Raw genomic sequence first — 72,089 nt, forward strand, 5'->3', positions numbered from 1 at the left:
GGCGGCCGCACAGGACGCTCGTCAAAGGCGAGGCTCGTTAGCAACCGCGTGATGCCGCACAATAGCTGGAACAAGTAGTGTCAAACGTTAGCCGGACGAGAGGCGTAGCGGCAGCGCATGGTCCAGCCGCGTGGCTGGGAATTCGGCTGCGACGAGGACGGTGCTTCGTGTCGATGAAGGAGACGCGCCAGGAGTGCCAAAGATGGCTGACTTTGTGAAACCATCATGGCAGAAATTAATAGTAGCCAGTTGAATGATGATACCTCAAAAAGAAACATGTACATTACTATTATTTGCACGACGATTCTGATGGTGTAATCAGATTTTCAATATCTTTATTAGTTTAAAGCGTAGTACCTGACGGTACATTATACGAGTAACACCCAGCAACGAATTTCCGAAATGTAAACGCTTCATCCGATTTTGTCGATCGCCGTGTCTTCAGAAAGCTATTAGTGTAAACCTAAACTGGTATAAATTACAGGCATGTACTTGAACCGTACATGAGTTATTGGGGGTCAAAGTGGCCGATTACTATCGATCTCGTCAGGCCATAGGTACTCCACAGTTACACGATAAAACGGTAGCAGCATGCTTACAAATATATTTATTCATCTATGTCATTGTTTACATCCGCTATACGCTATTCATGAAGAAATTGGTCAATTATTTATTGTGGTTTAGATAGCACAGAGACGTCAGGCTATGAGCCTACTTTTACCTGCTATTCCTTCGATATACACTCCTGGAAATGGAAAAAAGAACACATTGACACCGGTGTGTCAGACCCACCATACTTGCTCCGGACACTGCGAGAGGGCTGTACAAGCAATGATCACACGCACGACACAGCGGACACACCAGGAACCGCGGTGTTGGCCGTCGAATGGCGCTAGCTGCGCAGCATTTGTGCACCGCCGCCGTCAGTGTCAGCCAGTTTGCCGTGGCATACGGAGCTCCATCGCAGTCTTTAACACTGGTAGCATGCCGCGACAGCGTGGACGTGAACCGTATGTGCAGCTGACGGACTTTGAGCGAGGGCGTATAGTGGGCATGCGGGAGGCCGGGTGGACGTACCGCCGAATTGCTCAACACGTGGGGCGTGAGGTCTCCACAATACATCGATGTTGTCGCCAGTGGTCGGCGGAAGGTGCACGTGCCCGTCGACCTGGGACCGGACCGCAGCGACGCACGGATGCACGCCAAGACCGTAGGATCCTACGCAGTGCCGTAGGGGACCGCACCGCCACTTCCCAGCAAATTAGCGACACTGTTGCTCCTGGGGTATCGGCGAGGACCATTCGTAACCGTCTCCATGAAGCTGGGCTACGGTCCCGCACACCGTTAGGCCGTCTTCCGCTCACGCCCCAACATCGTGCAGCCCGCCTCCAGTGGTGTCGCGACAGGCGTGAATGGAGGGACGAATGGAGACTTCAGCGATGAGAGTCGCTGCTGCCTTGGTGCCAATGATGGTCGTATGCGTGTTTGGCGCCGTGCAGGTGAGCGCCACAATCAGGACTGCATACGACCGAGGCACACAGGGCCAACACCCGGCATCATGGTGTGGGGAGCGATCTCCTACACTGGCCGTACACCACTGGTGATCGTCGAGGGGACACCGAATAGTGCACGGTACATCCAAACCGTCATCGAACCCAGCGTTCTACCATTCCTAGACCGGCAAGGGAACTTGCTGTTCCAACAGGACAATGCACGTCCGCATGTATCCCGTGCCACCCAACGTGCTCTAGAAGGTGTAAGTCAACTACCCTGGCCAGCAAGATCTCCGGATCTGTCCCCCATTGAGCATGTTTGGGACTGGATGAAGCGTCGTCTCACGCGGTCTGCACGTCCAGCACGAACGCTGGTCCAACTGAGGCGCCAGGTGGAAATGGCATGGCAAGCCGTTCCACAGGACTACATCCAGCATCTCTACGATCGTCTCCATGGGAGAATAGCAGCCTGCATTGCTGCGAAAGGTGGATATACACTGTACTAGTGCCGACATTGTGCATGCCCTGTTGCCTGTGTCTATGTGCCTGTGGTTCTGTCAGTGTGATCATGTGATGTATCTGACCCCAGGAATGTGTCAATAAAGTTTCCCCTTCCTGGGACAATGAATTCACGGTGTTCTTATTTCAATTTCCAGGAGTGTATGTCTATTTAATTTGTGTATGTATTTAATAATGTGTGTTAGAGCGTGTTTATAGTCCAGCCATAGGAATATTTATTTAAATGCAAGTTCTTTAAACGTAAATCCAGAATTTTGAATGTGTTCCAATATGTTTGTGAGTGCACGTTTGGCTTGGAAACATGGAGGGAGCGCTCTAGCCAATCATAGCGATCGTTACTAAGAGAGACGCATGGAGGTTGGGGGAGGAGCATCGTTTCCGGAGAGGACAGGAGGCAGTTAGGAAGAGTGCGGCGCGAGGGATAGTCGCACAGCACACGGAGAGGGTGCTGGACGTGAAGGCGCGACGTACGGTCGCGAGACAGACTTGGAGAGGGTGGAGTGGATTGCGCCTGGTCGCAGGTGATAGAAAGACTTCGGAGAGCCGACTTGTGCACTAGACGTAGTGTGTGTTTAGAGGTGAATACCTCGCGAGCTGTGTTGTTCATAACTAATTACGTGCTGTAGAAATCTATTGTTTCCCTGTTATTCAATTTATATTTTATTTAATTGCTGGGCCTTCGACACAAATAAGTGTTTTGCAGAAATATACCACATTCTCAAAAGTACTTCTACTATCATACTCATCATTTAAAGCCGTTAAGATAGTACCTGCAAATTTTATTTAATTGCAATCTTTCATTTATGTGTTACATTAATAATTCGCAATTGACGAGTCAAAGGAACCTTCGACCATTCGATTCATGTGTATATTCATATTGTATACTGTAGACTCAATATTTGGCCTACAATGCGGCAAGTACGTATCACAGCCCCTCGACAACGAAACCAGTCAAAACTTTTAATATCGCAACTCTGAGTCGGAGGATGCGTAGATATCTGAAAGCCCGCAACGTTGTTATAAACATTATAATTTGAATGTATTACGTTAAAGTGATGAACCTCCTCATATTAAACTGGATTGTGAGGCTTGTAAATGAAATAAAAAGAATTTTTTTCATACATAAGTTCTTCCGTTTAAAAAATGCTGAGTCATGTCAGTTTAGATAGTTGAACAGTTCAGAAAGTCTATTTCTCAGTAAACCTCTGTTTAAAAAACGACCATCTTACTGAGCCACAGTGACTGCACGTCTTTGAAGACTCTTGAACAAAATTAAAAACCTGGATGAGGTTAGCTAAAAAATAATAAGACAATTGTGTAAGAAAATATTACTGTATTGCTCACCGAGGTGACAAAAGTCATGAGATACCTCCTAATACAGTGTCAGACCTCCTTTCTGCCGGTGCAGCGCAGCAAACTCGAAGTGGCATGGACTCAACAAGTTGATGGAAGGCTCTTGCAGAAATATTGAGCAATGGTGCCTCTATAGCCATCCATGATTGAGAACATGTTGCCATGCAAGCTTTTGTGCACATACTAACATAACAGTGATGTACCATAAATGTTCAGCGGAATTCATGTTTGGCGATCTGGATGCCCAAATAATTCGCACGAACTGTGTAAAATGTTCTTCAAACCAGTCGCGAACAATTGTGGCCCAGTGACATGACGCATTGTCATCCACAAAAAATCCTTCGTTTTTTAGGGACATGAAGTCCATGAATGACTGTAAATCGACTCCATGTAGCCAAACAATCATCTGCGGACAACGAATGGTTCAATTGGACCAGAGGACCCAGCCCATTCCATGAAGACACAATCCACATCGTTGTGGAGACACCACTGGGCTGCAGAGTGTCTTTTTGACAACTTGGGGCCACGGTTTCGTGGTGCCTGTACTACACTCAAACCCTACCATCAGCGCTTCCCAACTGATATTGAGATCCATTTGACCAGCCCAATCATTTCCAGTTGTCCTAAGTCCAACTGGTATGGTCACGAGCCCAGGAGAGGCGTTGCAGGTGATGTCATGCTGATAGAAACTCACTCGCATCGGTTGTCTGCTGCCATAGCTCATTAACGGTAAATTTCATTTCACTATCCTAACAGATACGTCCCACATTGATTTCTACAGTTGTTTCACGCAGTGTTGCTAGTCTGTTAGCACTGACAACGCTGTGCAAACGCCACTGCTGTCGTTCATTAAGTTAATCCTGTCGGCCACTGCATTGTCCGTACTGAGAGGCAATGCCTGAAATTTTGTATTCTCAGCATCTTTTTGGCACTGTTGATATGGAAATATTGAATTCCGTAACAACTTCCGAAATGGAATGTCCTTTGCATCTAGCTCCAGCTAGAATTACGTCTGTTAATTCTCATTGTGCGGCAATAGTCACGTCAGACACCTTTTAACATGAATGATCGGAGTACAATTAATAGATCTGCTAATGCACAGCCTTTTTATATCTTTTGTAAGTGATACTACCGCCATCTGTAGATGTGCACATCGCTGTCCCACTACTTTTGTCACCTCTGCTTATATTTATATCCATACCACATTATTTAAATTTGTTGAAAAACCTTGTTCTCTTTTTTTCTCTGTCTCTACAACATTGACATTGGAGTATCCCCCAAGTAACTGTTTGTTACTTGCTCTAAACTGATATTGTATCACTTTCAAACAGAAGGGAGCAACAAAAAACGTTGGTATTCTGTCAGTAATTACTTGTGGGGGTCATAGTAGCTGACTTTGCCACTGTGTGAACGCATTAAATTCTACTCTGTTCTGAGTCATTTAGATGAACACCTTGTTTGCACTGATAGCTTACAGTGTCATTGAATACAGGTCATACTCAGCCTGTCCGTCACAATCCATAACGCAGTGTATAGATCACATACGTTTATAAAATTTGAGCTATATAAATACATGGAATATTCTCGGAACGTTTTCTTCGGTGCTGCATTCCCACACACAACTGTGATACACAGATTCACACTATAGAAAGAGATATTGGGGGAAAAAGAGGTGATCCGCACTTGGTCGCCATACGACCTTCCATGTACGGCACCAAATGGCATAGCACAAGACTATCGGTGTCGAGAAACTGCATGTCAGCACCATGTTTAACATTCTCGATTTCCATTACTACATGGCAATCACTGTCGGTTTGTACACATATACTTACACGTTTGCGTCCACTAGCAATAAATTATATGTAGTGGGGCCACTTAGCTCGATGTGTGATGGTGCAGGAAACGGCTGTGTGTCCTGATCTGAGATGTCTGGTAAGCTACCAGCGTGCTGCTGCGGCTCAGCGAGCGTTGGTGCATCGAAGTGGTGCTTGTCCTGCTCCAACAAATAAGCTACTGCTGCGTCAGAGAGCTTTTGCGCTGCTGAAAAACGAAAAATCTTAAGTACATTTACATGTACATGATTATTCTGCAGTTCACAGTTAAGTGACTGGCAGAGGTTTCATTGGACCTACTTCAAGCTATTTATCTACCGTTTCTCTCTCGAACAGCAAGCAGGAAAAACAGACACTTAACGTTTGCGTGTGAGCTCTGATTTCTCCTATTTTATCAGGATGATCATTCCTCCCTATGCAGGTAATTGAAATTTCACGGGACGATCCTGACTGAACGTAAAACGCCTTCGATTTAATGGCTGCCACTCCAGTTCACCTATCGTTTCCGTGGCTCTCTCTCCCCTGTTTCGCGATAATACAAAAGGGAACTGCCCTTCCTTGATCTTTCTCGATGTCCTCTACCAGTCTCATCCGATGTGGATCCCAAATCACAAGCAATACTCCAGAAGAGGGCAGACAAATATTGTGTGAGGAATCTCTTTAGTTGACCTGTTGCATTTTCTATGTGTTCTGGCAATGACTCGCGACCTTAGGTTTGCTTTACAACATTATTTATGTGGTTGCTCCAATTTAAGCCAATTGTAATTGTGATCTCAAAGTATTTGATTGACTTTGTAGCCTTTAGATTTCTGTTACTTATCGTGTAACTACAATTTAGCGAAATTACACACAAGCACAAAATGAATAATCAGAAAGGGGATTGGTTTAATATTTACATGTCAGTTTTTCCTCTCTTATACTGCCAGCTTGGGGAAGGGGGAGGGGGCTTCATCTTGGGGTAGAGGACACTGCCGTTTGGGTGGATATCTAGTAACAACGCATCCTTGACCATAGACCTTTGGGAGATCTGGCAATAGTGCAAAATGTATTCGAACCAGCAGTGATCCTCTTTTCGCGTAATGGGGAATGGGAGGCTGTGATATCGGCGACATTCAAGCTATACCGCACCTGACTAGCTACATGAAAGTGTGCCAGTGAACCATCATGCAACTACCACATACAAATCATTTTCACCTTAACGAACATTGTCCAAACTGTCGCTTAGCACTGGCTTGGGTGGCCGAGCGGTTCTAGGCGCTGCAGTCTGGAACCGCGCGACCGCTACGGTCGCAGATTCGAATCCTGCCTCGGGCATGGACGTGTGCGATGTCCTTAGGTTAGTTAGGTTTAAGTAGTTCTAAGTTCTAAGGGACTCATTACCACAGCAGTTAAGTCCCATAGTGCTCACAGCCATTTTAACCATTTGTCGCTTAGCTTGTGTTGCAGGAAGTAAAGGCACACATGACTAACAAGTCAGCCAGGTAGGAGATGTAGTTAAAACGCCACAGCAAATTTTTCGCTTGTCGCCTCAAAGGAAGCATGTCGGTTCTCATACACTCCTGGAAATGGAAAAAAGAACACATTGACACCGGTGTGTCAGACCCACCATACTTGCTCCGGACACTGCGAGAGGGCTGTACAAGCAATGATCACACGCACGGCACAGCGGACACACCAGGAACCGCGGTGTTGGCCGTCGAATGGCGCTAGCTGCGCAGCATTTGTGCACCGCCGCCGTCAGTGTCAGCCAGTTTGCCGTGGCATACGGAGCTCCATTGCAGTCTTTAACACTGGTAGCATGCCGCGACAGCGTGGACGTGAACCGTATGTGCAGTTGACGGACTTTGAGCGAGGGCGTATAGTGGGCATGCGGGAGGCCGGGTGGACGTACCGCCGAATTGCTCAACACGTGGGGCGTGAGGTCTCCACAGTACATCGATGTTGTTGCCAGTGGTCGGCGGAAGGTGCACGTGCCCGTCGACCTGGGACCGGACCGCAGCGACGCACGGATGCACGCCAAGACCGTAGGATCCTACGCAGTGCCGTAGGGGACCGCACCGCCACTTCCCAGCAAATTAGGGACACTGTTGCTCCTGGGGTATCGGCGAGGACCATTCGCAACCGTCTCCATGAAGCTGGGCTACGGTCCCGCACACCGTTAGGCCGTCTTCCGCTCACGCCCCAACATCGTGCAACCCGCCTCCAGTGGTGTCGCGACAGGCGTGAATGGAGGGACGAATGGAGACGTGTCGTCTTCAGCGATGAGAGTCGCTTCTGCCTTGGTGCCAATGATGGTCGTATGCGTGTTTGGCGCCGTGCAGGTGAGCGCCACAATCAGGACTGCATACGACCGAGGCACACAGGGCCAACACCCGGCATCATGGTGTGGGGAGCGATCTCCTACACTGGCCGTACACCACTGGTGATCGTCGAGGGGACACCGAATAGTGCACGGTACATCCAAACCGTCATCGAACCCATCGTTCTACCATTCCTAGACCGGCAAGGGAACTTGCTGTTCCAACAGGACAATGCACGTCCGCATGTATCCCGTGCCACCCAACGTGCTCTAGAAGGTGTAAGTCAACTACCCTGGCCAGTAAGATCTCCGGATCTGTCCCCCATTGAGCATGTTTGGGACCGGATGAAGCGTCGTCTCACGCGGTCTGCACGTCCTGCACGAACGCTGGTCCAACTGAGGCGCCAGGTGGAAATGGCATGGCAAGCCGTTCCCAAGGACTACATCCAGCATCTCTACGATCGTCTCCATGGGAGAATAGCAGCCTTCATTGCTGCGAAAGGTGGATATACACTGTACTAGTGCCGACATTGTGCATGCTCTGTTGCCTGTGTCTATGTGCCTGTGGTTCTGTCAGTGTGATCATGTGATGTATCTGACTCCAGGAATGTGTCAATAAAGTTTCCCCTTCCTGGGACAATGAATTCACGGTGTTCGTATTTCAATTTCCAGGAGTGTAGATCCAAACGTGCGTATTCTGAATGTTCATAATGCCGTCTCGGGAAAAGCACATTTCGTTAGCGAATAACACCTGCTAGAGAAACTGTAGAATCTTCTCACATTTTATAAGGATCCATTGGCAGAAGGTAACGTCAGCTACAAAAGTCAGCTGCGGCTACGGTTTGCACTCTTTTTACATGATATGGGTTCAACTGTTCGTCACGTAATATTCGTCTTACAGTGGAGGGCGAAACGCGTTCTGCTGCAGCAGCACTTCTGTTACTTGTTGTATTTCTTGTGACATACGGTTCTTCATTCGCGGTGTCGACACTGTTGGATGTTGTTTGTTGCAAGTTGGATTTAAACGTTCCGGTCTCGTGCAGGCGGTGATGGGGATTAGTGAACACTGCTGTCTGGTGGTCTTCTTGAGTATACTGAGGACACTCTTCGTGATACAATCGTGCTAACAGCCGTACATTGACTTTATCATGCCCATACTCCAAATAGTCGTCGGTCATTCCTTAACTGCAAATATGTATGGACTCATGGCAACTGCTTCAGATACTACACACGCGCATTCCTTTGCTGTTCATCGTAGAAACTAGTACTTTGAATGCCTTACCATGGAAGGACACACTTTAAATAGTCACAGTACTGTAATTAAGTACATCCTGCTTAGCGGAATCAGATCACTGATTGTGCTGCACATTTAATGGTTATTAAATGAAGTCTTTATGGAAATTTTGCCTCCGTTTTGTTTTTATAGAAGTGCTTTGCTCTTGTAAGTAGAATTTAATACGACGAAAAATAGCACTCATGCAGTATCCTCGAGGGGCCTTAATGAGCCAGGATTATTAATAAAGGCACACACTGAGCGCAGGTATTAGCTTTCACTTGCCTAGGTATCGCGTTATGAAGTTCCTTCTTCTTTCTTCCTTTAGTGTCTTTTTTTTTACATTAGGTTTCAACAGTAGTCTCTTCATTTTTTCCTGATCAGTGCATCTTCTTTCATTTGTTTGTATGTTAGCCTTCTTCGAATGTCATTCATCATTCCAATCCTCCTACTTTTTCGTCTCATTCCTTCCACTTTTCCTTTATATTTCTTTGTTACATTCAGTTCCTATGCAGTATATGCCTGAACCAAGAGTTTTTACATTTCTGGTCACTTACAATAATCTTCTTTCTTCCCATGTTTTCTTCATTACTTTTTCGTTCTCAAGTCTGCCAATCCACTTGAACTTAAGCATTCTTCTCCATAGTCACATTTCAAAACTTTTATCCTTCTTCTTTCTCTTTAACTGACCGTGATTTACTACTGTACAACACTATAAATAAAATTGAATGATCTTTTCCTCAGCTCCATTGGAATTCTTCTATTTCATAATAACTGCGTGATCTGTTCAAATGCCGTTTCCTTAGCTATCCTTCTCCTTACTACCTGTGAACTTGTAAACTTCCTAGGTACAGAAATTCGTCAAAGTTCACTGCTCAAAAGAATCAGGGTAACAAGCGTATCAACGTCCTGCATATATACTTTGGAATAGGCTGTACGTGTGGTCTTATTACATTGCCTGAGGCCTTCGCATTCAATGTGAGCAACAACTAGTGCATTATAGTGCCAGGTGACCCATGAGAAGAAAGTCAGTACTGATGTCCCAATGTTCTTTGATGAGGTACACAGACGGCGGTTCTCATTTGTGGCCGCTGTATTCAGCCAGGCATACGTAGTGCGACGTCTTAATACAGTGCCAGTTGCAAGCGCAGTCTGTTTGATCCAAGAAGGATGAGGCTTTCCGTTGTATTGCTGTAGCCAGGTCAGTACATAAGGCATGTTGGACAAGGTTAGATTAGATTAGATTAGATTTACTTTCATTCCAATTGATCCGTAGTGAGGAGGTCCTCCAGGATGTGGAACACGTCAGAAAAACAACAATACACGACAAATATGTACAACTAAAACAAGTAAGCTAATGTACCATTCCACAGGTCCCAAGTGGAATGATCGTCATTTTTTAATAAACACTTAGAGTCGTTTTACAAATACTAATGCACTGAATTTAAAATAAAAAAGTTTTTTTTTATTTATAAGGCAATAAACATGTAATACAACTACTGTAATACTTATTTACAATGAACACATTACTGCACTGAAATGGTGCAGAAGTTAGATTATACTTACACACACACACACACACACACACACACACACACACACACACACATTTTCAATGAACACATTACTGCACTGAAATTGTGCAGAAGTTATGTTGTACTTATATACAAATCAGTTGGTTTTACTAGGAAATTCATCAATGTAGTAGAAGGAGTTGGCCACCAATAAATCCTTTAGGCTTCTCTTAAACTGAATTTCATTGGTTGTTAAGCTTTATATGGCTGCTGGCAAGTTATTGAAAATGTGTGTTCCTGAATAATGCACACCTTTTTGTACAAGACTAAGTGACTTTAAATCCTTGTGAAGATTATTCTAATTTCTAGTATTGATTCCATGAATTGAGCTGTTGGTTTGAAAAAGTGATATATTTTTAATGACAAATTTCATTAAGGAATAAATATATTGGGAAGCAGTAGTTAGTATCCCTAGTTCCCTAAACAGGCTTCTGCAGGATATTCTTGAGTTCACACCACATATAACTCTTACTGCACGTTTTTGTGCCCGGAAAACTTTAGCTTGGCTTGATGAATTACCCCAAAAAATAATCCCATATGACATTATGGCATGAAAGTAAGCATAGTATGCCAGCTTTTTCATTTTTATATCCCCTATGTCTGACAAAATTCGCATTGCAAACAGAGATTTGTTAAGACGCTTCAGCAGTTCTGTGGTGTGCTCCTCCCAGTTGAATTTATTATCAAGCTGTAATCCCAAGAATTTAACACTGTCCACTTCTTCTATCTTCTTGTCATCATATGTTAGATATATACTCTTGGGACACCCCTTACAAGTTCTGAACTGCATGTAGTGTGTTTTTTCAAAGTTTAGTGACAAAGAATTGGCTAGGAACCAGTGATTAATGTCCTCAAATATTTTATTGGCTGATCTTTCTAAGACTACACTTGATTTGCTATTTATTGCAATGTTTGTATCATTGGCAAACAAAACAAACTTGGCATCTGGTAATGTTACTGATGAAAGGTCATTGATATACACAAGAAAAAGTAAGGGCCCCAAAATGGAACCTTGTGGGAACCCACATGTAATTAGTTCCCAGTTGGATGATGCCTGATAGCTTGATACATGTCTCTTTCCTAATAACACCCTTTGTTTCCTGCCAGAGATATAAGATTTGAGCCATTTTGCAGCATTTCCCGTTACACTATAATATTCTAGTTTACTTAAAAGGATATTGTGATTTACACAGTCAAATGCCTTTGACAGATCACAAAATATACCAGTTGCCTGCAACTTTTGTCTAATGAATTAAGCACATTTTCACTGTAAGTGTAGATAGCCTTCTCAATATCAGAACCTTTTAGAAATCCAAACTGTGACTTTGACAGTATGTTATTTGAGATAAGATGGTTATAAAGACGACTGTACATTACTTTTTCGAAAATTTTTGAGAATGCTGGCAACAGTGAAATTGGACGGAAATTTGATGCTATTTCTTTATCTCCCTTATTAAACAGTGGCTTCACTTAAGCATATTTCAGCCACTCAGGAAATATTCCACTTATGAACGACTGGTTACACAGATAACTTAATATGCTACTTAGCTCAGAATCACATTCTTTAATTAACTTTGTTGATATTTCATCATACCCACTAGATGTTTTTGGTTTTAAAGATTTTATGATGGACATTATTTCTGTTGGGGCAGTGAGGGTCAAATTCATATTATGGAAGTTACTTGATATGTCTGGTCTAAGGTAATCCATAGCAGCATCTACCAAACATGACAATCCCATCTTTTGAGTAACAGTTATAAAATGTTTGTTAAAAAGTTCTACAACACTGTACACATCTGTCACCAATGTATCATTTACTCTTAATGCTATTTGTTCCTCTTCATGTCTGGTTCTACTGGTCTCCTCCTCCACTATATCCCATATTGTCTTTATTTTGTTATCTGATATGACTATCTTTTCCTTGTAATATATTTGCTTTGACATCCATATTACAGTCTTTAATATTTTGCAGTATTTCTTATAATGTGCTATAGCATCAACATTGGAAATGTTTCGGATTTACAGATACAGTTTTCTTTTTGTTTTACAAAATACCCCTATTCCTCGAGTAATCCATGGCTTCTTTGTAGACTTTGCCATAACCTTGGTAAGTTTTGGGGGAAAGCAGTGTTCGAATAAGGTAAGCACTTCATTAGCAAAAATGTTATATTTTCCATTCATGCCATGAGCACTGTAAACATCAGTTCAGTGAATGTCTCTGAGGAGTGTCCTAAAATAAACAATTTTTGGCTTACTGATTACCCTCTTGAGCTCCGATTTAACAGATTTTATATCCCGTTCAGTATTAACATTTAACAAAAGGAACTGTATGTCATGGTCTGAGAGGCCACTGACTATTGGTTTTGTAATATAATTTTGTTCATTGGACTTTTCTATAAAGATATTATCAATGGCTGTTTGTGAGCAAGTGGCTATCCTAGTGGGGAACTTTACAGTGGGAATTAAGTTGAATGATAGTGTTACTAACTCAAATAAGTTCTTATTGGGAGAGTCTTTAAGGAAATCTACATTGAAATCACCAGCAACCACTATTTCTTTGTTTTTGGTTGTTAAATGGGCCAGTACAGCTTCAAGGTGGTTTACAAACAGATTAAAGTTACCTGCAGGTGCTCGATGTACACTTAATATTATGAAGGATTTTTTGTGAAATTCTAATTCTGTTGCACATGCTTCCATATGCTGTTCTAGGCAAAATTTATGAATGTCTATGTTCTTAAATTTATGACAGTTCCTGATGAATGTGGCAACTCCTTCTTTCTCCATTTCTGATCTACAAAAGTGAGATGCTAACCTAAACCCTGTAACACTTAAAAGTTCTATACCAGTGGTCACATGATGTTCAGAGAGGCAGATTATGTCAGCTGGGTTTGAAGACTCTAATTCATCTATGCTGATAGTTAATTCATTAATTTTATTTCTCAGTCCTCGAATATTTTGATGCAATAAACATAGCTGACATTCCACATTGACTGAGTTAAAATTGGGTGGAGTTAAAATATCTGCTGACAGTTGAAAATTCTTAACCAATGGCTGTTTATGCTGATGTAATAAGCCGGAATTATGTTTTTTTGATTTCTTTCTCATACTGAAGGTTTGTCTCAGTTCAAACCTCTCTTAAAATTTGCTTTCTTTCTGTCCTCCCTACCCTAAAAAAGGGTCCTTTCTGAATCCTATAACCACTGGTATTTTACCACTCATGACAGTGCCTCCCCCCTTTAAGTTTCCTGCTATTTCCCCAGCCAATTTACCCTTCCCCTTCCTGTTGAGGTGAAGGCCATGCCTAGTATAATCCCACCTACTGAGAGAATCAACATGAACCACACCAATGTGTGACCCCGCACCCGACATGAGCAGCCGTTCCAGCTCCAACTTAACTCTCTTGACAGAAGAGTTCAAATGAGGTCGGTCATGGCGCCCAAGAACAGATACAAACTCAACACTTGTATGCTTCGATGCTGATGCAATCTTGACCAGGTCACACTCTATACTGTACCCAGGATCTCTGTCAATACTGTTACCTGCCCCACCCACTATAACCACGGTGTCTTCCTTAGTGAAATCTTTGCAAAGTGATCCTAAATCCTCTGTCACCTGCTCCAGACCAGCACTAGGTTTAAAAAAATTGGTGACCTGGTATTCTGATCTTAGTTCATCCTGCAAGAGTTTGCCAACACCTCTTCCATGGGAACTACCTAACAACATCACTTTCTTTCTCTTTACTGTTTTCCCTACATTCTTACTTTTCAATTTGCTGCTGAAAGTTTGTTGTGACCTGTCTACACCTGCAACTGCTTGAGGCTCACCAGCTTCTAACTGAAGAAACAGGTCAAATCTATTTTCCACATTCTCCATAAAGCTGTCAGACAAAGTTCTAGGCCTGTTCCTCCTGTTGCCTGTTGCCACTTCCCACCTCTCTTTACCCTTCTCCCTCCTTAACCTGTCAAGATCTCCCCTGGCCTTGTCTAACTCAGCCTGAAGGGCGGCAATTTTCCCCTCCTGTTCTAGTATCTTCCTATCTCTACTACAAATCCTACAAAACCACTGATGAGTCTCATTTACTTCCCCTATTCCCACGCCACTATAGTCACCCACATGGAAAAAATTACAGCACCCATCACACCAAAGCCCCGACCTAACAGTTCTACGGCAAGTCAAGCACTTTTCACTCATGATAAACCTAATAGTTTATTAAGAATAAGTCAGTTAAATTACAGATAAACACGAAAATATGGTTACACAAATTTGGCCTATACGCAACTGTGTGTAAACAAAAACAAAAGTGCAAAGTTTCTGAAACAACAACTTAAACTTTACGCTGCTTTCCGGAAATGCTAGTTAAATAATGAAGAGGTACGCTAAGTTAAATTGCTGGAGAGAGCAAGGAACAACTAAACGAAATTCTATAGATTTGCTGCAGCAGAACGTAAACAGAAAATACGACTGTACGGTCTTTTCGCGTTTTCTGCTATTTTACGTAAAGAAAAATGAAACCTTTAATGGTACACTTAAACGGCACACTAATACATCTATTTACCACGTAATCAGTACAAATCTATATGTTTTATAATCTAAAATGACTTATCTTTACGAGAACACCAAAACTCGCGCTAGTCGCCTGGCTGCAGGGCTGCCAACCAAGGTCGCCGAGTCATTCCAACCCTACGCGAAGACCTATGTCTCGCCCTCTATGCGTTGCGGCCTCGTACGGCTACCACCGGAGCACTGGAAGACGTTCTCAGATGCACAGCTGGAGTCACTGCGTCAGACCAACCTATAAGGAATAGGTTAAGAGAATGGACCATACGACCCACACGTGCTTCAAGTACTCTCTTACCGCGACAACATCTCACAGCGCGCCTTTAGCTCTGACGTTTCCATTTCAACTGGCAACTTCGATGCAGTGGAATGCGTTATTCACAGATGAGTCTAGTTTTCCTCTGACACCAGGTGGTGACCGTGTTTGTGCGTGAAGACGCCGTGGTGATGGGTGCTTGCCAAATGTTTTCCAAGGAAATAACACATCCAGCAAGCAGTTATTGGGCTTCGCATCGAATGACAGAGTCGTTGGATGTCCTTCTCAGGGATATCGTGCCATCTTCTGTCTCATTGGTCGAAACCCTGAGCTGGTTTGAGGATCCTGCCCACAATAATCCAAACGTTCTCCATTGGTGGGTTCCAGCCATCTACCTCTCCAAGATGGGGTTTGGCAAGCACTGAAACATGTCGGGCATTATCCTCCTGAAATATAACCCTAGGATGGCTTGCCATGAAGGACAGCAAAATGGGGCGTAGATTACCGTCAGCATAACGCTGTGTTGTAAGGATGCCACGGATGACAACCAAAAGGGTCCTGCTTGAAATGAAATGACACCCCAGATCATCACTGCTGGTTTTGGGCTGTGTGGCGGGCGACAGTGAGGTTGGTATCCCACCGCTGTCTTGGCGTCTCCAGACGTGTCTTCACTGGTCATCGGGGCTTATTTCGAAGCGGGACTTATCACTGAAGACAATCCTACTGCAGTCTATGAGATTTCAGGCCGATGATGCCTCTGGAGACGTCACTGACAGCAGTACCCCTTTGATTGTCATCGAAAGCATCCTTACAGCCCAACGATACGGCGACGATACTACGCACTCGGATTTGCTGCCCTTTGTGGCAATGGATCCGGGGATTACATTTCAGCAAGATAATGACCGCTCGTACGGGACGAGTTTTTCTACCGTTTGTGTTCGTGCTTACCAAGCCCTGTCTTGGCAGGCAATGTCACCAAGTCTCTCCTTGATTGAGAACGCTTGCAGTATAATGGTTAGGGCCTTCCAACCATCTCGGGTTGCTGACAATCTAAAGTGGCAAATGGACAGAATCCCTCAGCAGGACGACCAACAACAACAGTGCCAAACCCTAAATCTGCTTGCATAAGGGCCAAAGGTGGGCCAACACATAGTTGTCTTGCTCAATTTGTGAAGCCCTTTCTCCTGAATAAATGATTCAGTTTTTCAGAAATTGTAATTCTTTTGTCCGTACATGTACCAGAGATCCAACGATTTTTGTACCATCGGGATGATTCCTTCGTGGTGATTCATTTTCTTCTTTGTCTATTTCTCTAAGAGCGTATTTTGCTTTTAGATTCTAGGACGTAGCACAAATCATTATACAGGAAGCTTACAAGATGTGTGATGCTTGAGGCACACAGTTGCCGTGTGTGGCAAAGAAAGGGTTCAAATGGAATAGGAGATGCACTAGTGTAAACGGGTTGCAAGGGTAGGAGCCATACGGTAACGTCGTTTCCTTGCAGCCTTGGCCCACCCCAGCACCGGACCTTCCCCCACCCTAGTATCGATCTGCACCCTCTGCAAGATACCAGTCCCAGGAGGTGCTTCGAGAGACGTCTCGCCGAGACTACCGGTCGACACTGGGAACGGAGCGCGAGGCGCCGCGGAGAGGGAGGCAGACAGTAAAAGGAAGCACAGCGTCGCGACGCGGGGCAGCCAGTGGACTGTAAGCGCGGGGGTGGGACGCGGCAGCCCGACGGGCTTCGCGAGGAAGTCTAATTTCGCGACGCGCGTGCCACTGCAGAAAGACAGGTTTCTCTTTGGAGCGGCGCCGCAGCTGCTTCTGCCGCTGCTGCCTCTGGTGAGCGGCGACTTCAAAGGGCACGCCGCGGAACAGGCGCCGCCTCCTCCCAAGCTAAAACGCCGGGGCGCTGGCGACGTGACGTCACATGGCCCTTCCTTACGACTGCATCCGCTTCTGACAAGGAGAGGCGTGGCCTGGCAAACACGGTGGTAATGTGAGGCGGCGAGAGGCAGGCCAGTCGGCGAGACAGGGTGAAGTGGAGCAGTTGTGTCGGGTATTGCAGAGGGCAAAGCTGGAAGTGGGCGGCGTTAGGAGTTGCGTCATTAGTGAACACACTTTCATATCTGTGGTGTGCGTACTGTAAGATCTTCGGTACACACACCATCAGATTATTTGACTTGTCGCTCTAACGAAGTAGGTGTCAGCAATATGTCTCGTGGTTTATCGTGGCGTGCTTATCTTCTGCCGTTAGGTCAGACGATAGAAATGCCACTTGCACGCTTAGAGTAGTAGATTGACGGTGACCAACTTTAAACAGAACTTGATTAAATTTCACACACATTGATTAAAAAAATGAGAAGCATAAACATTACGTAACTTGATTCTGGATGCTATTTGCAACTGACAATCTGAAATTCCTTTGGTCTTGGTACGTTAATCTTATTCTCACATATCTCTGATACTTGACAAAGTGTCTATACATTTATCTTCATGGCTATGTACAGGAATATGGTAATCTCGTTAGGCGCAGTTCAGGTATCACTGTGCGAGTGTGATCAGCGAGGAGAAAAGGTTTTACGTTAGCAGCAATCTCATTCGCTGCATTACATATTAATACGCGGAAGGCAGAAGCAGAATTTGGTCCGTCCCTAAGGCAGCGCCATCTCGTAGTGCGGAGACGGACGAGCGCTGTGCCTGCGCTGTTGTGCTTAGCGGGGCACGCTCTAGTGGGAAAGTTGTCTACTCGCTGACTACGCAGAATTATGTACACAACAATATCCAAAATCAGTCAAACTTGTGAAATAATAATAATAATGAGTGTATGGCATCGGTGGCCGGGAGACCCCTCGCGGGGTGGTTCGGCCGCCGCTTCACAAGTTCTTTAACGCCACTACGGCGACTTGCGAGTGAATGAGGATGAAGGACACACAACACCCAGTCATCTCGAGGCAGAGAAATTCCCTGACCCCACCGGGAATCGAACATGGGATCCAGTGCGCGGGAAGCGAGAACGCTACCGCAAGACCACGAGCCGCGGACACTTGTGAAATAATTTCCTAGTTTCATTCAGGTATGAAATAAACACGTACACAATGTGAGAAAAGTAACTGCACACTTGACTGAAAATGACTTTCAAGATCGTTGCGCCCTTCATCGGTAATGCTGGAATCGAATATGGTGTTGGCCCACCCTCAGCCATGATGACAGCTTCCACTCTCGCAGGCACACGTTCAATCAGGTACTGGAAGACTTCTTAGGGAATGGCAGACCATTCTTCATGGAGTGCTGCCATGAGGAGGCGTATCGATGTCGGTCGGTGAGGCCTGGCACGAAGGCGGCATTCTAAAATATCCCTAAGGTGTTCTGTAGGATTCACCTCAGGACTCTGTGCAGGCCAGTCCATTACAGGGATGTTATTGTCGTGTAACCATTCCGCTGCAGGCCGTGCATTATGAACAGCTGTTCGATCGTGTTGAAAGATGCAATCGCCATCCCCGAATTGCTCTTTAACAGTGGGAAGCAAGAAGGTGCTTAAAACATCAATGTTGGCCTGTGCTGTGATAGTGCCACGCAAAACAACAAGGGGTGCAAGCCCCCTCCGTGAAAAACGCGACCATATCGTAACACCACCGACTCCGAATTTTACTATTAACACTACACACGCTGGTAGATGACGTTCACCGGGCATTCGGCATACCCACACCCTGCCATCGGATCGCCACATTGTGTACCATGATTCGTCGCTCCACACAACGTTGTTCCACTTTTCAATCGCCGAATGTTTACGGTGCTTATACCAAGCGAGGCGTCGTTTGGCATTTACCGGCGTAATGTGTGGCTTATGAACATTCGCTCGACCATGAAATTGAAGTTTTCTCAACCGTCGGCGGTCTCTGTCAGTCAACAGACGAGGTCGGACTGGACGCTTTTGTGCTGTATGTGTTACTTCACGTTTAAACTTTGCTATCACATCGGAAACAGTGGACCTAGAGATGTTTAGGGGTGTGGAAATCTCGCGTACAGACGTATGACACAAGTGACACCCAATCACCTGACCACGTTCGAAGTCCGTGAGTTCTGCGGAGCGCCCCATTTTGCTCTAACGATTTCTAACGACTGTGAGGTCGCTGATACGGAGTACCTGACAGTAGGTGGCAGCACAATGCACCTAATATGAGAAACGTATGTTTTTGGGGGTGTCAGGATACTTTTGTTCCCATAGTGTATATCCTTATTACCACACTGCAAGTAGCAGAAAAAATCGGCCGTAATCAAAAGATGCACGTCTGTCTCCGAGCGCTTCCGCATGTGTCAACTCTACGTTAATCTACATCTACATCTACATGGATTCGGTGCAAATCACACTTAAGTGCCTCGCAGGCAGTTCATCGAACCATAATTCTCTCTTATTCCAGCCTCGAACAGCGCGGAAGAAAACGAACATCTATATATTTTTACGCGAGCCTTAATCTTTCTCACTTTATTATGCTGATCACTTCTCCCTATGTAGGCGACGTCAACAAAATATTTTCGCATCCGGAGGAGAAAGTTTGGGATTGAAATTTCGCGAGAAGACTCAGCCGTAACGAAAATCGCCTTTGTTTTAATTATGTCAACCACAAATCTTGTATCATGTCCGTGACTCTCTCCTCTATTTCGGGAAAATACAAAACGTGCTGCTCTTCTTGAAGTTTCTCAACGTACTCAGTTAATCCTATCTCGTAAGGATCCCACACAGCGCAGCAGTATTCCAAAAGAGGACGGACAAGCGTAGTGTAGGCGGTCTCTGTAATGGGCCTGTTACATTTTCTCAGTGTTCTACCAATAAAACGCAGTCTTTGATTTGCGTTCCTCACAACATTTTCTATGTGTCCTTTATAATTTAAGTTGTTCGTATTTGTAATTCCTAGGTATTTAGTCGAATTTATTACCTTTATATTTTATTGATTTGTCGTGCAATCGAACTTTAACGGATTCCTTTTAGCTTTCATGTGAATGACCACACACTCTTCATTATTTAGTGTCAATTCCCAATTTTCGCACTATACATATATCTCTTCTAAATCGTTATACTATTTATTTAGATCTTCTGATAACAATACTAGATGATAAACGACAGCATCACCTGCAGACAACGTAAGATTGCTGCTCAGATTGTCTCTTAAATCATTTATGAAGATAAGGAACAGGAGAGAGACTACAACTTGATGACTTTCCGTCCGTTACTACTAAATATGATGACTCTGACAGGAAATCACGAATATAAGCACAAAATAGGGATAATGGCGTCAGCACTGCGGGAAAGTGTAGGCGTCGCCTTTTCCTCACCGCACGTCTACCCACGATAGCGTGTAACATACCTTGTTACGAAGCCTCCCAAGAACGCCACGTGTATTTACGAGCGCGTCGGTGACCTCAAATGGCTGGAAACAAAGGATGAATCGACAGTAATTAATGAATATGAAATCAGGTGACTGATTCGAGACCTTCTGAAGAGAAACAAACCACTGCTCTACCCATAATGCGCGTATAAATTTTATTTAGAAGTATATAAAGATACAGCACCGTCGTTTTGAGAGGAACTAATAAGTTGTTCGAAATGGCGGCTGCCGTTAGAAAGATTTACGTCTGAACGGGGCGTCCTCTCCGTCATGAGGCGTGCACGAACGCAGAACATCCCGCCGTTCCAACGACCAAGATTGGGCCAGTGTTAGGAAACATCTGGACGAAAAAGGAAGCGGCCATGTCTATGGCCCAGCAGGTGACAGCTAGACGCTTGATCAACCAACAAGTTGGTACCGGAACCACTTTTTTCAGCCGGAGCACAACAGTGCGAGGTACTGACCAGCTAACAAAAGCCCTGAGCGTCACCGCTACGGCCCATTCTGGAACGTGTTATTAGATCGCCCCTTAGTGCCATCTCGCCCGCATCGCCTACGGTGTACATGTAAGTTCCACCATGCGACCGTAAATATTAGCGGTTCGTGACTTCGGGCACAGTCTACTAATGATGCTTGGATTCGATTGCCGTTTAGGTCGTTTGCCGATGGCGAGTATATAGCGACAGTACGGGAGAGCAGAAGCGCCAGCCATGCGGTGAGGTTCACCGAATTATGCTATCCCCCTTTTATTGCCAAAATTTAGTTCTCAAGGTTCAGTATTCTCTCTCTGAGGTATTCTCAGTTAAATTTGTATAGCTACAGGTGGATGCTGTTTCTATACTGTACGTCATTCTGTGAATGTGTATATGTCAGTGGAGCCTGCCCTTGGTTAAGAGTACGTTATGCTGTGTTAATTTCAGAATATGTCTGTTTGTACTAATTTATAAATCGTTTATTTCTGTTGCGATTTCTACCACCTTCCCTCAGTATCCATCAAATCGTGGCTCCCTGCATGTAGATTCGTAATCATTGCCTTTCCACGGTTGGATTCTGGGTTGAATAATAGCAAGAGACCCTGATGTCTTATCAATATTTATCTCACCCGCTAACTGGGCCAAGCTATTTTCATTCAGGCAGCCTGGGATGCAAAAACTGTGGCCGTCAGTTTTGATGTGTTAGCGCAAGCTACGGTCCTAACCCTGCGGCAAAGCACCTCTCCGACGTTTCCCGACAGCCACCGGATGAGGAATCAGCTTACCGTGGCCAAACTATACTTTTTCCTATTGTCATTAATAAAGTGAGTTTCATAGCCGCAAACAGTCCCAGCATCTTTAGTTTCGTTCTTATTTTTATTGAAGGGTGATCCGGGTACACATTTTTCATTAGTGTGGCATAAAAAGACCACGACTAGACCACCATCATTATGACACTTGTTGTAGTTTGATTTCTCCTTTTCTTATAATTTGAGTCAGGTGGTTGTCTTCAGTTCACTGTATCCTACACGAAGTCCATCAGCTGTCAGTTTTACATGTCTCATCTTGCAAATCTCATCTTCTCGATAGCTTCCATAATGAAATTTCACTCTGCAGCAGAGTGTGCACTGATTTGAAACTTCCTGGTAGATTAAACTTGTGTGCCGGACAGGGATTCGAGGCCGGGACACTTCCCTTTCATGGATGAGTGCTCACTTACTGAGTTTCTCATGACTCACGACACGTCCTCATAACTCTAGCTCTCCCAGTACCTCATATCCTACCTCCCAAACTTTAGGTTCTCCTGTTAACCCATGCCTCCAACATACCCTTTCTTTTAGAAGATGCAGTTCTGCAAGTTACGCAAAAGAAGTTCTTTTAAGTTTAGAAAGCAGGAGACGAGGTACTGGCGGACATAAGTCTGTGACGAGAGGTCGTGAGTCGTGCTTGGGAAGCTCAATGGGTGAGCATTCGTCAGCGAAAGGCAAACATCCCGGGTTCGAGTCCCGGCCCAACAAACAGTTTTGATCTGCCAGGAAGTTTCTCTAAAGCTTTTCTAAAGACATTCAGGTTTCGTACTACTTCTGATCATACACCTATCTCTTCTGCCTCTTTCTTAGCTCTCGTGTATCGGAGTAATGTTGTACTTGGTTTCTATTCGAGAATGTGGAAGATAAGTTTTGTCCGTCTTACATCTTGTTTCTTAAATGCTGCAAAAGAGCGAAAGGTGAAAGTGAAAACATTTTTTTCAGTTCAGCCTCCACTAACAGAGAAGAAAAAAACAGTGGAATTCATAACATGTAAGTAAGAGTAAGTACACCGTAGGGCAATTGCATGCCAAATTCATAGAGAAACTAGCCACCAGACACAGCTTCACGTGATTTAACACTAAGTATCTACGACTCGACGACTTATTTATAAAATTTCGTGATACACACAAAGTTTCCCCGTTAATCAATGCATCTTTTAGTGACAAGAGTGTCAAAATCCCTACAGTATTTCCTGAAATTAACCTTCAAATACACACACAAAAAAATGTGACGAGGAACTTCATAATATGTGTGGAAAGAAACTGTTCGTTATCTATAAACAGCAAAACGTAGAATCATGTTAGTACACCATATTTTCAGAATGAATAATCTGTAAAAAAATACGAAAAGCATTTGTTGTAATACACTTCTGAATTGCAGTAATCTTTCGACAGAAAAATCAATAATATTTTATATATAACGGCTGCTGCATACAGTGGTCATGAAATCAAGCGTATATTGTATTTGTTTCTCTGTTTCATCAAAATACACTAATTCTCTTGAATAGTGTGGTCATTGTGATGTACTGAATTTAAAATTAAATTCACTAAAACGCACTGTATCAATAAAGAGGAATGACATGAACAGAAATCAGTGAGATTCTATTCTAAGTATCTGTAATGTGACTCATGCATCTCGCCACATCCATTATGGATGCGATGGCACCAAAAAAGTTTCGGGGAAACTATACTAAGGACAGACGGCATTTCCGGCTGTTCGCCTCGTCCCGCTGTCAGGAGGACTTGGCCTCACTCTACGGCCTTCATAAAACGCAGTCGATACTTTCTGAGTGAAGATTGCTTGTACCCTCCTCGTGTCTTACGAATTTCCACCTTCGGTCTGCTTTACGGGCCGGTAACTGCTTCGCTGCTAACTTCTTTTGAGAGGACACGCGTACTTTCTAGCATTATTCTCGCACTATCTAGTTTGCTACCTCGCGCCGACTCAACACTTTCAGCTTTTGTGAATTTTTACTTTGTTCTGTGGTTGCTTTAATTCAGATTTAATAAAAGATTGTGCTTGTTGGCACGAAGGAAGACAACTAGTGTATGAAAAGGTAATGAACTATCTTGTTTCAAAAAACGTGATGAAAACGTGAGGCTGAGTGTGTTGTATGCTGGTACTCCTATTGGGAAAATAATTAAGCTAACATAACTGTACAAACAGAGTATACGCCTTCTATTGTCTGCCTGGCAGAAATCTCCGTTCACCACTCCTATTTCTATCGTTTCTATTTGGTTTCATCACCTTTCACTTGGTTATCTGCCTTATCTATTGGCCTGTTCAAGCTGCTTAGACCGTGTATTCGCTTTGCTTATTTCTTAAATCAGTTCGTTGACAGTGCTGTCGTTTTTCTCTGTTTCGTAGCTTATAATACGTTCGTCTTAAAGGGGTCTTGTGGTAGGATATCATTTGCTAACTGCTAAAATGTTTTACAGGGGCTTTACAATTTTTACTAATCTTGCATCTTTAATGAAGGTGGTGTTATGATAATGAATAAATACGTTCAATACCAGTTTGTGTTAACTCAAATGTCAACGCATCTAAGATACGTAGAAATATCACCACCATCTTCCTTTGAAGGATTAGGCTATTGTCTGCACTTAACTTATAAACAAAATCATTCACATGTTTTCCGGAGTCTTCTAGTTCCTTATTTGCCATTCAGCTTGTAGTTCAACGCCTTCTCATACGGAGTTGTATCGAATTTTCACAGTTACATTTGAACTTTTTATTCGTGGTGATAATTTTTACTTCTCTTGTAATATCGTAATTTCTGATCGCGTCCTTCCCTTGCGTAGCCCTTCGTCCAGCTTGGGGACCACATCGTCGCTGTTTATTTTCTTGTTTTTTTGTGGTAACTCAGTTTATGTTTTCATAGGATAACACAGGAACCACCATAGCTTTATAGGATTTCGTGATATTGTACTTTATAGCTCAATGTACTGCTAATGGTACCACAGACAGCCTCGAATTTTTGTATTTTGTTTTCAGACCCAGAGACAAATTCAAAACTTGTATCACAGCCTAAATAAGTGATTCGGGAGACTTGTTTTAAAACTGATTTATCTAAAACCATTTTTTTATCTGGCAGGTCGCTGTCTCTAGAGATGTCAGCCCCATCTGCGACTTACCCTGCACGGCCATTGTAACGCAGACAGCAGAATGTGCAATTACCGGCAAATTCACAAGCAGCCTCGGATACAGCACTGAAGCAACTGATGACAACCGGATAATCTTACCGGATAAATTATTAGGCATTACGTATTTAGCAACTTGCAATGATCGATGATTCACCAACAAAGAAGCAAGTTAAATCAAGCACTGAAATAAAGTAGTCTTGACATTGCAATAATAGCATAAACAAAGAGAAAACCAAAAAGAACGGAAGATCTGACAGACTTCTAGATGCTTACAGTGGCATCTCACAAAGAAGACTAGATAGTGTTGGCGTAGCAATTGCTGTCAGTGATAGACAGAGACAGAAGATTCGTGAATACAGCTTTATAAATCAAAGAATAATGATAGATTTCAAAGTCCAAGAGTTAATGTAACAATTATATGCGCATATGGCCGATAGGAGGGAAGGGAAGATGAGATGGTACAAATACATTTTATGATGTTCCTCTGAAAAAGTGAACAAAATCAATTAAAAAATAGTACGATTGAATAACGTTGCTGGTGCCATTGCCGACACTGTGCTGAAATCCCACACACAGAAGTCCTGAATGTCATTATTCTGACAGCTAGAAGTAAGAATAAAACAGGGTCCATAAGCGAACTGCCTGTACTTGTCTCTTTATGACGCTAACAATTCTGTTCTGTAGCTCCACCGCCGTCCTTCCTCGACAATGTTTCGTAACCATCTTCTCCCCTCTGTGTCTCTCTATATATTTGTTCTTTTCCTTTGTTTTACACACACACGTTATCTCTTGCATCCCTGCAGGAGTCGCTCTACCCAGCTGGACGAGTCCGTGTTTCCAGCGACCCTCCGCCGTCGGTACAAAAGTGGCCCCTTGAATACGTAATCACCTTATGGCATTGTTTCGGGAAATACAACATAGACCGGACGGGCGGGAGGGGCGAACACAATGGCGGCGAATCAAATCCTATTCACGGTCAGCGCAGCATCCCGGGGCAGGGCCTGCTTGCCGCTTAAACATCGCCGCCCCCTCCCCCCCTCCCCCCTCACCACTCTAGGGAGGTCTGGCTGCAGGTGCTGGCGGCAACTCCACCACCCAGGGGCTCTCACAGAAACGTGACCGGACATGCCCGCTGAATATCGGTTTTGACTTACTCTGTTAACTACGTATGTGTCTTTGCGTCATCAGTCTTCTGATTGGTCTGATGTATCCTGCCACGATTTCCCCTCGATTGCAAATATGTTCATCTCAGATAGCACCTGTAGGCGCTGTCGTCAATTATTTGTCGCATTTATTCTGCCAACTGACAAAACGCTTCTTTTGGAGCTCAGAAAAGTCGAATATGAATATGAATTGGTTGAAATGGCTCTGAGCACTATGGGACTTAACATCCATGGTCATCAGTCCTCTAGAACTTAGAACTACTTAAACCTAACTAACCTAAGGACAACACACACATCCATACCCGAAGCACGATTCGAACCTGCGAGTGCAAATTCCTTCGTGCTAAACTTCGCCGGTGAGGGGGTCCGCTCATATTTGTTTTTCATTCCCGCAATTTCCACTTTCTTTTGCTCTCTTTGCTACTATCTCGATCCATTTCTCTTTCTCTTTTACTCTCACGGTCTCACATTGACCATCACTATCTCCACTCTCTTTGCTGTTATTCACTTTAACCTCCTCTGCTTCCCTTTCGCTGCTACTTTACATAACAGTGAATATTTTACGTGCATTTTACTTGCATAGGTACGGTAAATTTGAGCTTTGAATGTCGGTAGAGGAAAACGATAATGAACAACTTTCAAAGTTCCCCGAGATCACCATCTTCAAAACAAATGGTAAAGCTTTCGACGATTTGCCGTAAGTACAAATAATAGAAGTGACCTTCCCCACAACTGCTACTTTGGTACCCAAAAATCATTTTTCCTGTGTTTCATGATAATGGGTAACGATTTTGAAAAACGGGATACTGGACATTCTACATCAAATGTCGGAACAATATACAGTTAAAAGTTGAACGATTTGTTAGTTACTTAGATAACTGCGGCCCACGGACGGACGGTCATTGAAGAGGACTGTGACGAGAAATAAGAGCACTACAGCTGCAAGAGTCGCTGCAGAGCTGACAGCGTGAAAACAACACGAATGGTGTTCATAAGCAGGGAACTGCACGACGAACTGGAATTTAAAAACCACTCATCAGTGAGGCAAACCCCTAACAGGGAAATTTAGTGCTGACGCCACAAAGCCTGGAATATGGAACAGTTGAAGAAACTCATTTGGTCGGAGTTTATATCCAAGATCAAAATGTGGAGGGGATTCGGTGATGATTTTGGCAGCCATATAAAAGAAAATGGCTCTGAGCACTATGGGACTTAACTTCTGAGGTCATCAGTCCCCTAGAACTTAGAACTACTTAGACCTAACTAACCTAAGGACATCACACACATCCATGCCCGAAGCACGATTCGAACCCGCGACCTTAGCGGTCGCGTGGTTCCAGACTGTAGCTCCTAGAACCGCTCGGCCACATCGGCCGGCGCAGCCATATCGTATCATCCCAAGAGCCTTATGGTTACTCCGCAAGAACGCATTACTGTCAAGCATTATGACACCATTTTGGGCCCGCATCTCGTGGTCGTGCGGTAGCGTTTTCGCTTCCCACGCCCGGGTTCCCGGGTTCGATTCCCGGCGGGGTCAGGGATTTTCTCTGCCTCGTGATTGCTGGGTATTGTGTGCTGTCCTTAGGTTAGTTAGGTTTATGACCACAGCAGTTGAGTCCCATAGTGCTCAGAGCCACACCATTTTGGCTGGTTAAGTCTATTCTAAAGTTTAACGTTTGTTCCCCCATTGGTGACCGTGTGTTACAATACCAAAGGTCACACTGTTCGTTCTAGACTTGTTTTTTAGCCCTGGCCAACACACTCTCTAGGTTGAGGTCTACTTTGGAGGAAAGAGCGCACGATCGCAATGCACCTTCATGTTCGTCACCTGAACTTGCCACTGTTTTGCAGGAAGAACGGTATAAGAGCCTCTTGAAAACCATACAGGGCCGGCTTTTAGCCATTTCGAGGCGACTGGAAGTGGTTTTCAATGCAAACGGTTTTCCTACAGCGTACGCTGTTTCCACGTTTTTGTTCACACCCTGTATGTCCTTTATTTGTATTATAAGTCTTGTGACTGGTTTTATGTGTCCCCTCCCCCCCCCCCCCCTCCCACGATTTCCGCTATTGTGTCAATCTATTCATAGCAGAACAGCATTTTCACCCAACGTCCTCAATCGCTTGTTGCTTATATTATACCGTATGTCTTTTTCTACAATTTTTGCCCTCTGCGGCTCATTCTAATACCATCTAAATTAACTGGTTGGTTATAATTGAACTTCCGCTATTTCATCCAGTATAGACGGAAAACTATTTACCGTATGGATACCCAGCTTTATTGAAATGATGTACAAACTGTTGTAAGGGGTTCACCACCCTGCTGGAGCAAAGGCAGTCTCGATGTATTGCTCACTTGCTAGAACGACAAATCACAGGCGCTGCCTGAGACATAGAACATCTTTGCCCCCGTTAAAAGAGAGCTGCAGTATAGTCGCAGGTGAGAGCACTACAGTGTAGTTGTAGTCTGTCGCTGGTACAGCACAGTTTATAGTTAGTAGTTGTTAAAGTCACAGTGCAGAACTAATTGTAAAATTTTATTATATGGAACTGATTAATAACTGTGATCAGCCGCAGAGCTAAATGATACCATGGAATGAGATGATGATGAACAAATGAATAATTGTTAATATAATGAAAAATCAACAGTGTAATTAAGTGAACCATCTATTGTAGGGTAAATTTTATTATATTTATTGGCATGCGCGTAGTTTTGTCTCTTGTCTGAGATGTTAATATGAATTTGTTTCAATTTTTTCTTTTGTGTTGACCCAGATTTGTAATATATTTAATTTTTCTGTGTAATGGATTGTAGATCTTTATCAATAACGTAAAAACATTTCAGAATATGGTTGTTTTTACTAGTCAACTATAAACGTATGACTTCCCCTCACGTCATTGCCTGTCCCGATCCAGTCATTTATCTGACTTAAAATATTCCAGAATTTTTGTCAGATCATAGTCATGTGTTATTTAGTAATCAGACGACCACCTGTGCAGCTGTGTCACTAAGTAAAGTCAGTTTCTCTAACAATTCAGATCTCAGACAAATGTCATCCAGTATTGGCAGATAGGCCAGCATTGCACTAAGCTGTGCCATTTACCAGCAGATATAAAGACAGCGTTATCGGGCGACACCATCACGAGGTGAGAATTTTTCAGTTTACTTCTGACGGACATGTTCAGACTGATTTCACAGGGCCATAGCGTAGCGCTGCTTACTTCAAAATTCACCAGTCTTTCATGAGTTAAGATTATCAGTTTTCATTCGTCAGAATTAAATTATCCAAATTTAATTATTTTAATTTTTTTATTTTCAGTTCTGGAAGGTTACACATCATTATTTAATATTCTTTTTATTTATACGGGAAGGTTACACTGTGCATTGAAGGATTTGCGTTATTAGTAGCGTAAGTGTCTTTACTTGCCGTTAGACGCTGGTACTGTTACGGCGGTTTAAGGCTGAAACACAAGCGTCAGTGAGCATTGCAGCTGCAGACAGTCAGCATGGGTCTGCATAAGGTGATCAGCGCTTTACTCATAAAGCTCTTCTTTGATCAAGACAACAGCAATACTGCTGCTGCTCTTTGCGAGTATCGACGTATTAAAGGAATACGGAGAGATGATTTCTCCACGCCGGGGTTCAAGAACGTGATTCGGAAGTTGGAATTAACTGACGATTCGGGAATTGCTCCTGGGTGAAGCCGACGGCCAACTGCGCCAAAATTTTTTGAAGAAGTTGCTGTTGCCATAGCTGGGAGTGCTAAATGAATGTGCGACATTCAAGCAGTGCAAGGGCTGTGTCACGACAGATGAACGTACCATCGTCGACCGTTCGAAAAATGCTGCGAAAAACTGTGAAGTGGTATTTCTAGTGCTGTTCCAGGCTGTCATGGATGCAGATGGTCGTCAGGCTGAGCAACATTTGTAATCTGGTACGTAAACGTGGTGCGCAATTAACAAGTTTTACCCTCTCATGTAGAAGTTAAAAAGTCTTTCTTTCAGGGTTTTATCGTCATTTCTCTTCCGCATGTCTTTACAAATGTTTAAACAAATTTTCATTGTCTACTATCACTCGTTTCCATGGGGGCTTTCTCATATAGCGGAAGTTTAATTATAACAAAAAAAATGGTTCAAATTGCTCTGAGCACAATGGGACTTAACTTCTGAGGTCATCAGTCGCCTAGAACTTAGAACTAATTAAACCTAACTAACCTAAGGACATCACGCACATCTGTGCCCGAGGCAGGATTCAAACCTGAGACCTTAGCGGTCGCTCGGCTCCAGACAGTAGCACCTAGAACCACACGGCCACTCCGGTCGGCTAGTTATAACAACCCTGCACTAAACAGCTAGCCCGGGGCCCAATTCTAGTAGCAGGTTGTGTATCTAACGGCTTCCAGGGGCAACAATATTTTGAATTTCAGTATTTCATACAACCGATCAAATTTAACAATTTAAAATACTGCCAAAATGTGCTCTTTAACAGCCACAGGGTGGGGCTAGTAGGAGTGGTCCGGAGAACAGAGTCCCAGGATACAAAGAAATACAGCGCAGGAATGCAGTACTAAACTGACCATACAAATGTTCAAAGTGACCACCATTCACCTCTTGGTACTTTTAAGCCCTGGTCGTCAATTGCTGATGTTGATCGATGCTGGACTGCTGCTGGAATTGCTGCAGTCTCATCGGAAATGTTCAGCTGCAGTTCTTAAAAGCTATGAGGGTTGTTGCGATACACCTTAGACTCTAAGGCTCCCCACACAAAGTGATCGCACATTGACAGATCAGGTGACCTGGGTAGTCAGCTAGTGCCGTGACCAGACTGACCTCTGCCAACAACTTTTTCAGGCGAGGTTTGGCCGACTGTATGGACAGTTGTTCCATACTGTTCGAAGTAACTATATATATTTCCTCTTCCGTTAATCCTGCTCCACTCGTCCGGGCCACTTTTATTTGCCCCACCCTGTATAACATCATAGTGAAGGATTAGAATGATAAGTCTAATATTACATTTCGAAACAGAGTTTATACTTTCAGGCAGCATAACTCATGTCGCACAAATTCCGTGAATATACTGATCCAGTGTCAGAGAGCCGGCCGTTGTGGCCGACCGGTTCTAGGCGCTACAGTCCGGAACCGCGCGACCGCTACGGTCGCAGGTTCGAATTTTGCGTCGGGCATGGATGTGTGTGATGTCCTTAGGTTAGTTAGCTTTTTAGTAGTTCTAAGTTCTAGGGGACCGATGACCTCAGATGTTAAATCTCATAGTGCTCAGAGTCATTTGAAGCAAGTGTCAGAGAATGGGAGCACTCAGCGACTGCCGACAAACTTCACACCTAATTTAAAACCTTTATGAAACTCTTCCTCGCTGATGCCCCCCACCCAAATTGTGAAAGGTAAAAGTTTTTCGGTTACTACATTTTCATTGTTCAGGAACAAAAGACTAAAACCGCAGCATCAGGCATGACGTTATAATTTATTACTCCTTTACTAGGACCTCTGTACGGAACTCATTTTCCAGACAATATCCACAAATACCACTGAATGTAAGTGCAATATTATCATACTGCACGAAACTTAGTTCGCGGTTTATGACGTTTTATACATGCGAGCTCGAATGTTCAAAGAATGTATTGTTCAGTTTTACTGGTAGGAGCTGTTCCCTGATGTCTTAGCACTTGTCCTGTAATCCCGTCTCCCCTTGTACTAAGTCTTGGAAGGTGCAGATTAGTTACTTATGTCTTGATTAATTTAAATCATGATAGAAGTTGTCAAAATAAAGTAACATAATTAGTATCTGGCTTTAACTTTAATGAAATCTTGAACTACACATAAATAATGTAGTACTTCTTTCTGTATGGTACCCTCACTGTTTTCTCTGCGCACCCGTTATACGATGAAGAGCCAAAGAAACTGGTACACAAGCTCCGTATGCCACGGCAAACTGGCTGACACTGACGGCGGCGGTGCACAAATGCTGCGCAGCTAGCGCCATTCGACGGCCAACACCGCGGTTCCTGGTGTGTCCGCTGTGCCGTGCGTGTGATCATTGCTTGTACAGTCCTCTCGCAGTGTCCGGAGCAAGTATGGTGGGTCTGACACACCGGTGTCAATGTGTTCTTTTTTCCATTTCCAGGAGTGTATTTACTCTTTTCATTGCTGAGAAAAACTGCTCACAACAATACGTAGAACCAAACATGCACATCTGAGCGACATTGTTGTGAACCTTGGGAAATGTTTTTTGCTGTAATGAACGATACAATCGTGACAAATCCAACGTGTTGTAGTACCTCTCTTTCAACAAAGTTGAATTTTGTAAATCAATAATCTCCAATTGAAGTGACGATGACAAGTTATCGGGGGAAACTGAAAAAGGAGTGCTGAACACCTTGTTCAATTTCCAAACTAGGGAGGTCTCGGAATCGCGCTTCAAACGACGCTTTAACTTTGCTTGGTAATCGCAGAAAGTAGTACCTTGAGGTAGTTTTAAAGAAGCAAGACGACTGAAGAACGTTAAATGTCCATTACTCGTCTGCCTCTCAAATAAGCGTAACTTTTCCATGAACGCTTTGGTCGTGCATGTCAACGATTAGCTGCCCTTTGCCCTACAATGACAGATTTAAATTATTCAGATGCATAGTTATGTCAGCTAGGAACGCCAGGTCTGATATCCATTTTATGTTTTTCAGACAATGTATTTTTTCCCCTTTCATTTCAGGAGAAGGGGATATTTCCCCACGAATGGCAAAGAAAACATCAAGAACTTTTCCCTGACTCAGCCAAGGAACTGTACTGTGGTAAGGTATATCCCTATACTCCACTTCCATATCTTTCAGGAATCCTTTGAATTGGCGATGATTCATACCGTGATGCCGCATAAAGTTCACACACTTCACGACGTCTTTCATTACGCCACCTAGCTCTACTGTTTCAGCACACAGTGGCTCTTGGTGAATAAAACAATGAAGAGTCAAAATGTCTTTCCCGAATTCGTCCCTGAGTTTATTTTTCAAACGAGAAGCAAAACCTTGGTGACGCCCGATCATTTGTTGTGCACCGTCTGTCGCCACAGAATGGAGCTTATCCCACGGAAAATTCATATTGTCCACTGATTCACAAACATCTTCAAAAATGTCACGTCCTGTTGCGGTGTAATCGAGTGGTACCACATCCAAGAGTTCTTCAGTTACTTGCAGCTCCATGTCGACACCATGCACAAAGACTGCAAGCTGAGCCCAGTCCGATATGTCGGCGCTTTCGTCAAGCGCTAGCGAAAATGCAACAAAGCCCTCCGCCTTTTTCCTGAGCTGTGTCTTTAAATCCGCTGCCATGTCCAGGATTCGACGAGACATTGTTTGCTTCGACAGGCAAACCCCTTCAATTGCCTACACCTCCCTTGGAAACAAACATTCTGCAACTGCTACCATGCACGATTTTACGAGTGGTCCCACCGAAAACAGCTTGTCACTCGTCGCAATCATGTGAGCGACCCTGTAGCTTGCTCGCATTGCAGATTCAGTAGTGTTTTCGCCGCTCTAATTCACCTGAAAGTTATAAACGCATTACAGAACACGAACTATGTTGCATGTTTTGATACCCTTCGTATTACGAAACCGTTTTTAAACTTACGTCTCCCGGTATGTCGTTCTTAAGCCTGGCTACCAATTATCAGTGTGCAGCGCCTTATGCCTGATCGTAGTGCGCTGCGTGAAGACGTGTATAATGTCGTTGTATATTGTACATCTTCGCAGAATTAATTACTTTATGACATACAAGACACTGCGGACGACCATCCCTCTCAATGAATAGAAAGGTATCCTCCAATAGAGGTACAGGTATCCCGCGGCTACTCATAGCTGTCATTGAACACGGATTATTGCTTCAGTTGCGACTGCATGCGGCCAGGGGGCAGTGAGTTCGCTTTCCCCCTCCACGCGGGCTCCGAGCTGCCGCAGTGAGCGCTCCGGAGCGCTCCGGCTCCCTGGAGCTCGGTTGGAACAGCCTGGTTGTAGGGAACAAATATCCTTTTTTTATTTCTAAAGACTTTGATTAATTGATTGAAATGTATTCTTTTTATTTCTAATTCTTTGCACGTCATCATCATACTGAGATTTTTGTTTACTCTTATTTTTTTCCTATCATTCTTTTTTCGTCTAGAATCTGCCTGCGTTGCCTGTAATCTGTAATCAAGTGTGAACGAGGACTGCTCATCGGTTGGTAACGCGGCAGCTCGTCTAGCCAGTGTGTCGATGCTTTTAGGTGACCAACGATAGCGAGAAATTACAGTTTGCTCTTAGTGCTAAAACAGTTTTCTCGTAGAGATTAGCTTTAATCGCCGTGAACAAAGCGATCTTGATTTTAGTTCTGTCTCAGGCAGTTAACGGCCTTTTCCTCGGATACATAGACTATTACGAGGTTGTGTTTGGCTTAAGACACCAGTTTAAAATCGGGGCTACACAACGCGTCGTCCGCCGCTGCTAAGTCAGTCGTTACTTAAAATCAGCTGTTAACAGAGCATCGCGCATTTCCGACATACCTCGCAGCGGCCACTTCCAGTACTGCTTAGCGTTACACGTTAACAGCATTTGTGAAGTACCCCGCAGTTTTGAGTATCCCCCATAACTGAGCGGTAGCCGGCAGATGACTTGGCAACACTATAGCGGTAAGTGACAGACATGAACAATCTATTAATTTTAAACGGACTATAGTGAAAAACGTTCCTTTGAGATACTTACTCTTACTGATTACATGTTCTTCTTTTCATGTGGTTTTAACCCTTATCGGAGAAGGGTCGGCATCCTAAGAAACTCATTTAGCATTGTTAATTTAAGGGGTGGTCGGATGACTTTCTTGTCTCCATCACATTACCCTCCAGGATGAAATACGGTATGGGTACCCCATCTGTCTCATGTGAAAGTACACTCCTGGAAATTGAAATAAGAACACCGTGAATTCATTGTCCCAGGAAGGGGAAACTTTATTGACACATTCCTGGGGTCAGATACATCACATGATCACACTGACAGAACCACAGGCATATAGACACAGGCAACAGAGCATTCACAATGTCGGCACTAGTACAGTGTATATCCACCTTTCGCAGCAATGCAGGCTGCTATTCTCCCATGGAGACGATCGTAGAGATGCTGGATGTAGTCCTGTGGAACGGCTTGCCATGCCATTTCCACCTGGCGCCTCAGTTGGACCAGCGTTCGTACTGGACGTGCAGACCGCGTGAGACGACGCTTCATCCAGTCCCAAACATGCTCAATGGGGGACAGATCCGGAGATCTTGCTGGCCAGGGTAGTTGACTTACACCTTCTAGAGCACGTTGGGTGGCACGGGATACATGCGGACGTGCATTGTCCTGTTGGAACAGCAAGTTCCCTTGCCGGTCTAGGAATGGTAGAACGATGGGTTCGATGACGGTTTGGATGTACCGTGCACTATTCAGTGTCCCCTCGACGATCACCAGTGGTGTACTGCCAGTGTAGGAGATCGCTCCCCACACCATGATGCCGGGTGTTGGCCCTGTGTGCCTCGGTCGTATGCAGTCCTGATTGTGGCGCTCACCTGCACGGCGCCAAACACGCATACGACCATCATTGGCACCAAGGCAGAAGCGACTCTCATCGCTGAAGACGACACGTCTCCATTCGTCACTCCATTCACGCCTGTCGCGACACCACTGGAGGCGGGCTGCACGATGTTGGGGCGTGAGCGGAAGACGGCCTAACGGTGTGCGGGACCGTAGCCCAGCTTCATGGAGACGGTTGCGAATTGTCCTCGCCGATACCCCAGGAGCAACAGTGTCCCTAATTTGCTGGGAAGTGGCGGTGCGGTCCCCTACGGCACTGCGTAGGATCCTACGATCTTGGCGTGCATCCGTGCGTCGCTGCGGTCCGGTCCCAGGTCGACGGGCACGTGCACCTTCCGCCGACCACTGGCGACAACATCGATGTACTGTGGAGACCTCACGCCCCACGTGTTGAGCAATTCGGCGGTACGTCCACCCGGCCTCCTGCATGCCCACTATACGCCCTCGCTCAAAGTCCGTCAACTGCACATACGGTTCACGTCCACGCTGTCGCGGCATGCTACCAGTGTTAAAGACTGCAATGGAGCTCCGTATGCCACGGCAAACTGGTTGACACTGACGGCGGCGGTGCACAAATGCTGCGCAGCTAGCGCCATTCGACGGCCAACACCGTGGTTCCTGGTGTGTCCGCCGTGCCGTGCGTGTGATCATTGCTTGTACAGCCCTCTCGCAGTGTCCGGAGCAAGTATGGTGGGTCTGACACACCGGTGTCAATGTGTTCTTTTTTCCATTTCCAGGAGTGTAATTTGCAACGATACTCGTCCGACCAGGCAACATGCTTCCAGTGATCAACATTCCAATGTCGGTGTTGAAGGGCCCACACGAGGCGTAAAACTTCATGTCGTGTAATCATCAAGAGTACACGAATGGGCTTTCGGTCCCGGAAGCCCATACCGATGATGTTTCGTTGAAGGGTTCGCACGCTGACACTTGTTGATAGCCCATCATTGAAATCTGTAGCAATTTGCGGAAGGGTTCCACTTCTGTCACTTTGAGCGATTCTCTTCAGTCGTCGTTGGTCCCGTTCCTTCAGGATCTTTTTCTGGCCTTAGCGATGCCGGAGATTTGATGTTTTACCGGATTCCTAATATTCACGGTACACTCGTGAAATCGTCGTACGGTATAATCTCCACCTCATTGTTACCTCAGAGATGCTGTGTCCCACCGCACGTGCGCCGTCTATAACACCAAGCTGAAACTCACTTAAATCTTGAGAACCTGCCATTGTAGCTGGAGCAACCGATGTAACAACTGCGCCAGATAGTATATAGGCATTGCCGAACGAAGCGCCGTATTCTGTCTGTTTACATCTTTCTGTACTTGAAGCCTTCCACTCGGCTCCAAACCAGAGGACCGCGATCGGTTCTGGGAACGATACTACAAATAGTTAGCTCTGATTCTACCCCGCGAGCGAGGCTTTCCGCCTTCACCAATTCCGCTAACCGCCTGTACGAACTGAGGATGACCTCTGAACCCAGACGGCAGGAGTCATTGGTGCCGACATGAGCAACAATTTGCAGTCGGGTGCACCCAGTGCTCTCTATCGCCGCCGGTAGGGCCTCCTCCACATCTCGGATGAGACCCCCCGGCAAGCAGACAGAGTGAACACTGGCCTTCTTCCCCGACCTTCCCGCTATTTCCCTAAGGGGCTCCATCACCCGCCTAACGTTGGAGCTCCCAATAACTAATAAACCCCTCCCCTCGTGTGCCTGCTCGGACCTTGCTGAAGGAGCAGCCACATGTCCACTCACAGGCAGAGCGGGCGATGCCACACGTCCAGCCTCCACATTGACCCTCCGCCTCGTGCGCCGCGAACGCCGCTGAACCCGCCACTCCCCTTGGGGAGAGGGTGGCCCAACCGCGCCCGGTACCCGCGAAGATGTCTCGACAGCAGGGAGAGTGGGTGAAGCATGTAACACCTGGGGTGAACCTTGCGACGCACCAGACTCCCCACTGCCGCTACACTCCGAGGCAGCAGCCTGAAGACGGCTGACCGCGGCCATCAACACGCTCAGCTGTTCGCGAACAGTGGCCAGCTCCTCCTGCGTCCGTACACAGCAGTCACACATCCTATCCATCCTAAGGAATCAATTTACTGAAGAGAGTTAATCAACCTTTAACTAGACTGCTAATTCACTAAAGGCGGCTGTTTATTCACTAAACTGTGGTTGCTAGCCACTTCTTGTGGAAAACAATGAAAATAGCACTACCTGTCTCTGGACTGTATTGAAAACAAACACTAGCACTACTGGCACTATGGTTGACTAAAGGGACTCTGACTGTATTCAAAACAAACACGAAATCTATGGAACACTATTAATAGCACCGGACAATTAAGCTTCCTAAAAGCAAATACACACGGAAGAAGAAGTGACAAGTAAGAAAAATACAGTTAATACTTAAATTATGGTAGCTCGCTGCACAGCAGACGTGAAGCAGACGGCAGTTACGACGACGCTGACTCTACTGGCACTATGGCTGACTAAAGGGACTCTCTCTGACTGTATTCAAAACAAACACGAAATCTATGGAACACTATTAATAGCACCCGACAACTAAACCTTCCTAAAAGCAAATACACACGGAAGAAGAAGTGACAAGTAAGAAAAATACAGTTAATACTTAAATTATGGTAGCTCGCTGCACAGCAGACGTGAAGCAGACGGCATTTACGACGACACTGACTCTACTGGCACTATGGCTGACTAAAGGGACTCTCTCTGACTGTATTCAAAACAAACACGAAATCTATGGAACACTATTAATAGCACCCGACAATTAAAGCTTCCTAAAAGCAAATACACACGGAAGAAGAAGTGACAAGTAAGAAAAATACAGTTTCTTTGGCGCTTCAGTGTAAACATGCTTACGGTTGCGCCATACGTACATCTTCATCTATTCTCCGCAAGCCTCCTTATTGTGTGCGGTGGAGGGTAGGTCTGCCCCAATGTCACTCCCCGTTTTCCTGTTGCAGTCATCTATGGTTCTCAGGAAGGGAGATTGCTGGTGAGCCTGCTTGTGTTTTTGGATATCCCTGATTTTATCTTCAAGGACTTTGTTTTGCGAGGTATACGAGAGGCCACCTACACTCTCAGAACCTTAACATTAGACCCTACAGTGATGTAGAATGCCCCTCTTGCAGTGTCTGCCACTGGAGTTGGCTGAGCATTTCCGTGTCGCGTTCGCGCTTGCCAAATGAACCTGTAACGAAACGTGCTGCTCTTCTTTGAATCGTCTCTGTTTGCCCTGTCAGTCTTATCTGGTATGGGTCCCGCACTGACGAGCAATAGACACACACTACTCAAAAAGCCAATAAAAAATACAAGAATTAAAACGCCCTTGTCCAATATTTGTACTCTACGGATTTCAGTGGCACCTACAACGCATGATTCGATCGACAACTTCCATCGTTCGGTACGGAGTTGATATTTCCAAACCGGTGAGATTTTACGTGCGTAGTCTGAATGTAATCGATTTTATCGGCAACGTAACCAACGATCGGCAATGGACGGCGGAATTCGAATTTGTTTGTTTTCATCCATCGATTCAGATGACACTTCTCTGACTTAATAGGTGGATTTGCCACTGCACAAAACATTTGAATGAAAATCTTCATAAATGCATGCTTTTCTGTGGTTAAGTTTTTAATATATGCTTTGCTTTTTCATGAAAAAGATTTCTACTTCCTTTTAGTACAATTTATCTTGAATCGGACTTTCTCACTTATTCAGATATTCGTTTCATGTTGCGACGTAACATCTTAGCATCGAAAAGTACTGCTTACATAATATTTTTTACCATTGCCTTTGTGAAATTTCGCCTTTAGTAAAGCACTTGTACCTTAGCCACTGGCGTACTGAAAGCTTTCAAAATCATGAAATTTACTTTACGTAAATGTAAAACTATTACTGCATAATAAATGTATCTTAAAGTACGTAAAGGAAATTTTCGTTTGGAATTACCGTGACTAAAGCGTTAATCAATAAGTGTACATACTGTTGTAATACAACATTTCTTAACCCGGAGCCCAGAGGAGTACAGAGGATTGATTATGCAATTTGGATTTGTAAATGAGGCAGTGTTTTCGGGTTCCTCTGAGTCTGACACGAATAGATGGGCGCGCCTTGGGAGATGATGTAGCTGTCAGCGGCAAATAAATCGGCATCGGGATCGATTTCCGCGAGACTTCTCCAGACCCAACAGTTTAAAGGTACTAGACGCGTCTCCAGCCGAGAGCTGATGGGCTGGTATTCCCCAATGCACGTAAAAGCAGACCAGGGTACACACACACACACACACACAGGCACACACGCACACACACAACCAGACTACTGATCATTAAACTGCGACACTATGAAGGGAGGCATGCAACAAACATGATACTGGCGCGATATGTACTATATGGATGAATACGTAAACATTATCACTTCTGCGCAACTTTACGAAGTAGAAATGAATAGGCCATATAAATTCTGTATATACAGCAATACTACACAGCCGGTTAATCAGTAAGAAACAGCATTCGAGTGTTGGTTTTTTGTGAGATGATCGTAATATTTCTGGTGTAACGAGGAGAAAAACCTGTCCACACGTGTCGGAACTTTACAGTGGCGTGGTCGTGACTTATCAAGACTGCAGTTTAACATTCCTCGATATTGCTGCAGTAACTGGTCAGGATACCACAACTATTATACGAATATGAATTCGAATGGTTCGGAGGCATTACACACAAAGCTATGCATAATTACACCAGTTCACGAGACTAACGCCCGAAAGCACAATATTTTGTTCGCTCGTCTGTGTTCGATCTTACAGCCACTTCATCTAATTTTTTTAAGTCATAAATCTGGTGTGTCTTCAACATTACAAGTATCCATACGGATAATGCAAGGAAGACTTCTGACGTCAGCATGGCTTCCCACAAGGCGGCACAAGAGGGAGGCGTGCCGACAACAGTGATGGCCACAACGATAACACTGTACACAGGAATGGCACCACATCGTCCTTTGAATCCATTCTCTACGCATAGCATTACGGTGGACATATTCATGTGTGCAGGATAGGAACAAAAGTAACGTTGCTAGACTTCATTCGTCATTGTCGTAAGGGCCCTATACCTGGTTTCATGGTGTGCCACTGCTTAAACAACAGAACCCTCTCTGCTTCTCACAGTCTTTAATGTAGACAGCCGCTATTATATTTCTGGTACCTTAAAGCCAGTGACTGTGCCACACATTCAAGGTCTTCGAGACATTATATTTCAGCAAGTTGACGGAAGACCGCACGTTGCTTGTGCTTCATTGACCTAAATTGACACATAAACAAGGTAGCTGAGAAAGTGACGTGTCACTTCTCACCAGTATCTCTGGTTTATGAACTTTGGAATACATCTGAGTAACAATAAGCTATCATTGGAACTCAGTCAGGGTCAGTGTCAAAAAAAAGGCGCTGAGCACTATGGGACTTAATTTCTGAGGTCATTAGTCCCCTAGAACGTAGAACTACTTCAACCTAACTAACCTAAGGACATCACACACATCCATGCCCGAGGCAGGATTCGAACCTGCGACCGTAGCGGTCGCACGGTTCCAGACTGTAGCGCCTAGAACCGCTCGACCATCCCGGGCGGCGGTCGATGTCAGCTGGGTTTGAAATATTATTGGCGATGGAGGTGTCAGGTCCGTGAAGTTGATTTCCAGCCCTCAACACTGCCAAATCATTAATAAATATAATTATGTATTCTACCTGCTACACTGTGAACGTGAAATATGTAAAACTTCTTCATCTGCTAGCTGTCGTGTCTAGGTTATTTTAATGGCTAGCAGCATATTTATAAAGTGATTCAGCTGCCCCCACCAATAACTTTTACGCAACCCACAACTCCGAATTATTCACGGAAAACGCGTTTGAAGGTCACTTCTGCCCGTTTTTCTTGAATAATCAAAATCTAAGGCTTCTAGTGAAAACGTACCTCAGTACAAAATTTAACTACATTAAATTTCCTACAAGAAAATCATTTTCATCTTTTCTGCAGAACTGACAGTTTGCGCATACTGAACGAGAGAGTATGAACATCTTGCACGTGGTATTTGAAAGTGTTGTGGGTTGCACATAACCCATGGGTAGGGGTCTTGTAAAGACGTGTGACTACTATAGTTACAAACGGAAGTGATTGGTAGAAGACCATGAGACCAATAAAGAATCCTCCTAGACATAGGTCTGGGAACTAATTATTTCGATGACAGGACATAAGCACAAACGTAGTTATGACAATGTTCAACACTGTTAATCTGTGAGAGTACTTTCATTTCGAAATACAGTAAATGAGACATATATTACGTGAGACATATATTACAACTGATGAACCACCGTTGTTTGATTTTATCATCATTCCGGACACCTACTTACTAGTAAACAGCGTTTCAGTAACAAGGGTATCGTATATAATACTGTGACATACTACGTCCCCCGACTTGAACTTGCTAGCATTTTTGCGTGGGTTATTTAAAAACTTTGCTGTATTACATCCCTGCTGACAGTGTCGATTAACTCCGGGAAAATATTGTGGATGGTTGTCGATGCATTCAGAACACATTTGGGATTTTTAAACATGTACTGGAATTGATGAGGAGGCTTCCTCAAGCCACGTTCACAGAAACGGCGGCGACGTCCAACATTTGTTGCAATGTGTTTGTCCTCAAGTCGGTATCGGCAGTTTAGATCCTCAGGTACTCTGTTATAAGGTGTTCATGTACTCAGTCGTAATGAGACAACGATTGGTTTCCAGGCTTATGTTTTTTTCCAATACGCAGTCAGAAATGGTAGCCCTCTGCCACACTCCCAGTCGACCGGGATAACTGGTTAATTTGTGGAAAAGAACCAAGCTCTTGCTCTAGTGACTATGGCAACAAAGAAGAAAAAACTAATTCAGTGCCATCCTTCATCAATAGTACCACCTAAGGTAGGCAGCGACACATTTCACATGTCAGACTACGCACAGACTTTACTCTGTACATACATAAACAAACACACCGACACCAGTACTAGGCTTTTATGCTCAGAGTATCCTATAGTTAAATTGGAAATAGTTCTTATCCCTCCAGTTCTGATCAAGCTTTTCAGGAGGTTTCCCTTGGTTGTAAGGCAAATGCCGGAACTGTATATCCAGTGGGATAAGAAGGGTTTACGACTACGGTACACGATGCTGCCTTAGTGCCGCTCCTCAGACAGCCAATTATAGTAAGTGCAGGGCTGCCGCGCCTCGTTCTATCCTGAATCTCCTTCACTCGCTGCAACACCGCCGGGTGGCGCTGCGTATGTGTATAGAGATCGCCAATAATGACTACGCCCTCGCCGGAGCCAATGGCATTTGTGCGCGCTTCCTTACACCTCAGTGCACACAGAGATCCGCGACGAGCTGACTGTGTGAAATACCTATAAGTTACGATCGACAACAAGGTGCTGAAGAAACATGTTCATGAGAAAAGGCGGCAAATCCTGGGAGTTGTACAACAACTCTATCTCCTGTTGGGCAGCTCAGATATAAACATTCACGCTAAGCTCAGACTTTATAAATCAATGATGCTACTGTCCAACCTTAATCGTTGCTTCTCGTGGGAAAGCACTAGAAATACGAATCTGAAACAGCTGCAAGTTTTACAAAACCGCTGGACTATTTCTACCGGTCCCCGATGGGTGCGACTCCGAGACCATCACTAAGAACTCGACATTGCAACCATCTCGAAAACCGGCCGGACCACAGCAAGGAAGCCCATCGACAACACTGAAACTCTCCAGCCTACGTCGCGACATCTTTACCACATGGGATCAATCGCACATTGGGATCGCGTCAGAGTGGCTCGGGTCACTACTGAGGTACCGCAATGAACGTCATAAACTAAGAAACCACGACTTCAAGATGGCTTAAGAACACAGGGATACAAAGCACAAAGCCCTCCTTAAGCTGTAAATAGAATAGTGCTCTTTCATCCACACACCCAGGAAGTTCAGTCACGAGAAAATGCTTCAAATGGCTCAAATGGCTCTGAGCACTATGGGACTTGACATACGAGGTAATCAGTCCCCTAGAACTCAGAACTATTTAAGCCTAACTAACCTAAGGACATCACACACATCCATGCTCGATGCAGGATTCGAACCAGCGACCGTAGCGGTTCCGCGGTTCCGGACTGAAGCGCCTAGAACCACTGTGCCACAGCGGCCGTCTCAGTCACGAGAAGCGGTAGCACTTTTGACAAGACCACCACACACACACACACACACACACACACACACACACACACACACAAACACACACATACATACACACGCGCACACGCACGCACGAACACACACAATCCGGGACGGAAGTCATTACTAGAAGTGCCTAGTGAGTTAACCAAGTACAGTATTCAGTTGGACAAAAACAAAAAATACAACATAAAAACTTAAGTACATCAGGTAAACGCTTCCGCAAGACTGACTAAGAGGTAATATTGTAAATAAATGTGTGTGAGTTTTACTCGTGCAACTGTACGTCTTCGTGTTTGTAGTATAAAAGTCTATCTCGTGTTGACCTCCTACAATTCCAGAGTCAACACATCTTGCTCCTAAATATTTTTGCTGTTGCGACGTGCTCTGTTCAGCCACCACCTGGTCAAGTGTATGATTGAAAAAACCCTGACTACATAATGGATCAGATCCCAAACAGTCCGCGCTAGCTGCTGTGGTAGAGAATGAACAATACATATAAAAGATGAAAGGTGCCGAGAACCCTTGCGTCTTCACCTCGCAAGGACCCCGTGGATTCCAGCCGCGGCCGGGACGAGAGCTTCTTGCGACACAAAGTGGGCCAACTCGCTTCAAAACCTGGACATAATAGAAAAATTGGAAGGAAACTCCCGCAAGACTGTATTTTTTCAAGATTCTTTGGGTCGCTGATCAGGAATCGGAGTGTCGGAATCACAAAATTCAAAACGGCGGATCCAATTTCACTTATCACAGCCTATAAATTTAGTGGATTCGTATAAAACTTCGGGTAATAAGTGTTTTTAGGTCGCTGATAAGGCATTAGAAGTCAAAATTGCCATGTTAAAATGTTTTATTCGACATTTCACATTTTTCAATCAAAACCATAGTCACATTCGTCACTTGTAACATTACTGTTTTCAGAAGGGTTGCTCTTGGGTTGTCCACCTGGTGATGGTACGAATAGCAGCTCTCTTACCTCAGGTTTTATCATATTAGATTGTCATTTTCTGGACCCTCCAGATGAAAGGATCCGAAGATGCCAGAAGCCTACGGAATGCGTCATGTATCGTTTTCTCAAGTGCATTTTTGCATATAAAATCTTCTGGGTTTCGCCGGGTATCTTTATTCCAAGGTCACTACTAATATTCAGATACCCAACCAATCGGCAGCGTGAGCTGAAACCCAACTTTAAGAAATGTACAACATTTGAGTAGTTCTGCACCTTTTCGTGCAAAGAAAAACATTAATCAAGTAAATTTTAATCTCGTAACAAAAATTACTCACTAATTTTCGAAAAAAGACATGACCACAATTCTCAATCGCTCCCCAATAATTCTACACAAAACTCTAATGACATATTTTGAGTAGTAACAGTTTATGAGGTAACTGATTTAATAAGTAACCCATTTTGACCCTGTGCCACTTCCCCACGACAGAAAACTGACCGTCCACTAAAAACGTGCAGATAGGTGCACACAAATACATTTGAAGTCTTTAATTATACTATTAAGATATTACGAGAACCATTTACACTAGTGGTTCCACGGAAAGAAAATTTTGTAGCTAACGCTTTCCAGTAATGTCGGTAGTAACTGAGTTTTAAATCGATACACATCATTAAACTGGTTAAAAATGTCATAAAATACTTTCTAGAGTGCTGCCCACCTTATCGCTGTGATATATTAAACAGGATACACGAACAATATCTGAAATAAGTGTCGTTGTCCAAATCACAGTTTGCCGCCAACTGTCGCGGCTAGCATCACGTCCAGTTGAGGCTGAAATGACGAAGCGGTATTTGGCAAGCATACACCAGTGAAATTTACGCAGGATTTCGGGAGACTAAAGTAGGAACGTGCAGGTATTTTCTTTTCTTTTCCTTTTTTTTTTTTTTTTTTTTGTTTCCTCTCCTGCCCATGTTTTGAAGCGAGCTGGGCGACACCATGCCATCAAGAAGGACGAGTGGCCAAATTCTGCAGTGGGATTGTTAGCAATGCTCTCCTCTTAAACATTTAACAGAATATTTTTGTCATCAGATTCATGATTTACGCAGAATTTTCGGGCTCCATTGAATAAGTGAGGAAAGAGCGTTTCTCTCGCGATACGCAAATGCCATACACGTGATATCACCTTTTTTATTTTATCAATAAAAGCCACGGTGCAGGACTTGCCGCCATACACATAAATACTGAGACATCCATACCCTCGTCAACTGGCAAAAAGGTCGACTGCATTATGAGCAAACTGTGGGCCCACCTTACTGGTTAACGCCTAGCCATAGGGTCTGGCTAACAAGTCGCTGGCACTGCGACCACAAGCTTAACATTATTTCTTCCACGGATTACTGACTGTGGGAGAACAATCAACAGGCACTACCGGTACCACGATGGGTCGAGCTCACACACACACACACACACACACACACAAACGCGAGCGCGCGCGTGCTCGCACACACACCCATATACCTGCAAACTTTTCATTATGGTTAGATTTCCCATTTGAAAACATGCTTCGATCTTTTTTCGCTCGTATTTATCGTCTCTTAAAACCCAAATGCCAATTTTCAGCTGTCTATACCCACTGAAAATTATCTAAAGCAACAAAAACTGTTATTTCTTGGCTGAATTCTTGACAGAAAGCATAGGACTTGCTATATCGAGCCTCTTGCTCACGATAGGTCGTGGGCGGCTATTTTATCATCGGCTAACGGCTCGTTCAGAGGCACCTGGCTTCAAAGCCTTTCTATTATTATTTATTTATTTATTTTCAATTTTTCCTAGTGCGTTCATATGATTGAGGACAAATGTTTGGAAAAATACTGTTCGGACAAAAAGTTGCCCTCAAAAATTATTTTGCACGTTCGACTTCATAGCGCAGATCATAAACAGCCTCGTGAGCATCTTGCTGCTTGCTGTGGAGATATACATGGTTGGATAAAAATATGGAAACTTCGGAAGCAATGTATGCTTTAACACAAATGCGTATGCTAACCAAGCCTGCAGGTTGCGCTGTCGTATTTGACTACGAAGGCATCTGTCCAATATCCTGAATACGTTGCAAGTGTCGGTCGCGGTCCGACGTTTGATCTGTAGTTGTAAGTATATCATATCAGTGCGGAGTGAAATTGAACGTGGGCAAATTATTGGTACTCGTATGATGGGTTCTTCCGTAACCAAGGTAGCCGAAGTGATAGTTGTTTCAAGTGACACCGTAACGGAAAGCTATAACGCATTTCAGAAAAGCACAAAAACATCATGCGCTAAGTCACAACGCAGACTGAAATCTGTGTTGAGTGATCGTGAGAGACGGCCACTGAAGAGGATTGGACGAAAAATAAGAGGACGACAGTTTTAAGAAGTCAATGCAGACCTGAATTTCGCACTCGCGAATCCAGTCGCACCAAAACAACACGAAAGGAGCTCCACGAGCAAGTAATTGCAGGGCGACCTCGAATTCTGAAACCACTATCAGTGACGGAAATACCTCTAACAGGCAAACGTGGAGTCGAAGCCATAAAACCTAGGCTATGCACCATTGGTGCAAAGTTATTTTGTCGGATGAGTCTTGTTCCACACTGTTTGCAACTTCGGGGCGAGTTTACTTCCCAGGAGTGAACTATCACTGTGGTTCTGTGATGATTTTCGGGGACGTATCGTGGTAGTCTATGGGTACCATGAGCGCTCTGTAAGGTCACATTACTGCCAAGCATTATGTGACCGTTTTGGCTGATTACTACCATCCGATGGCAAAAAGGTTTGTTACGCCATTGTGATTGTGTGTTCCAAGACGTCACAACTCCTGTTACACAGCTCGCATCTTCCAACATAAGTTTTGTGAGCACGAGGAAGAGCTATGACGTCTCTCCAGACCATCGCAGTCACTAGATAACAATATTTTTTGAAAAGTTTGGTTTGCTTCGGGGATATTGGTGCGAAATTGCTATCCACTTCTATCATCTTTACCTCAACTTACCGCCACTTCGCAGGAAGAAGGATACCTATAAAATTCCTTCTATAATAATACAGTTTGAGACGCGTGGAAGCTGTTTTGAAGGCCGACAGTTTTCCTGCACCGTATTAGGCATGGCAACGTGTTGTGTTCGTGGGGTTTTTATATTTTTGTCCACCATCTGAATAACAGACGACAACTGCATCCTTGAACAGGAAGCACACGTGAAGATAGTCTAATTCGTGATGTATTGGTTAATCTTTCAGGGGAACATTTAAAAAGTGCATACATTTGATTGTTAATGGCAAAAATATTCGACATTACAGACTGTTAATCCAGTGACGGGAATTAACTAAGGATATTCTTATGACGAATCTGCGAGAAATAGTGCCACAGTTCAATAATAACTAATCCACAAAGAGGCTCGAAATTATAATTACCCCGTCAAACATAATTGAGTTTTAAGTCGATACACATCATTAAGCTGGTTAAAAATGTCATAAAATACTTTCTAGAGTGCTGCGCATCTTATCGCTGTGATATATTAAACAGGATGCACGAACAATATCTGAAATATATGTCGTTGTCCAAATCACAGTTTGCCGCCAACTGTCGAGGCTAGCATCATGTCCAGTTGAGGCTGAAATGACGTAGCGGCATTGGGCAAGCATACACCAGTGAAATTTTCGCAATTTTTCGGGGGGCTAAAGTAGGAACGTGCAGGTATTTTCTTTTTTTTTTTCCTCTCCTGCTCATGTTTTGAAGCGAACTGGGCTACTGTGCGACACCATGCCATCAAGAAGGACGAGTGGCCAAATTTTGTAGTGAGATTGTTAGCAATGCTCTCCTCTTAAACATGTAACAGAATATTTTTGTCATCAGATTCATGCTTTACACAGAATTTTCGGGCTCCATTGAATAAGTGAGGAAAGAGCGTTTCTCTCGCGATACGCAAATGCCATACACGTGATATCACCTTTTTTATTTTATCAATAAAAGCCACACTGGTAAAAATATGTAACTCATTACTGTTGAAATGAAATTTCAATTGTTCGTTTAGGAAGATAAATACAGAGGTGAAATAACGGAAACATTAAATTTGCACCGTTTGAGTTTTTTCTGAAGCCACACAAAAGTAATTTAGCGTCAGTGATATAATCATGACAAGCTGGACTTTAAGATATTGCCAGCGATGCAGGAGCAAATGAAATTTATGTATTCTTCATCTTGGATTCTCGATTCAAATAATCGCATAAAATTGCTTATAGAACATAACGAACTTAGTACCGAGAAAAATGTCAAAAAAGATATGAATCAAACTTAAATGCTCGAAGGTTTCATTACAAGTGCAGTGAATAAGATTATTAAGTTTCGTGAATTTTGCACTTAGAATGCGTTGTCTAGAACTGCACGCTAATACACGATTTCATTCAGAGAGGGAAAGCACACATAGGCGACTTAGACATTTATACACAATAATTAATGTTTGTGCTGAGACTATATGGCTTATTGTAAACTCTATCAATCTACTGCAAGCTCTGGACCACTTGTACAATGAGATCAGTCTTATGCACAAAAAAGAACATGGTAGACCCATCAGTGCCCAAAAAATGGAAGAGGAAATGTTTACATTTCCATGCACCACGATATGCTTCGCCCGCTTCCGTAGCTAAGAAGTCAGTGAGTGTTATGCAGACGAGTTATGTTCGATTCGCCAGTACTGCCAGGGATTTGTCTTTGGTGGGAGGACTGGAACTGGGTACGCTCAGCCTGGTGATGCTAACTTAGCAGCTACTTGAGCGGCTCCGGGGTCAAGAAAACGGGCAACGGCCGGGAGGGCGGTGTGCTGACACCACGACCCTCCACACCGTACTGCAATACGCCATTGGCAGAGGATGACATGGAGGGTAGTTCGGTCACAATTGGCCCATCAGAACTAGAGCGCGACGACTTGCTACGTTAATCTTTCGCTTTTAGATCAAATCATTTCTTTTCCTAGGTTCTTGCTCAGGTCGTAATTACGTACTTCAACCGTTGTACCGAGAACTTTATCGTCATTGGAAGATATTAGAGAGAAAATTATCATTATTAGATCAACATAGTTCTCACTCCACCGCCGTAGCAATATACTTAAGTTGTAATCACTAGTACACTATCAGTCTCCTTCTCCTCAGATTTTCATACCAGATCAAATAAGCGAGACTCTTTCTTAATTCGACTCTAATTTTTTTTGTAAACGCGCAGAAGTCTTGACTCACAGGGCTGACAACTTTCATCCTCAATGTTTGTTCATTAATAATATATGGCCACTCGGGATTAGTCGAGCGGTCTCAGGCGCTGCAGTCATGGACTGTGCGGCTGGTCCCGGCGGAGGTTCTAGTCCTCCCTCGGGCATGGGTGTGTATGTTTGTCCTTAGGATAATTTAGATTCAGTAGTGTGTAAGCTTAGGCACTGATGACCTTAGCAGTTAAGTCCCATAAGATTTCACACACAATAATACATGTTTGAGTTCACGTTTCTGCATTTACCGCGTGCGCGTGGGAGAGATACGAATGCCACACTAATCCCTTACCCGTATGTTGGTGCTTATACACGGTCCAGTCATGATCATCACCGTCAAAACCCTTAGTAATCACCTTTTGCAGCCAACACGTACAGGAAGAGAGTGGATGAGGTTCTGGAAGGTACCGACAGGGATGTAGAGCCACGGCGACTCCAGGGCTGTGGACAGGTGCGCTACGCTTCACGATTAAGGATCCTTGGCGCGAAAAGCTCAATCGACGTAGTCGCACAGATTCTCAACTGAGTTTGTATCTGAAGGGTTTTCTGACCAGGGGAGTACGGTAAAGTCATCTTGGTGCTCTATGAACCACGCACGCTAGTACACTTCTAGCTGTGAGACACGTTGAATTGTCCTGCCGGTAGATGTCGTCGTGCCGAGGAAAAATTAACTTCATGTAGTGGTTGACATGCCCCCAAGGATAGATACACACTTGTGTGGCTCCAGTGTGGTTTCTAGAAAGACCACGAAAACATACCCCAGACCATAACTCTCCCACCTCTGGCCTGGACCTTACCGGCAATTTTTACACGGCCGTACACGATAAAGCCAACTGTCCGATGGAACATCAACGGTGATTCCTCTGAAAAGGCCACCTTTTCCCAGTAAATTGATGACCTGTTGTGGTATTTGTATTCAAATTCCAGCCATCCTCGACGATGAACAGCAGTCATTATGTGTGTATGGCACGTGGTAACTTCGAAATCATCAACGGGAACCCCGTTTTTTTATTGTACATTACGATTATACCGCAAAATCTACATGCGTTTTGTCTGAAGCATTTTATTCGTTTCGCCACAGAGTATGCAGTAATCGGAGGACTATAAATGGGTACACAATCGTAAATTACGACGAGCTACTCAATGGTCCTTGAATATTGAGTGGCACCTGCGACCCCACCTCCATACTGCAAGGGTAGGACAGGCCAATATTTCATAACTTCTAATTGGGAAACTCATTCGCAACGTTGTGTTCCTTCGACATATCGAACAGAGGACTACTCTACGCACCAGAGTGGCCGTGGCTCGAGGCGAACGCTACTCTACTTTTCTAATTAGGGTAAGTGTTCAAATGTAGTACCGCCAACTTCAATACACTTACTTAGTGACCCGCTTTTTGTATGACCGTACACAGGACAGAAGCATATCTGTGTGAATGACAGCAGAGGCGTTTCCGTTGCAGTCGACGATGTCTGCACGGCCCGCTGGCGCATATGATCTTTTAAATATCACCACAGAAATAAATCCAGCAACGTCAGATCCGACGCTGTCGAACGTTCCAGGCAACATCCTCCAGTAATACTGATAGTTTCTGTTCCACAAACGTTCCATGTTTGCATGCACTCCACGTGTCAGTGATAAAATACGGACCAAAGAATTAGTTCCCCAAGAGGCCACACCGTACGTTAACCGACCAAGGACGTTGACGGTCACCTTTCCGCATCCAGTGGGGATTGTCTACACTCCAGTGATGCATGTTATGCCAGTTAACGCTGCCATGGTTTCTTAGTGTAGACTCATCGGAAAGTAGCACATCGGCAAAGTACGTAGGGGTCGTGTCCATTTGTTGACGTGCCCGTTCACAAAACACTATTCAGTTATGGGAATCGGCGCCATGATGTTCTTGATATAATGACACGTGGCGTGGATGATACTTATGACGATGCGATGTTGTGACAATACTACCTTCGGACATAACGGAATCACGGTGTAACTACCGGACGCTTATCCGTGGGTTGTGATGCACTGCCTTTAGTACAGCTATTTTATTATCTACTCCTGTAACAGGTTTCCGTCGCTCCTTTTGCCTGTCTTTACGCTGCCGTCAGACATAAAACCGTTCAGAACATTGTAAAAGAACCAAGGAGAGCGAGCTTTTTCTAAAAATAACGCTCGGCATACAAGGCAACAGCAGCCTCAACATTAGTCCTACAGTCTCCGTAAATCAGGATCATCCCAATTTTTTCTTCTGTGGTTGCAACACTGGTTGTCCTCTTGCACGTCTGGTCTTCAAATGACAGGAATGTGTTCAGGCAGTGAACACTGCGCAAGTATTGCTATGTTTAGAGCCGCCTTCTGTTCTTCGTCTGCACGATACGTGAGCTGCGGTCGCCACGTGCTGTCTATTGTGATACGTCGTAGTTCGCTACACGGCCACGGTGAAGCGACGAGTACTCCCCTGTTCGATATGTCGGAGGAGTACAGCTTTGCGGATGGTTTCCAATTACAAGTTTTGAAATCATGGCCTCCCCAACCACCCCCCCGCCCCCCTCGTCGGCGCGGAGGTGACGTCCCATGTCCTGTTGGATACTCAAGGACCAATGAGTCGTAAATTACTATTGCGTAGCCATCTATGTATATTCCTCCGATTATAGCGCCATCTCTGACGAAAGTAAGAAAATGCTTCAGTCTCAATACTTTTGCCGTAGAATCAAACAATGGAAAATCCAGGATGGAATGTAACAATACCTGAGAAGGAAGGTTGCTACTCAACATATAGCGGAGATCTGAGTCGTGATAGGCACAACAAAAAGATTCACACAGTTATAGCTTTCGACCATTAAGGCCTTTGTCAGCAGTAGACACACATACGTGGATTTAACTTTTACTTTAGACGGTAAAATCAATAAGTATAACACACGCATACACACACTCACGCGAACGCAACTTGCACACACGTCTGCAGTCTCAGAGAACTCAAAACTGTGGTTTCAGTTCTCTGAGACTTCAGACGTGTGTGCAAGTTACGTTTGTACGTTTGCATGTGTGTGTGCGAGCGTGCGTGCGTGTGCGTGTGTGTGTGTGTGTGTGTGTGTGTGTGTGTGTGTGTGTGTCTACTGCTTACAAAGGCCTTAATGGTCGAAAGCTATAATTGTGTGAATCATTTTGTTGTGCCTATCGCGACTCAGAATCTCCGCTATTTGCCGTAGAATCGTAATCTTAAATAAAGAACGGTGTTCCTAGTAAAGATTTCAAAGTTTCCTTCTCGCCACCCACGGACCGGGTAGGGTGGCGGGTCTAGTATGGTATCGTCGGATGTCCCCATCGGAGTCAAATTATCTGATATTATAGCTTTTTCGATCCGATGTGCAGTTTTCCAGATATTTCAGTGTCTTAAGTTCCAATCAACACTCTGTATACCCCCTACTGCTAGTGCTGCCACCCACCGTCTGTTATTGGTTACTGCCACGTTGACGTCGAACATAGGCTATGATCAGATTAATGTCACTGGACTGTGTATACCCGCATCGGCGTCGCGCTCGTTGTATATGCGCCGCGGCAGCGCCTTCAAACAGTAACTTTTTGATCGTCTCTTACAAACATAAATTGATGAGATTTTTTTTTGTTTTTGTCTAGCCTACAATTTTAAACAAATGGAATCCACATCAAAGAAGATAAAAACGGGAATGCCACAATTACTGCCAGTTTTTCTCTCGCTGATATAAATAATGAATATTTTGATTTGACTAAAGTCATACTTATTGATTTTACCATCTAAAGTAAAAGTTAAATCCAGGCAAAATGGTCCTTATCGGTTGACGCAGCACTTGGTGATGAATAATTGTTTACAAATGGTTCAAATGGCTCTGAGCACTATGGGACTCAACATATGTGGTCATCAGTCCCCTGGAACTTAGAACTACTTAAACCTAACTAACCTAAGGACATCACACACATCCATGCCCGAGGCAGGATTAGAACCTGCGACCGTAGCAGTCCCGCGGTTCCGGACTGAGCGCCTAGAACCGCTAGACCACCGCGGCCGACAATTGTTTACATATTTCATAAACATACAAAAGATATTACTTCGTATAATGCTAATCGGACTTCGTGCAAAGATGCACGCTCGGCATTCAGAAGAAAAGAACCAACGATAGTACGTTTATGCCGCTCTGTTGTTGTGTTCAATTAAACGGACAGAAGAGAAAATCATTTCTCTCGAGGTATGTATGAATTAAAAAAAAACCTTCAATCAAAATTTGTCGTGTTTTTTTAGTTCACGGTGCATTTCGGACCCTGTGGGTCCATCTTCAGGTGTAATTCGTCTTAATACATGTTTTATTTTTTCTCTTGAATAAGATAAGATGCATATTCCTGTCACGAAATGGTTTGATGTTAGGTTATGAACTTCGCATGTCAGACGCGGAAAATATGTGTGAAATAGTGGTAGTTCATGACCTAACATCAACCTTTTCGTGACAGAAATGTGCATTTTAATCTCATTCAAGAGAACAAAAGAATTACACCTGCAGATGGATCCAAAGATTCCGAAATGCATCGTGTAATAAATAAAACACGAAAAATTGAGACTGAAGGCGTTTTTAATTCATACCTCGAGTGTATTGAGTATCACGTTTGAAGCTGCAAAATATGGATAAAATTAAAAAGAAAATCATTTACTTCACACAGTTAAAAGAGGTGAATTGAAAGGCTGGTCATATCACAAAATAAAAGATATTTTTGAAATATACTGTTCAATTACTGTTGATAAAAGGGTTACAGGTAACGCACGTACATGTGTATCGTGCCACTGCCAGGTGAGGAAGAGGGAAACATATACAGATCACTTTTATCCGGTGATATGATTATATATTCTCAGAACAAAGAATAATACAACGTCAGTACTTTAAAGAGAATTATTTTCGAAATGTCTAATCGTTTTTATGAGTTTGCTTTTTAACTGTTCATTTATCGCAGCTATCATGTGTCTACAAACACTTTTATCCGGCACAAGAGCGCATCTTCTTGGTTTCATGAAAGGTACTGGCGAAAGTACTAGGCCGGCCGTGGTGGCAGAGCGGTTCTAGGCGCTTCAGTCTGGAACCGCGCGACCACTACAGTCGCAGGTTCGCATCCTGCCACGGGTATGGATGTGTGTTAAGTCGTTAGGTTAGTTACGTTTAAGTAGATCTAAGTTCTAGGGGACTGGCGACCTCAGATGTTAAGTCCCATAGTGCTCAGAACCATTTGAACTATTATGAAAGTACTGGCCCGCCAGTTCCCCGGCTTAAATCCCGGCGAATTCGCGTGCGTTGCGGTGAGGGGACGTGTTACAGCACGCCCACATGTGCCGACAAACATACAGTAGTTGTCTGTCGCGCTTGAGGTAGACGGGAACGCTCTGCCACAAGAACTCTAAATCAACCTTGTGACCAAAAATGGTTCAAATGGCTCTGAGCACTATGGGACTCAACTTCTGTGGTCATAAGTCCCCTAGAACTTAGAACTACTTAAACCTAACTAACCTAAGGACAGCACACAACACCCAGCCATCACGAGGCAGAGAAAATCCCTGACCCCGCCGGGAATCGAACCCGGGAACCCGGGCGTGGGAAGCGAGAACGCTACCGCACGACCACGAGATGCAGGCCCTTGTGACCATCGTGGGAGGATACAGGAGAGCACGCATTATCGTCCGAGGGGGTGACACATCCTAATGAAAACCATATGTCGCCTTTTGTAATAATAATAGGGGATGGTCATAAATCGCGATGGCTTCGGTGTAATTTTTGACTTTGAACGAAAGAGTCATTCCTGTTCCTCTCACTGCGTATTTATTTCAATAGCTATTTGTACTATACTGTAGCACATCTTGTAAGTGGGCTGTTTAGGTTTTTATGTTGGTAACGCCACTTAGCGCTCTGTATGAAAATCACTGGCTGTGCTGTGTGCAGTCTGTGGCTGGGTGGCATTGTTGTAATATTCGCTATTGTAGTGTTGGGCAGTTGGATGTGAACAGCGCGTAGCGTTGCGCAGTTGGAGGTGAGCCGCCAGCAGTGGTGGATGTGGGGAGAGAGATGGCGGAGTTTTGAGAGCGGATGATCTGGACGTGTGTCCATCAGAGACAGTAAATGTGTACCACTGGATGTCACGAACTGATATATATATTATGAGCCACCAGCAGTGGTGGATGTGGGGAGAGAGATCGCGGAGTTTTGAGAGCGGATGATCTGGACGTGTGTCCATCAGAGAAAGTAAATGTGTACGACTGGATGTCATGAACTGATATATATATTATGACTTTTGAACACTATTAAGGTAAATACATCGTTTTTTCTCTATCAAAATCTTTCATTTGCTAACTATGCCTATCAGTAGTTAGTGACTTCAGTAGTTAGAATCTTTTATTTAGCTGGCAGTATTGGCGCTCGCTGTATTGCAGTAGTTCGAGTAACGCAGATTTTTGTGAGGTAAGTGAATCATGACAGGTATAGGTTATTGTTAGTCAGAGCCATTGTTTTGTAGGGATTATTGAAAGTCAGATTGCGTTGTGCTAAAAATATTGTGTGTCAGTTTATTGATGATCTGAATAAGTAAAGAGAGAAATGTCTGTGCACGTTCAGTTTTGCTCAGCTGCTTGAAAATCAAATAACGTATCAGCACAATGATTCATAAATTTTTCTACGGGGAGGTATCAATCTTTATGTGTATGGTCAAAATTTCAACGAGCTGTGTTCCTTGGCAGAGATACATCATGCGATAGTCACTTTCGTCCATCAGTTTAGTACAGCGCTGTTTACGCAGCTTCTATCTTTGAATATTTCGTTGTGTTACGAACGATTTCAATCTGCGGTTTGGCGCTGCAGGCCAATCGAAGCAGTGAGAAATGAGCGACGTGTCAGGCAGCGCCAGATATGAGGTAGTTTGAAGCCCATAATCTGTGCGAAACATGTCATATGTCACCAGTATTTTTGAGTAATTCCCAGATCATGTCGACGGATGAAATTTTGCACACGACATTTTCGCAAAATAGACTGAAAGTAAAAAAACTAAATAAATAAAATAAAATGGTTTCGGCAAGAGAAGTTTGACCTTCCCGTTTGCTTGATTTATCAATGTTGAACTGCTGCTTCAGGAGGCTCCGATCACACACACACACACACACACACACACACACACACATGTAATGAGACACATGAAAGCCATTCATAGCTACATCTACAGATAACCTCAATTTATGTCTGGTGTGATGTCAGAATTAAAATTAGCTTTAAACGAAAGACTGTTTACTAACTATTTTCATACGAGTAGTTATATCCGCCATTACAGTCAAAGAAAATGTAGTCACATTGGCGCATGTTTTGTTCCAGCCTATGCTCCACAAACTATCATCCTTTTACAATCAACGGCACATATATCTCAACATTACTTAATAAAGGTAAATTCTTATACACTCCACAAACTTTCAGCCTTTTACAATCAACGGCACATATTTTTCAACATTAACACTCGACAAACTTTCAGCCCTTTACAATCAACAGAACATATTTTTCAACATTACTTAATAAAGGTAAAGCCTTATGCAACTGACAGTAACTAAGTTTTTTTTTTTTTTTTTTTTTTTTAAGGACTTGTAGTCCGGGGTGATATGTTACAATACAGCATCACCGGTCTATTGCGGTCTAACTGTGTTGGTGAGGCAGTAAGTTTCCACAGGGCAGTGACTGGGTCACTGCAATTCACTTTGGAGGTGTGGCGGTGGGACTTGTAGTCCCATACCACCCTCTGACGGTGATAGTACTACATGAGTCAGGCAGAAAATTTTGCCTAACATGGGCAGGTGAAGGTGTGGCGGTGGGACGTGTAGTCCCGTGGGGCGCATGCAGTAACTAAGTAATCAAGTTTGTTATATAAACTATGACTCACTATACGCAACTGCGAGTTTAACCCCTATATCATCTCTGTTTCTTAATTTTGAGTGAATTACTTTAAACTTCCATTGAAGTAAGCTTTGTCTTCACTGATTAATTTCGTTTTGCCCACTATGGTACGATCAGCCAGTTCTCATTAATAGCAACGGCGTATATTAATTTTGTCCCTGTCTTTTCCAAGTGAAAGTGAAGCGTGGCCATTCGCTGCGATTCCTTACCTCGTCCTGGCTGCTGTAAGTATTTCTACTCCTCGCCTGTAACATAAATACATCTGTAGTCTAGGACTTCTACTCTGCAGACTAGGAATGTCTTTGAAGCGATCATTCAGATGCGCAGAACGTACGTTGATCAGCTGGAACATTGTGACCACCGACCTACTATCGATACAGACCCGTCGATGCTAGTCAGACCAAGCACGGTGCGTGTAGTATCAGTGAACTTGCTGTCCGTGTGTAGAATGGGCAAGGAGCGCAATCTATCTGAGGTTGACCGAGGGCAGATTGTGATGGCCCGGAGGCTCGGCACGAGCTTTTCGGAATTTGCACGACTTTTCGGGTGTTCGAGGAGTGCTGTGGTGAGTGTCGTCAACAAAAGCAAGCTAAAGTCACTTCCAGAAGTAGTGGGGTTAGGTGGCCACCCCTAACTACGGATGTCGAACGTCAAAGATTGAGCAGACTGATAAAACGCGAGAGGCGGCGAACTGTGGTGGACCTACCGTTAGATTTTAATGCTGGAGTACAGGTGTGTCTGAACACACAAAGCACCGAACAGCTCTAACGACGGACCTCCGCCAACGACGAGCCACGCATGTGTCAGTAGTAACACCACGACATCGGCAAATACGATTGAAATGGGACCGTGACTATCGGCACTGGACGTTTGCGATGTGTCAGAGCATTGCATGGCCTGATGAATGCCGATACCTTCTTCATCATGCCTGTAAGAGGCCGCGAATCCGTCGTCTTCCAGGGTTAGAGCTCCTTGACACCTGTATTGCGGGACTGAGACAGGTTCCCTACGGCAGTTGCATTTTTCGACAAGATAATGTGCCATGTTAAAAGGAGAAGTGTTATAGTGTGGAACACAGTGGCGAGTTCCAGTTGATGTACTGCGCCCCCAATTCACCAGATCTGAACCCCGTCGAAGAAGTTTTGGATGTGACTGAACGTGGCATCAGAGCTGTCATTCCATCGCCGGCATTTACGGGAATTAGGTAACTTCTGTGTCCAAATGGGGTGCCAACTCCCTCCAGTGACCAACCAAGGCATCATTGCTTCCATGGCACGACATGTCGCTGCTGTTATCCGTGTGAAAGTTGAACATACCGGCTATTAGGTCTTTGGTCGTAATTTTCTGGCTCATCAGTGTACACTATGTGCCATGGGCGTCAGCAGAAATTTTTCCAAGAAGTACTTACATTCAAAACTTGTTAGTTTTGATATAACCGATGGATCGATGCGGTAAATTCAGGAACTGTCGTATAACAGAAAGTAAATCCGACAAGAGGCACACGAAGCTTATTGTATCTCAAAAGATTGGTAGTTATCTGCTTAGTATTTTAATGCCGTTTAGTTTGGTACCCAAACAGGAAGTATATTTCAGTACCTTAATGCCAAGTACATTTTTTTATGTTATTAACATGAATATGATGGCACCTTTTCGATTCTACGATTTCATACCATTTAATCTAGGGTAATCCACGAGCTATGAAAGAAAGGTAGAAACTATTCACAAGACAATTCATTCATACTCCCATATGTTAGGAGGAAACTGAAAATGTAGAGTTTCCAGTATTAAAGAAGTTAGAATGGTTGGCTATCAACAAAAATGCCACATTAATACACCTCGAAATGGACAAACAGGTAATAAACTTTAAAAGAGGTCTGTTCAACTCTGATGGCATTTTACCACTTTGTTTGCTCACAAAATTTCGTATTTGTTCACGTTAATGAACTTATTGCGTTACTTTCGTGACATCTACTGTCTAGTGTCAACGGGTATAACTGCTGTTGAATGCTATATCTTTCTTTGCTTGGTTAGTTCAAGTGAAACTCAGGGCCAATATACGACTACATAGATGTGTGAAAGCTTCCAAAATTATTCTTAAATTCGCCTGCAGAACCAAATTTTCGCAACACCGAGATAAGGTTCGTCTTTCCTATTTGTCACATTATTGCACAGCATGCCATCTGGAATGCAGAATTCGTAGCTCTGTGACAACAACGGCTGTTAAAACAGCACAAACAGTACCAGACCTTACTTTTTAATTGTTGATATCAACAATGGTACTGTGGTGTACCTGCTCTCCATGTTTGTATGCGTATCTAGTGCGCATGCTTGATTTTTTTTTCACGACTGCAGAAACGACCGATCGCTGGCTAGCCGTTGAACACGAATAAGTAGTAGCAGTCGGATTTTGTGTTGTGTGCAAAACGACAGAGAAAGTGGGGCAGCGTTATTGTAATACATTTTGCTTTAAGTCTTGGGATTCTCAAGTCGAAAAAATATGCGAAATTCGACAATTGTTGGGGGACAAAGCGGTGGATACCATACAGACAAAAGAACGGTACAACCCCATCCAAGTTGGGTGCTCATCAGTGAAGAGTGAAGAAGTACGTTCAGGTAGACTCTTATATTTCGCGAATGAGGTTGTCATCATGTACGGACCCTGGTGATGCACGACAGACGAAGGATGGTCAGAGAACTTGCAGATGAGGTTAAATTAGTATTGGATCCTTGCATTCCGTTTAAACAGAATATCTGGTCCTTAGGAGGATTTGTGCCGATGTTGCAAAAAACTGAGCGGAAGCCGCTTCGTTCAGAGATCGCACAGGGCATGGTAATACTGTGAACAGTAATCCCAACTTTCGTAGCACAGTAATCACGGGCGACGAGTCCTGGATTCATAGTTATGACCTAGAAACAAATTTCCAGTCATCGCACTGGAACCACCCATCTTCCCCGAGACTTGCGCAAGCGAGACAGTAAAGCAGGAATATGAAAGTCATACGCCTTCACCGCGGTGACGCACCCGCTCATCATTCTCAGTTAATTCAGAGTTTTTTGACCAAATTCAACATGGCTGTGATCTGACAGCCCCCCTGTTCCTCTGACCTAGCATTGAGTGACTTCTGACTTTTCCCTAAACCGAATAAGACACTGAAAGGGACCATATTTCTGAATAGGAAAGAATTCTACGGGTTCGATTCCCGGCGGGGTCAGGGATTTTCACTGCCTCGTGATGGCTGGGTGTTGTGTGCTGTCCTTAGGTTAGTTAGGTTTAAGTAGTTCTAAGTTCTAGGGGACTGATGACCATAGATGTTAAGTCCCGTAGTGCTCAGAGCCATTTGAACCATTTTGAAAGAATTCTACGGAACATTTACGCAGCATACCATAATTGGCTTTCCAGCGCTGCTTCCAGCAGTGACAGCAGCGTTGGGAGAGATGTGTAGAAGCTGCAGGGCACTGTTTTGGAGGTGACTAGTGTCAAAAAATGGCTCAAATGGCTCGGCGCCCTATGGGACTTAACTGCTGTGGTCATCAGTCTCCTAGAACTTAGAACTACTTAAACCTAACTAACCTAAGGACATCACACACATCCATACCCGAGGCAGGATTCGAAACTGCAACCGTAGCAGTCGCGCGGTTCCGGCCTGAAGCACCTAGAACCGCTCGGCCATTCCGGCCGGCGAGTAGTGTCAAACAGCTGAATCTAAATAAAGACTGATCTTCTAAATAAAAGTCTGATACTTCTTGAACAGCCGTCATACATGCGGTGCTATGTTGTTCCCATTCACTTTGTCGAGGTCAAAAGTCTGGAGCACATTTTTCCGACCGTGAAATGTCATACTTATTTCCTCTCTACTGGGAAAAGGTATTTTAGCCTCTAAACTGACGCTTTTGTGATTCAAATGTTCAAATGTGTGTGAAATCTTATGGGACTTAACGTCTAAGGTCATCAGTCCCTAAGCATACACACTACTTAACCTAAATTATCCTAAGGACAAACACGCAAATCCATGCCCGTGGGAGGACTCGAACCTCCGCCGGGACCAGCCGTACAGTCCATGACTGCAGCGCCTTTGACCGCTCGGCTAATCCCGCGCGGTGCTTTTGTGATTAATTATAGGCGCATACATTTACGATATAGCACGGGTGTGTTCTGCCAAATGTACTAATGTAGAACCATCGTGGGTTTTCTTTTTTCATAGGCAAACCGTAATCTGCTGTTGTAATTTCGTTTTGCATACAGAGAAGGGCGCGTCCGTCTGGGAATTGGGGACGGATGACTGACGTGTACACTGGTGCTATGTTTAAGTGTTGCGGGTCGGAAACAGAATCCGTGCGGCAGGGTGAGAGACCCGCTGCTTTCTAAACCTCTGTCCGCCTGCTTAGCTGGGTGGTAATGTGCTTGCCTCTCATGCACTGGGCCCGGGTTCGATTCCCGGCTGGGTTGGAGATTTTCTCCGCTCGTGGACTGGGTGTTGTGTTGTCGTTATCGTCATTTCATCCTCATCATCTGCCACCAGTCGCCCAATGTGGCGCCGACTGAAATAAGACTTGCACTTGACGGCCGAACCCGAGTGGGTCATCCCGGCCAACAATGCCACACGATCATTTCATTTCTAAATCTCTGTAGGGGCTGAACAAGGTAGCGAAAGAAGAAGACTGAACAGATTATTTGGCACGGTTATATAACGGTGCAGATCGTTGCCGAAACCGCAGCCGCACCAAGGAACTGGTGTAACTTTTCGTGATCAGAGGGAGAATTACGAAAACCCAAGATACGAATGTATGGTGACTGCGAAAGCTGCCGTGTTTTTCGCCATGGTAAGTAATGTTAAATTTCAGACTGATGGAGTCGCAGACATTGACTTCTACATAGTCCAGAAAATTCTCTAATGAATAAATAGGCAGTGACCAGGTGGGGGCCGCTGCCCCATTGCTCGCTTCCGTCATAGCGGCCAGTATGACAGACCACGCTGCCGCCTCCCTTGTACGCGATTCCGTATAGGCCGTATAAGCGGACCCATCCACTGTATTGGAAATCGGCTTTCTTATTCTATGACATACCGTTTTTTAGCGGCGTTTTGTTCTGACGGGCAACAAATGTTGGGTAAAAGATTTCTGAGCTTTTCCGCTTTAATGTTTTAGTCATACTGTCATCTGAAGACGTGACTTTTAGTGCCACGAAACCGGTGGTGATCCTACAATGAAGGACTAATTACAGCTTAAGCGATTATTTATACCCCATTTGACTATTCATAGCTGTGAGTGCCCTACCTACAACGTTGTCTGCATTACTAGAAATGTATGCTAGTTCAGTGGATTGGTTCCCAGCACACTCCCACTCCATCAGAATTATCTAGCACATCTCTGTTAATAAATTGCCATTCAGTCACAATAATTAGTTCTACGACATTAACTATTAAATAATGTCTCGATATTTTTCAACATATAAAGCACTTCTTACATTTGTGGTAACAATAATTAGTCTTTGGTGGTACACAACTGTCCGTTCATTGTTGTGCTTTGATTTGCATCACGAAGCAACGATAGTCATTCATCATTGCTGTCACTAGTAAGTAATTGTGTTGAAGCAGTGCAAATGTGTATAATACTAAAGTTTCAATCTCAAAGCAATTTTTGAATAAACTCTGTTGTATTGAATTCACGGGCAATCTCGATTTCATGTTGGCGACATGGGCTGTATTACATGGCCACTCCATAGTTATTCTTACTCTATGTGCGTCGCTCGCTGATATTACTGAGATAGCCTTGCGTCTTGTTCTTTTTTTGTGTGTGTGTGAATTAACACTAATTTTAGGCGACAAATTGGCTTGCGTTGAACATCAAGTTCAAATGGTTCAAATGGCTCTGAGCACTACGGGACTTAACATCTACGGTCACCAGTCCCCTAGAACTACTTAAACCTAACTAACCTAAGGACCGCACACAACATCCAGTCATCACGAGGCAGAGAAAATCCCTGACCCCGCCGGGAATCGAACCCGGGAACCCGGGCGGAACATCAAGTACAAATCAGTGTGTAATAGTATATATCGGCATATTCAGATGGGACTAATACCTTCAACTTATCTGCAAAAGCAAATTTTTCGAGTCGCATATGACTGCAATGCCCAGTCAACACTATCTGATCCAAAATATCTGGATTAGTGGATACATCCCAAAGCACCTAAAAAAGACGACTGAGTTGTTCTTCGAAATATTGTGGAACAGCCCAGCTGTACATCCTATAACTCAGTCGTTGGTGTAGACACCACCACATGTAAGGGTTGTCATCTCCGGATGATGTGTGCAGGATGCTGAATTGCATACTACCAGCTTCTCTGTAGTCGTGGAATGAAAAGGATTTCATTAACAGTAACGTTATTTAGCAATGTGCTCGTACAGTGATTGTTAGTGGCGACTCCGTGGCGTGCGTACACCCCCAGGCAGCAGTTGCTACATCAGCACAGACGCAGTAGCATGCTTGGCAGCAACAGTGCGCGGACGCCGGTCAGGGGTGCTGCCTCAGCGCTTTATCAGTGGTGACCTTTCAGCTGGCACATGTGCTGGACAGCCGGCTGCTCCAGCGGTGCCAGTGGGCCGTATAACTGTGCAAGTTATACGGCCCACTGGTTCATAAGTACTGAATCCAGGGCATCTTGGAGCTCTCCAGAGATTGGATGGAATCGCTCTGGACGTGATGCCTTCCTGGTGGCACCAGCTCGAGCCCCAGAATCATCAGACCAAGCAGCAGCTTGTAGACCAGCAGTTGGCATATGAAACAGATAGACACTGACGGTGCTGTATGGTCCACATGAGCCTGACAGCTGTTATACAGTATGTCTCAGGGTCGACAGTAGTCGAAGGGAAGGTGCTGATAAGATCAAAGAGACAAATATTTTCAGGGGCTTTGCCAAATTTTGTTCTGATAGCGCCCTCGCCTTTTCTCATGCAAATGACCAAGGCAGGGCAGTGTTGGGTCACAGCATGAGGAAATTCAGCTCCCCACTGCAGCAGACTTCAGTCTTGCACCATGCTGTATCAACAATATTCCAGCCTTGGCAGTGGGATTTAAGATGCAGCTTGCTTGCTGCATCGCCATGGATGTTGCAGTCTGGATGGAGGGACGCAACTCTAACAATCTGTAACCACTATTTCACCAAAACAGTCTCCATGATACCTCTATCAGAGAGTGTCATGCTGCTCCATACCCTTATTAATAAATAGTTATTCAGATGAGGATTCTCATTCCATTTAAATTTTTAATGCTGACGGAAAGTATACACTCAATTAAATCTCATACTCACGTTTGCAATTATAAGTATTAATTTTTTCAGGAGCTCTGTACGGTGATGGATCCTTATTGTGGAATTTGGAAGGTAGGAGACGAGATACTGACGGAATTAAAACTAAGAGGGCGTGTTGTAAGTCGTACTTGGGTAGCTCAGATAGTAGAGCACTTGCCAACGAAAGGCAAAGGTCCCGAGTTCGAGTCTCGGTCCGGCACACAGTTTTAGCCTGTCAGGGAGTTTCAAGATCCTTATTGCGTTTTTCTGAAACTTGAGATGCCTATCTGGCTCTACTATGAATAAAGGTGCCAAAGGAGGAGCAACAGACGGACGATAAAAATGTTTCTGCTGAAAGTTAGGAGTTAGGAAAGTGCAGGACAGGGATGGAGTGTTTTTTCGACAGATGCGAAAACCCTAGGTGGTCGCTGTTCAGGAGTAGCAAGCTGTAAGAGAGTGCCCAGCATGTTGTAAGCTTTCAGAAAGTTGGGACCTTAATGTATGCCCTTAAGAAAAGATAAAACATCCCACAACAGGAGAAAGTGCCATCACATGCAGCATGTCGAAGGAGATCACAGATGTGCAAGTTTAAATTTTGCAAGGAAGCCCTTGACCGGCTCATAGTAACTATTTTGGTAACAGTGACGAGAAATGAGTGTGCACGTGCAAGCATTTTGATAGGGAGAACGTGAGAAAACATGCATTGTGGACAGAGCCAGCTAGATTCTGTGCAGGTGAAGAAAAATGACACTTCATCTCAGGTCTCGGTAAATTAAATACATTTCACTCTAGGGCATGGTAGAAGTGTCCCTAAGAGAAGGGAGAAGTCTACATTTTACAGCCAATCACTGTACTGGGGCTGAACTTAGGATTCACAGCCTCTTCACCAGCCATCTGCCCACTCAGCAGAGTGATAAGCATGAACCGAATTTACGTGTGGCGTGATGAGAGGGCCGTGAAGCTATCTCATCTCAGGGTTCTGTTCTTCTGAAATAATTCATAGGAAGTTAGGTGCACTCATTATGGGCTTAGGGGAGAGAATTGGTGTTTATTCGTACTTTTCTGGGACTTTTCCTTCGGTCATCAACTTATTCAGCGATCATTGGTTATGTTCGTGGGTTGAGGTCTTGTATCATTCTACACGACACACACCCACTTGTACCGAGGTCTTTTGCTATTGTCTTTGCATCCTTGCGACCATTTGTAAATATTTCTATTGTTCACTCAGTGACTAGAATCTTATAAATGTATCTAGCACTAAATTGGATTGCTATGGCAACATTCAGTTTCACTTAGTAGCTTAACAGAAATCCTTATCAATATTTCTGTGTGACTTCCGAAACAATATTTCATGTTATATTGGGCCACGCCTTTTTACTTTAGATAGGCAATTGATTAACCGTTGCGCGTTTTTGTTTTTTCACATCACATGAATTCATGGGGAGCGGTTGGTTCACGTAACATGTCACCAGATTTCAGTCTTGTAGGATCTAAGCGGTCAGCTTAACAGAGTCGCAACAATCCCCACCCTCCTTGATATGCACCTGAGAACTATGTTCCCTGTCATCAAGGCGAAATGGGTACTAAAACTCTAGCTCTTATACATTTCAAATGTAATTCAATACGAATGTAGGAGAGATGTTAAAAACTAACTCTCCTTTCTGTTTATCTTTACTTCCACATTGCTGATAAGGGGTCCGTACGAACTTACCCTCACCGGCATATTGATAATTTTTACTTATGGACCGTCTGACAGCAACTGAATAAAACACAATTTTAGTGCCATACACGTTTCGCCTTTATTTTCTGCAACACATCATCAGTGGCAGGTTGCGTGGACAATTTCTTACATATTACGCTCCTGTTGCATTTTTGGAGTTGTTCTTCTTCTTATGAACGCCAATTTGCGGGTTTTCCCCATTAAAACAAGCGTTCAGTGCATAGTGCTGTGGAACGTGGAAAAAACCGCAAATTGGCGTTCATAAGAAGAAGAACAACACCAAAAATGCAACAGGAGCGTAATATGTAAGAAATTGTCCACGCAACCTGCCACTGATGATGCCTTGCAGAAAATAAAGGTGAAACGCGTGTGGCACTAAAATTGTGTTTTATTCAGTTGCTGTCAGACGGTCCATATGTAAAAATTATCAAATTACCATCACCGATTTAATTCATATTGATAGGCTGTGTATGGCACGTCTAGGACTTCAAAATAGAGAAATAGTGAGACGCAACTCTTAACCGTCTTCGACGATATAGAGTTTGAATATTTTACCGGTACTTACCTATGTATAGTCGCTAGTAGTCAAAGAGTCCGCAGCCAAGCTGCGGTTACTGTAGCTCAGCGTGTTGGGTCAGACCACTGGGTGTTCTCTGTTATAGAAAAACTGAGTGAAGTATTTAACAATGGACTTGGAGGAATGTCTTGTGACGTCCACCCAGAACAAATGACGAGAACAGTTAAAAATAAAGTGAAAAGGGAAAAAAAGGAAAAGAAAGAGAGAAATGGTTCAAATGGCTCTGAGCACTATGGGACTCAACTTCTGAGGTCATTAGTCCCCTAGAACTTAGAACTAGTTAAACCTAAGTAACCTAAGGACATCACAGACATCCATGCCCGAGGCAGGATTCGAACCTGCGACCGTAGCGGTCTCGCGGTTCCAGACTGCAGCGCCTAGAACCGCAAGGCCACTTCGGCCGGCAGAGAGAGAGAGAGAGGTTAAGCTCTCAGTTCCATAAGCGGTACTGTTTATGTTTTTAATTTCATTTCACGTAATTCTAACAAAAGTACGCAGTGAAACTGTGTGATGACCGAGGACCGCTTGCTATCGTAAAAAAAAAAAAGAACGCGCATGCAAAGATTTGGCGTTCATTACAAGTGCAGTACGTCGCAGTAATTATTGTGTCCCACGTTTTTGGGATCAGTATCATTCTGATTCGTACAACGATCCATAGATTACACATTATACGTGCCACACATGAAGATAGAGTAATATGGAGTAGCGTAAATAAAAGTGACCTGGAGACCAGAGTTCCAGGATACAAAGAATCACACCACAGGAAAGGAAATACAGTATTAACCTGACTACAGCAGATGTCGAAAGTGACCATCGTGCATCTCTTGGCACTTCTGGGCCCTGGTCAGCAAGCTGCTGAAGGCGATCGACGCTGAACTGCTTGAATTGTTGCTGTCTTATTCGAAATTCCTGCGGCAGTTCTTGAAGACTAAGAAGTTAGTTGCGGTACACCTTAGAGGTGAGGGCTCCCCGCACAGAGTAATCGCACACTGACAGATCAGGTGACAGTGGGGACCAGCCATGGTAGCGACCAGACTGACCTCTGCTAGCAGTTCTGTCTGAGGTGCAGATCGTGTAAACGTGCTCCAGCGTTCGGTCGGCTGTACTGGCAGTTGCTCCATCCTGTTGGAAGTACCTCTACGTCATTTCTTCTTCCGTAAATGCTGCCACAAGTGGATTATTTGCTCCTCCTTGTATAAATGAAATGACTATACTGATCTGGTTGAAAGCTGTTGTGTATTCTTTTCTTCCAGTCTCGTAGCAAATAAATTTCTCCCGTTTTCAGGATAAAGATTATGTAAACAACAAGTGAATCATTCGATATTGACAGTTCGCACTGTCATAATAATTACGTCGGAAAGATAAGAAAAGGAATGCGGGGAGTGTTAGTCGATCTATGGACCCCGCGCCCCGTAACCTAAAAGCGATGTAATTAACTGTAAATTACATTATATATACTTATCTGATTATTAATCACACATCCCGATGTTTTTCTTGAAGAAAAAGAAAGGAAGGTATTCTGATTATGAGATATACCGAAAGAAATATGAACGAACAAGGGCGGAACGAAGAATCGAACACGGACTAGTACTCTGGGGTAGTCTAGTGCCTTGAGCGCTTTTAAATTTTCTTTTTTTTTTAACTCAAACGCAGGATCTTTGTCTTTCACACCAGCTGCGGACTTGTTGAGTGGCAAACACCCGCACAAAACAAACAAATAAGCATAAAATTTTCAAACTCGATTTTCTAGAAAGCGATGGAGAGTCGCGTTTTCTTGTTTATTTATGAGGAAGTCGTAGTCGTGCCCTAATCATCCTGTCGATACGAAACAAATCGGTGAGCGATAGTTCATAGCGTGCCCCTGTCAGCTTTATACCTGTCGTGGCCCGATTTACTTCCATTACCTGCAAATATTTTCCGTTCGTGAATCTCTCTTTTATTATCCGGTGCAATGCAAGGCTGACGCATGCCCTTCCCCCCCCCCCCCCCCAGCACGCAGCAACGCCCTTTTCCCCTCATCACGCTATCACATCCATTACGCAGGGGCCGTACAATTCATTTCTCGCGCATCCGCGCTGGCGCCGGCGCTCTCCAGATACGGGCGTATCTCGATACGTGTTGTTTGTGGCTGCTCCGGTCATTCGCACAAATTACGCGCGGCCCTTTCCCGCCTGTCCGCATAAAGCAGGCGGGGACCTCCCTAGCCGCGCAGCCAGCCAGCGGCGGCCGGACACCCATAACTCCACAAGTTGTTACGCGCGAAATTAGTAGCGATTTCCAGTGTTTGGCAACAGGACAGAGCAAACAGGCGGCCGGCCGCTCCTGCCCTCCAGCGCGCGGCCAAATGAAGTTTAATTCGCGTCGCTCCTCTCTCTGTCCCGGAAGCAGCCGGCGGCGACAGCCGGTGCCGGGAAACTCGTGACGTGTAATGAGGCGTGAGGGGTTGGCCGGGGGAGGGGACGGATGACGGGCTGGGGCGCAGAGGCTACGAGGAGGGGGTCAGGAAGTGGTCAGCGCCAACTCCACCGCCGCGCAATCTTGTAAAATCAAACTGATTGTCCCAGGCAGGTGATTTGTTACAATTATTACGCGCCACGGCCTCGCCGGGAGTCACATATTGACCGAAAATTAATTTACGCGCGCGCCGGTCGCACTGAATGGCCCTCCAGTGGCGCGCGCGCATACACACACACACACACACACACACACACACACACACACTCACACACAAACACACACACACGCACACGTGCGCGCGCGCGCGCATTTGAGATCGCAGGCAGCGCCGGCCAAATTTCACTGCGTAAATTTCATTTCGGCGGCGTTTCCGCAAACAGTGTAGACGCGGCTCGGAGGGCGACCAATGACGTCGTGTTCGCCTCTGGCTACGAGTACGTACAGTGTTGCGTCGCACCGTGTTAGTACTCCATGGGGGTGGAAAGTAGCCGAGTGCTGCACGCTGAAGTCATTTTGAGGAAGACACAGCTTTTTCCGTAAGACCTGAATATCACATCGCTATACTGCGTGAAAATATTGTTATGTACACGACGGTCTGACAAGATTGCAACACCCAGAAAGAATTATGCGAATCACTCCAAATCGAAAGGTTATGTGCAACGGTGAAACCATAATACAGTCTGTTAAGTAAGAACGTGGTCGGCATTACACACACGTGGTAAAAGACATCGCCTTAGTTCTTTCACAACCTGATATAGGAAATCTTTGTCCTTCGTCCAATGTCTAGAAAGCACATTTCAAGTTATTTGTTCAAATGTGTGTGAAATGTTATGGGACTTAACTGCTAAGGTCATCAGTCCCTAAGCTTACACACTACTTAACCGAAATTATCCTAAGGACAAACACACACACCCACGTCCGAGGGAGGACTCGAACCTCCGCCGGGACCAGCCGCACAGTCCATGACTGCAGCGCCTTACACCGCTCGGCTTTTCAAGTTATTTCTCATATTCGAGTTTCGGCAATTTGCACATGTTAACCGACAATTTAAATCCACAGAAGATGTTAAAAATTTATCAGAAATGATTGATGCTGATCTCCAAACATTCGTTCATCGACACACTGTGGGAGGACAATGATTCCAAGCACCGCTGCTGGCGTTTCACCGACTGGAAAAAGGATAAAAGTGTCCAGGTACTGGATGTGCTCCCCTGATGCTACTCCGAAATAAAATGTCTGGGCTTACATCGCAAAGAAGTCGTAAGGAAAAAATAGGTTCTCTTTGAAACAGCTGTAACGGAAAATCGACGTATTTAGAGGTCTCTTCCACGTGAATACACGGAAAATTTGGTTTCAAGAATGTCTCGAAGATGACAAACTATTATTGAGGCTGCTGGTGATTGGACGTAGTATTAACCGTAATTGTATTTTTTTGTTGTTCGTATATGATGTATGTATATGTTTTAGTTCGTTCTCAATTAAATTTTTCTACTGATTAATCCGACCACGATCTTGCTTAATAAAATGTTAGTGTTTGACGTATCAGGGAGATGGTGTCCATGTAGGCCCAGCAGCACGCTCTTTTCTTTGACCGGACAGCTTAGTGTCTCGCCATGATCAGTTTGTGCAGAGCCGTCAGACTAAGAGGAAACGTCCAAGCATGTGCCGCTACGTCTCGTCGACGTTCAAAGGGGGCAACATCACCATACACCGTCCGTCCGAAAGGTTCCGACACTCATTTTATTACTGGCGTACACGTGACGTCACGGGAGTATGTACGGTGGCAGTTTCAACAAACAAAATCGTAAACAACAGATGTGCATTCGACAAATCAGTCCAGAGCAGGCACTGTTAAATGGTGTTGTATTGAATGGTATACACCAGAGCATAAAATTTACAG

This window comes from Schistocerca cancellata, chromosome 5 (genome assembly GCF_023864275.1).
Source record: "Schistocerca cancellata isolate TAMUIC-IGC-003103 chromosome 5, iqSchCanc2.1, whole genome shotgun sequence".
Taxonomy (NCBI): Eukaryota; Metazoa; Arthropoda; class Insecta; order Orthoptera; family Acrididae; genus Schistocerca; species Schistocerca cancellata.